The 72,089-nt window shown below is 45.8% G+C and overlaps 1 long non-coding RNA gene across 1 annotated transcript; it reads left to right on the top strand.

Annotated features, from left to right (window-relative positions):
• Positions 1-13,616: 13,616 nt before the first annotated feature.
• Positions 13,617-60,100, top strand: LOC138285497 (uncharacterized). Its single transcript, XR_011201602.1, has 4 exons — positions 13,617-13,826; positions 31,550-31,589; positions 52,803-53,155; positions 59,756-60,100. It is a non-coding gene; the product is annotated as an uncharacterized lncRNA (long non-coding RNA).
• The last annotated feature ends 11,989 nt before the right edge of the window (positions 60,101-72,089 follow it).

Below are 72,089 nucleotides of genomic sequence, written 5' to 3'. Positions count from 1 at the left end.
AAAGCTGCAACTTTGTTTCCAGCAGCTTTAAAGAACCCTGCAAGCTCCCCGCAAGAAGCGTGAGACTTGCAACACTGCACCCGGCGACCCCGACTCGGCTGGTGGAGATCCGACACCTCAGGCGGGACCCCAGGACTACTCTGATACTGTGAGTACCAAAACCTGTCCCCCCTGAGCCCCCACAGCGCCGCCTGCAGAGGGAATCCCGAGGCTTCCCCTGACCGCGACTCTTTGAACCTAAAGTCCCGACGCCTGGGAGAGACCCTGCACCCGCAGCCCCCAGGACCTGAAGGACCGGACTTTCACTGGAGAAGTGACCCCCAGGAGTCCCTCTCCCTTGCCCAAGTGGAGGTTTCCCCGAGGAATCCCCCCCTTGCCTGCCTGCAGCGCTGAAGAGATCCCGAGATCTCTCATAGACTAACATTGCGAACCCGACGCTTGTTTCTACACTGCACCCGGCCGCCCCCGTGCCGCTGAGGGTGAAATTTCTGTGTGGACTTGTGTCCCCCCCGGTGCCCTACAAAACCCCCCTGGTCTGCCCTCCGAAGACGCGGGTACTTACCTGCAAACAGACCGGAACCGGGGCACCCCCTTCTCTCCATTCTAGCCTATGTGTTTTGGGCACCACTTTGAACTCTGCACCTGACCGGCCCTGAGCTGCTGGTGTGGTGACTTTGGGGTTGCTCTGAACCCCCAACGGTGGGCTACCTTGGACCAAGAACTAAGCCCTGTAAGTGTCTTACTTACCTGGTTAACCTAACAAATACTTACCTCCCCTAGGAACTGTGAAAATTGCACTGTGTCCACTTTTAAAACAGCTATTTGTGAATAACTTGAAAAGTATACATGCAATTTTGATGATTTGAAGTTCCTAAAGTACTTACCTGCAATACCTTTCGAATGAGATATTACATGTAGAATTTGAACCTGTGGTTCTTAAAATAAACTAAGAAAAGATATTTTTCTATATAAAAACCTATTGGCTGGATTTGTCTCTGAGTGTGTGTACCTCATTTATTGTCTATGTGTATGTACAACAAATGCTTAACACTACTCCTTGGATAAGCCTACTGCTCGACCACACTACCACAAAATAGAGCATTAGTATTATCTCTTTTTGCCACTATCTTACCTCTAAGGGGAACCCTTGGACTCTGTGCATGCTATTCCTTACTTTGAAATAGCACATACAGAGCCAACTTCCTACAGACACACATTCAAATATGCCCCCCGCTAATTTGGAACATATTTTCCGCAATAGAAAGTGTACCCACTCACTCAACATACAGGTTGTTTGTGATGCCCATTACGTCATCACGGACATCGTAGCTAAGTTTCCAGGCAGTACCCATGACTCATACATTTTTAGACATAGTGGGATACATCAACGCCTGGAACGTGGGGAGTTTGGAGACGGATACCTCCTAGGTAGAGCTGCATATACCTTGCAGACATACACACAGGTCACTGTGCACGACTATCTGGACTTACTAACAGTGTACTTTTGTGCCCAACAGGTGACAGTGCATATGCTCTAAGGCCATGGATCATGACTCCATTTTTAACACCCAGCAATGATTCAGAGAGGCAATACAACAGTGCGCATAAGAGGACCAGGAACCTCATAGAGCGCACCTTCGGACTCCTGAAGGCAAGATTCCAATGCCTCCACCGCAGCGGAGGCGCCCTCCAATACACCCCCATTACCGCCTTCAAAATTGTGGTCGCATGCGCCATCCTCCACAACATAGCTACCAGACGTGGGCTACCTCTCACCCCTGCAGACCAAGATCCTGATGAGGAAGAGCAAGAACAACCACACCGCCATCATGGGGATAGGAGTCTAGCTAATCAAGGCAGACTGAGACGGGAACACATTGCAACGCAATATTTTGGACGGTACGTGTAAACTCCCACCATACTCACCCATTAACCAAACACTCCTTTTGTTAAGTGGAAGAAAAATAACTGTTTTAATAATGTAATGCATGAACTATATACAAGATGAAATTGTCCATGGGCAGGGAAATGCCAACCACTCATGTGGCACATTAAAGCCATGTGCCACATTTGTTTGTCCGGGCTGTTGGCTAACTTCTCCTGCCCCTCTTGCCAGCCTGGCTGGTCCCAGCCGCATCTATGGTGCTCTGCCTCCCACTCCTTAGCACCCTACTGTCAGTGGCAGATACACTGCTCACTGTGGAGCCCTCTTCACTATCTTGGGGTGTTTCCCCGGTGGCCCTCGACATCTCACGTGTCTCCATTAGTTCTATGATATGTGTGAGACGTCCCAGGCCCCTGGCAACATCCCCAGCAAAATGGCCCATCTCAATTTGCAGGCCAACTGTCCTCCTCGACAGGCCTGTTGTGTTGATGGCTAGCCTGCCGATTGATGTGGCCATCCTGTCCAGTCTTAACATAATCTGCCGATCCCTGCGCCGCCCAGCCTCTGCCTGACCCAGCAGTCTGGCCGCCAGTTCCCTGATGGCAGAGGCAATGTCCCCAGTGTTCTGGCACATCAGGTCCATCCGCCTGTTGAGGTGCCGCATGCTTGCATGGTTTTGTCTTTCAATGCGGTGCAGCACCCCACTGATCCTGCCCAATATTGTGTTCTGCAGGCGCTGACCCCGCAGCAGATGTGCCTCACTGCTGGTTGGAGGATGAATCCGGAAATCAGACGCTCTTGCCCTGCGACGCCTGCGCAGTGGTGGCTGCCCTGTCCTCGCACCTGTATCCTCCCTGGCTGTTGCTGGGGCAGCTCCTGGCGTTGCTGTTGCAGCAGGCGTTACAACTGCAGGAATGCTGCTGACTGTGCATGTGGGGGTGCTGGAGGGTCCTGGGGTGTCCTCCTGGGCCTGGGTGCTTGGGGTGTAGGGGGTGTCTTGCTGGAGACCTGTGGGACATGGGGAACACACTGTCAGTGTCTAGTATCTTTTGCACAATTCCTAATAAACATTTGCCTATGCACTGCCTATTGGACTACATTTCCCATAATGCATCATTCTGGCTTTTTCTACCCTGAAATGGAGCTAATTTGGTTGTGCATGCACATGTGTACATGGTGGGTGGGGTATGACATTGATAGGGGTACAGGCTTATCACATGGTACTCACCGGTTGATGTGCTGGGCTCTGAAGTGTCCAGGTCCCCAAATCCACACACTGCCTCCGGCTCAAAGGTTTGCTCAATCCTGTCTTCAAGGGGTGTGGGTGGTGGCACAGATGATGGTCCCCCTCCAGTGCCTCTCATCTCCCGGAGCCTTTCTGCCACCCTCTCCTTGGTCCGGGAGCGGAGGTCATACCACCTCTTCCTTATGTCCTCAATTGTCCTGTGGCTCACACCCAGGGAATTAATTTTCTCTTGCATTTCCTGCCAGATTTTCTTTTTGGTGGCCTCTGGAACAGTGAGGGCAGCTCTCCCAAAGAGCTCATCATGGTGCTGACAACATTCTTCGGTCAGCACCTCAAGCTCCCTCTCAGAGAATTTAATTTTCCTTTTTCGGGGGGTTCCCTCCATGGCTGCTGCAGCTAGCTCAGTGTGCAGACTGGCAGTTGTAAAAGGGTGTGGTCCAGCCTCCTCCCAGGTGTATTTGTTAACTTCCTCGCTGTGATGTCATCATCATGTGCCAGGAAGTGTTTCCAGAGTGTTTTGGTGTGCTTTCTGGAGTGTTCTGCTGCACCTGCAAACAATTTTGAGGGAACTCGCAATTTGCGACACCAACTCGCTAATTGCGAGTTCGTTTTTTGCACACTCGCAAACAGCGACCTCGCAATCTGCGGACTCGCACACAGTGTTGCGAGTCCGGATGCGAGTCGCTAAATCGGACCGGTTTATTTCCGGGCATAACAAATTGCGAGTCGCATTGACTCGCAAAATGCGACTCGCAATTTTCATTTTTCCTACATCTGGCCCATTATTTGACCACCTGATCTTTAACTCTACAATCACTTATAACCTTATTGAACTAAAAAATCGATACTCATATTCTCTTACAAATCAGTTTAAATACATATTTTTTAATATGCTAATAAACACAGGATACACATTATGCTTTGTGTTATGCGTGTTTTATGCATTTTGACAAATGAAATCTAAAAACAATAGAACGTCTTCTCAGCGCTAGTAGTCTAAACAACATTCTGGACCTTTTAATTGACAACCTCTCCTCCAACAAAATATCAAATATATAATGCTGATCTTTTACTGATGGTTCAAATGGAAGCTACCTTGGCACTATTCATAAAGTGAGTAAACATTGTTTTATCAGCTACGTAAGAGAGGTGCATGTCCTATTGTGGTCTGGAGTCTGTGAAAAGGGTGCCTTGGCTAGGTGCCTGTCAAAATTACATATACTAGAGGGTTGTAAAGAAATGGCTCCCTGTTGCAGTTACCCCCCACTTTTTGCCTGATACTGATGCTGACTTGACTGAGAAGTGTGCTGGGACCCTGCTAACCAGGCCCCAGCACCAGTGTTCCTTCACCTAAAAGGTACCATTGTATCCACAATTGGCACACCCTGGCATTCAGATAAGTCCCTTGTAACTGGTACTTCTAGTACCAAGGGCCCTGATGCCAAGAAAGGTCTCTAAGGGCTGCAGCATGTCTTATGCCACCCTAGAGACCCCTCACTCAGCACAGACACACTGCTTACAAGCCTGTGTGTGCTAGTGAGAACAAAATGAGTAAGTCGACATGGCACTCCCCTCAGGGTGCCATGCCAGCCTCTCACTGCCTATGCAGTATAGGTAAGACACCCCTCTAGCAGGCCTTACAGCCCTAAGGCAGGGTGCACTATACCATAGGTGAGGGTACCAGTGCATGAGCACTGTGCCCCTACAGTGTCTAAACAAAACCTTAGACATTGTAAGTGCAGGGTAGCCATAAGAGTATATGGTCTGGGAGTCTGTTTTACACGAACTCCACAGCACCATAATGGCTACACTGAAAACTGGGAAGTTTGGTACCAAACTTCTCAGCACAATAAATGCACACTGATGCCAGTGTACATTTTATTGTGAAATACACCACAGAGGGCACCTTAGAGGTGCCCCCTGAAACTTAACCGACTATCTGTGTAGGCTGACTAGTTTTAGCAGCCTGCCACAAACCGAGACATGTTGCTGGCCCCATGGGGAGAGTGCCTTTGTCACTCTGAGGCCAGTAACAAAGCCTGCACTGGGTGGAGATGCTAACACCTCCCCCAGGCAGGAATTGTCACACCTGGCGGTGAGCCTCAAAGGCTCACCTCCTTTGTGCCAACCCAGCAGGACACTCCAGCTAGTGGAGTTGCCCGCCCCCTCCGGCCAGGCCCCACTTTTGGCGGCAAGGCCGGAGAAAATAATGAGAAAAACAAGGAGGAGTCACTGGCCAGTCAGGACAGCCCCTAAGGTGTCCTGAGCTGAAGTGACTCTAACTTTTAGAAATCCTCCATCTTGCAGATGGAGGATTCCCCCAATAGGGTTAGGATTGTGACCCCCTCCCCTTGGGAGGAGGCACAAAGAGGGTGTACCCACCCTCAGGGCTAGTAGCCATTGGCTACTAACCCCCCAGACCTAAACACGCCCTTAAATTTAGTATTTAAGGGCTACCCTGAACCCTAGAAAATTAGATTCCTGCAACTACAAGAAGAAGGACTGCCCAGCTGAAAACCCCTGCAGCGGAAGACCAGAAGACGACAACTGCCTTGGCTCCAGAAACTCACCGGCCTGTCTCCTGCCTTCCAAAGATCCTGCTCCAGCGACGCCTTCCAAAGGGACCAGCGACCTCGACATCCTCTGAGGACTGCCCCTGCTTCGAAAAGACAAGAAACTCCCGAGGACAGCGGACCTGCTCCAAGAAAGGCTGCGACACTGTTTCCAGCAGCTTTAAAGAACCCTGCAAGCTCCCCGCAAGAAGCGTGAGACTTGCAACACTGCACCCGGCGACCCCGACTCGGCTGGTGGAGATCCGACACCTCAGGCGGGACCCCAGGACTACTCTGATACTGTGAGTACCAAAACCTGCCCCCCCTGAGCCCCCACAGCGCCACCTGCAGAGGGAATCCCGAGGCTTCCCCTGACCGCGACTCTTTGAACCTAAAGTCCCGACGCCTGGGAGAGACCCTGCACCCGCAGCCCCCAGGACCTGAAGGACCGGACTTTCACTGGAGAAGTGACCCCCAGGAGTCCCTCTCCCTTGCCCAAGTGGAGGTTTCCCCGAGGAATCCCCCCCTTGCCTGCCTGCAGCGCTGAAGAGATCCCGAGATCTCTCATAGACTAACATTGCGAACCCGACGCTTGTTTCTACACTGCACCCGCCGCCCCCGCGCCGCTGAGGGTGAAATTTCTGTGTGGACCTGTGTCCCCCCCGGTGCCCTACAAAACCCCCCCTGGTCTGCCCTCCGAAGACGCAGGTACTTACCTGCAAGCAGACCGGAACCGGGGCACCCCCTTCTCTCCATTCTAGCCTATGTGTTTTGGGCACCACTTTGAACTCTGCACCTGACCGGCCCTGAGCTGCTGGTGTGGTGACTTTGGGGTTGCTCTGAACCCCCAACGGTGGGCTACCTTGGACCAAGAACTAAGCCCTGTAAGTGTCTTACTTACCTGGTTAACCTAACAAATACTTACCTCCCCTAGGAACTGTGAAAATTGCAGTGTGTCCACTTTTAAAACAGCTATTTGTGAATAACTTGAAAAGTATACATGCAATTTTGATGATTTGAAGTTCCTAAAGTACTTACCTGCAATACCTTTCGAATGAGATATTACATGTAGAATTTGAACCTGTGGTTCTTAAAATAAACCAAGAAAAGATATTTTTCTATACAAAAACCTATTGGCTGGATTTGTCTCTGAGTGTGTGTACCTCATTTATTGTCTATGTGTATGTACAACAAATGCTTAACACTACTCCTTGGATAAGCCTACTGCTCGACCACACTACCACAAAATAGAGCATTAGTATTATCTATTTTTACCACTATTTTACCTCTAAGGGGAACCCTTGGACTCTGTGCATGCTATTCCTTACTTTGAAATAGCACATACAGAGCCAACTTCCTACAAGGGTTGAAAGGGAGTTTGGAAAAATTAGCATGGTCAGGTCAAGATTGACAAAGTCATGATATTGAAAGAAATCAGTGTGTGATTTGGACTCCATTTTGGGACAGAAGTATGATTACAAGGAAAGACATCAGTGCTTGAGTGCATCACCGTAAGGTGCAGGATGGGAGAGAACAGAGTGAGTCCAATCTGAAAAGGGAAAAACAAAGTATCACTTCGAAAAATGCACAATGGTATCGTTGTCTTGGTGTTTGATCAGGCAAAAATACCCAAGGTTATACCTTCCAGTTGAACAACGCTGACAAAGAGGTTAAGGGTCTTACCCAAGAGCTCTATTTGGCACACATACCGTGATGGACACTTGCGATCTGTGCTACTCCTATCATCAGGTCAGCCCTTCACGGTAGGTAATTTACAATTGGGGACTGGGACTAGCACACACTTCCCACCTATCAACACAGTTCTCTCATTAGTCAATGTGTATAGTAAACCTTGGTGCATGTGATCCAATGATCAATCACCACAATCTCCAAATTCGCCCACTCACTAGGAGCCGAATCCTTATTCTGCAAACTGATGGATGTCAGCGCTCTTCCTTCTCATTGGGTAAATTCCTCATCAGTCACGGCCCATTGTAATCATGCGCAAGAATCCATGAGGTAGCAAAAAACATATCATTTATTATTTCCAATACGACATTCCTTCATAAAAACATTTTGAAGCTTAATAGCCAAGGAGTTTTGTTCTGATGAACTTCTTCACGGCGGTAGGTTATGCATAATGTTCATCACCCTTTAGTGTATTGCTCCCTGGCCATTTCCCATGTACAACTTAGTTTGTGTCTCACGGCCTTGTGTCCACGCTGGGTACACCGGTGTTATGGGACCGCATCATTCCAAAACTGTACGCAAAGTCATTGAAGAATGCGGTTCGTACCAATATTAGACTAAGTATAAACAACTGATGCTCGACGCTTACCAACCCCTTTGATTACGGTGGCTAATGTGGGACTGAAATCCCAAGGTCATGAAACACAAACTTCACGAAATTCAAGAAAGGGCGATGAAAATTATGACTAACCTACAGCTCTAAAGAAGTTCATCAGAACGAAAAGCCTTAGCCCTTCACAATAGCTTATGACCTCTCACTGGAGATACCAATATCACCTGAATGATGGGAGCTGATCTAGTGGCACAACAAAGGCCCCCGCAGCCCCTGCAGTGTGGGAGGGGGCTAGCCCCAGGGGGCCCTCGACGCTGTATCCTGGCTTGAGAGCTCCTGAGTGAGTTCAAAGGGGAGCCCTTTAAATACTTTGCAGGGCCCCCCCCCCGCAGGGTTTGTTACCTCACTGAGCTGATCTTGATGATGATGGGGGTCGAAGATGAATGGACTATTTTACTTTATTTTTACTATTTTTTTTATCACCATTTGTGTCATTTGTATAATTTCGAATTCGCCATTATTCTTTCTATGTTGTGAAACTCTGTATAGTCTTAGAAAAGCAAAAACAATCTTTGGAAACAAAAATAAACATATGGGGTATACAAAAAAGTAATACACGTTTGTACATCAATTACATCAATTGTTATTCAGTTATTTGCAGTGAAGTTGTTCAGGCTTGAAATCTGAAATATGTGAGCTGTTACTCCCATGCGGGGACCCACATTCAAAGTAAATATTTAATTCACAAGGGTGAGCATAGTGATATGAATCTGAGTCTAAATTTACCGAATAACAAATTAATTGAAACCAGTATGGTTCAGTAGAAATTCTTTTGGACATTTAACGATAGTTGGTCAGTTACACAAATGTCTTAACCCTTGATTCTGTTGTATAGGGGGCAGCAGCCAGCAATGCAAAAGGCCTATAAAGTGGAGTGAATCCAGCAGTGCTCATTATGAATGCTTAAAAAACACACTTTGTAAACAATTGTACAAAGATGTGGCATGCAATAATTCAAAACTGATCTTTAACTTAGTACAACGACCAGCAACGGCTCTCTTTTTTTAGGGTCGAGCCTGCGTTGCATGTGCTTGCGCATGCGTTTCGCTAAGCGAGACGCTTTAGTAATTAAAAAGGGCTCGGAGCCCTGTCCACGTCACGTCAGTGTCTGTCATTGGCTTTTGGGCTTGCCTGTTAGAATGTGCTTGATTTCATTAGTGGCAGGCATGCACGTCATGCCTTTTCCGATGGATAGCCCTCCTCGAGCGCATCGACCAAGGACAGAAAACATGCGAGGCTCGCTGTTTTCTGTCCGGCTCGTGGACTACTTTTTCACCATTTTCCCAGCGCGATCTCGCTTGGCAGAAGTCGAGCGCACATAATATCGGCCATGTTACACAGTTAATTGCACTTTTTTGGGTTACGTACATAAATGCACTTTTGCCGATAGGTTTCATTACCAGTGAAAAGTCGGGTTAGGAGTTTACAACGCTATCAGCTCTAACACGAGCAAACGCGAGACCCGTTGCATTGCAAATGCTTGTTATTGATTGCTTCTACTTCAGTTTATGCTGTCCCTATGCATTTTCTGTTTTTCTGCACATACTTTAGGTTACATGGGCAATAGATTGCATAGGTGAGGTTTCATGTGCTACACTTTGTTTCACAGAGTACCTATGAATAAAATCCTGGCTGTTGACTGTGTATTAGTGTATAGTGAAATTGTCACATCTGAAACATCATTTGATATGTGGGTGAACCATTGTACGCTCTTTGTACAACTACCACTCCTTTGGACTTGAATGCACCTCCTAGACAATCTTTAATGTTCCTGTAATTGAACACAAAAATTGATTTGTTCGCACCTTTATATTCTTTGCTTAAAATATGTTTGTTGTCCAAAATGAGCTTGTTAAACCCCACGTTCTTGGAGCTAAAGGTAGCAATGTCCACTAATGCTACCATCAAAGGATTAGCCAGGTTGGGGGCAAAAGATGTCCCCATTGAGGCATCCTTCCGCCAGTTAAATAATTCAGTTTTGAAAACAAAACTTATTTTGTGAATGAGTGTGTCTCATTCTCTGGTGATGTCGGTTGATAACCGAAGGGACCTAGGATGTGTGTTCATGATTGATTCAACACAAGCGTGTGCTCCCTGTTTTTAACGTTGGTGTACGGTGCTTCAATATCAACAGTCGCTGATAGATTGGTAGAATTGTCGTATGGGGGTCTTGCCTGGTGTCCTAGATGTTACCTTTTGTTTTCAAAATAGTTTGATAAAAAAGGAAATCAACAAACCATGTGAGCAGTTCTATGGAGGAGCGACAGCTAGACCCTCTGTAATGTATCTTTCTTAACATATAGACAGCTGATGTTCTGGAAATGCTACAGTTAAGGGAGGCTTGTTCCTTGGAGATAATTCCACCCCTTTATGGCCTTTTAATTTCTCCTGTGACTTCTGTTCTACATCACTTGTCTAGTTTCCGGGGATGCTAGAGTGGCTACTTCACATCCTTCACGTTTGTACCACAGAAAGTCTGACCACTCCTGGATTTTAACCTACAAGTCATCCCCATCAGGTGTTTTAGTCTTAGTTTAATGGAAGCGCGCCAAGACTACAACATCCAGAATGCATCAGCTTATCAGATGAAAGGCCAGGAGTGGAAACCCTGCCCTCTATGGAGTGATTGGGGCACCCTGTGCAGTGTTGTTTATTTATAAACTTCTTTGTCATACAATATGAGATCCCAGAGTGCAAAATGCCACCTTTTGCTGGGAGGCTTAATCAATATTCAGGCACCCTCAGTTAATTACTTAATAAACGTCCTCTCTCCAAGGTATTAAGTAAAACATTCGCATTTGTCCTTATATTTTTACCAACTTCTCAGGTGGCATAGGTGAGTGCCGGAGGGTGGATGCATTGATCAGTTTGGGGCACACTCCCGTGGTTTTGTAACTCTGATATTTTTTATGTAAATTAACAAAACACGAGCCTTTATATTTCCAATTGTGCACTTGCAGGCTCAATAAGACAATGTTCACCAAGGCACACCCCTGTCGAGTGCTGCCAATTCAAGTGTTAAGGGTATGTTTTGGTGAAGATAATATTTGTATTTGGAACGGGTTCTGTGTTGCTAAACCGGATGTGGCCACTATTTGTGTGGGTTCGGGCTTGTTTGTGTCTGTATGGGGTTTGTAGACTTGTCAGAACTTTCCAGGACGGGTTCGACTTCTTTCTCTCTCTCTCTCTCTCTCTCTCTCTACAGGAGACATGACAGGTGGAGCTGGACCCATCTGCCTCTTTACCGGCTGCTCCAGTTGTGCCAGATCCCGATATGTAAGCCATGCCAGCCCTAATGGTAAACGCCTCCTGTCCCTCGGGCACAGCAGCCCTCTGATGCCTGAGTCCACGCTCTCTCTACTGGCGCCTGATTTCTTGGAGCTCAGAGCTCTGTTGTCTAATATATTGTTGTAAGGATCGCTCCCTGCAGGTGCTTCACTGGAGAGCCTAAAATATACCTTTGGCACAATCTGTGCTTCCGTAGTTTCTTTCAGGGGGCTTTGCAGACATCCAGAATGAGTGGCATGACTGGTGGTTGGGCGCGCTCTGAACCCAACCTCACCGGTTCCAGGTGCTCAGTGCTTTTGACTTACAGTTTTTTGGAAGGTTTTAAGTCTTGTCTACTATACAGCACAGGCTGCCTGTCGGTAAAAAGTCCTACTGTGAGCTTATAGTGGCCTTAGAGCCCGTCCACTGCTTGTCATTGGTTGGCTTTATTGTCCCTCTCATTGTTTGCTTTTTTATTTTGCAGCTTATGTGGGCTTTCTGACCTTTCTTGTGTTTGTCCCTCTCACGGAGAATGAATTTGTTACTTCTGTCTTTCAACTGCTCACTGTTGAACCTGCTACTTTTTTTCTTTCTGCTTCAGCACTCCACAAGACTGCATGTGTTTTCCAGCTGTCTCCTCTGTTTACTGCTCTTTCCCCTTCCAGTGAGCTCCTTGTTACTCTCACAGGTGCTTCTCATCTGGCCTCCTCAGTATTGTGTTCAACCTTGTGTGCTTCTGTCCCCAAAATTGCTTTCTCTCACCTGTGTTGCTTCCCCCCATCCTCAGTATACTTTCCCTGACCTGGGCCCAGTATGTTGCTTCAGCCCCGACCCTCAGGGTTGTTTCTGCCCCGGATGCATATTGGTTTCTTCTCCACACACACCCATCTTTCTTGCCCCACCTGTGTTGTTTCTCCCCACCACCACCATAAAAACAGAAGAAACATTTTCCTATTTTAAAAAAAAAAAAATATTTACCTCTCCAACTTGGATTTGTAAATAAAAAGAGAAAAAAAGTGACTGCGTCATTTTGTAGGTGCACGTCTGCTTTGCGCATGCCTACAAAATGAGGCAGGTGGGCACATCATTGCATCTTCTTCATTTTCCTTTCTCTTTGGCCATGTTGTATGATATTGCTAAAAATATTGTCAAAGCCAATAAATTCCAAAGGCTAGAACTGTTAGCTTTGCCAATGCTTGTTTTAATGGCACAAACTGAGCCCAAAGGCACCGGAGTGCTCTACAACAGAACTAGACTGTGCTGCATTTTTTAAAACTTTTTAAGGACAGGGAGATAAAGTGGTTTTCCAAGAATAAGAGGATGTTAAGACAAGACTGAATTAGAATATGGTTCCCTATGCTACAAAGTTGGCAGCTCTGGAACTAGGCCAGGTCTCCTCTCAAGGTTGTGGGTTTCCATTAGCAGTACACTTCACGCCATTACATTGATGATTTGGTAAATACCCTAATTCATCATCGATGCTCTGAGCTAGAATCGATGAAATGTGCATTAGTTTACTATGGCATAGCGACAGAACATCCGTGCAAGATATGCTTTAAGAAAACTCATGGTTAACTTCACCCAGAGCGAAACACTTGTCAGTCAGTATACAGCGATATAAATTAAGGATTTCTGTAATTTTTTTTGGGAACGTGCCAACTGTATGGAACATAGGAAATAAGACAAAGTCCCGTCTGTGTATGATAAAACAACAACAATCTCAGGGTTTGCAATTATAGTACAAAGCAGTGGGGAGTAACTTCACTTAGCATCACTGGAACCATACATTTAATTGGGAGTGTACTGGCACTTTTCATGAGCGGACATCACACTGATCCGTAGCACGGGGTATCTGTCCTATTCTACCAATATCTATACGTATGTACTAGTGACCTCCCCGAGATTGCCAGTACTTCCCTGCGTCACGTACCGGAGACCTGTCTTATCAGCAGCACATTTAAGTCCTCTTTACTGGAGACCTATTGAGGATATCCTGTACCTGCCATGCTAATATTTCGCAACGGAGATCAGGTCCACAGTACCGCCAGTACCTGCTGGTTTCTTGACAGACTCGCCTGACGCGACCAGTGATTCCCAGTCGCCAGCACGGGTGACGTGTCAGTACTAGTGCCAAGGGGTCCCGTACCTGGCGTGTGTTTGATACCCAGTGCCACCCATCCCAGAGACTGAATCCTCATTCCAGACTCAGGCATTCTTGTCCAGGGTGGGACCGTTGACGTCACCGGTGCCAGCGCAGGGCGCGTGTAACTGGTACCACCTGTTCGCTCGGTGCGGCCGGAGAGGCCACTCCTTGTGCCAGCTACGGGCTGCTGTGAGGGGTTCGCCCTCCCTCTCATTGGCCTGTGGCAGGGCGAGGCACACAGGGGACTGTAGGAGACACCCTGGCGCAGTCACTACTGTCCCGGCAGACTGGTTCTGTAGCAGCCGAGCCCTGGTACATGAGCCTGCAGCGCCTGGAAGACCTCGAAGCAGCTGAACCCAGCGACCTGTCAGGTAATGTGCATGCTTTTAACCTGTTTGAGACTGTGTTGTTCGATAACTGGTGGATAACTTTCTCGATTCCTCGGTTGGTTCGCCTCTGTCCCTTCTAAGAGTGTGGTCCGTCAGAAACTCGAATTCCATTATTAAAAATGTCCAATTTGCCAGAAGCCAAACCCGTCCGTTTGGCTTCTGGCACCGACCCGAGCGAGTCTCACATGATGTGCGCTCACCAGCCCCGTCCGTCTCTCTCCCTCCTTTTTGCTGGGATAGATAGAGCCCAACCACCGTGGCTTGAAGCCTTCGTCACTAAGGGAAAGCGCCTCACTCTGCCCCAACATTTTGGCGCTACTCCTGCAGAGTACACCAATAATGCAAAAAAAAAAAAAAAAATGACGTTATTGCCCCCTTACCTTGCACCATGGTGCGCAGAATTTTAAACACGGCACACATGTGGTGGTAGGGGAGCGCAAGGAAAACACTTTTCTTAACTATGCCCCTGAGTCTGCATTTGTCCTAATTTGCATCCCCTCTGATCCAAGTTATTAAAAAAAGGCTTTTAATGACAGAAGCATTCAATCAAGCCGAGGTGCCATAATAGGGAGCTTTAACCCTGACCACACTCTATTAAATTGGAAACTGGTTAAATACTTTCTCATTGGGTGCATTTGATGCCTCCATAAAGCAACTGTTAATTGCTGCCCTAGAAATGAAGAGATCAATGCTAGAGTCTTGGAGGATGGGTTGGAGGGGGCCGTTTTCACTTAACTCAATGTGCACTTGTTCTAATTTTTCTTTTTAATTATTAACTACAAAAGCAATGCACTGGCATGTTTTATGCACTTTTCTTTTTATTCATTTTAAATAGTATTTGTAATAAAAAAAATATTGTAATGGTTTTAATTAACTAAAAAAATACATTTTTTTGATTTGATTTTGAATTTTGCATGAAGCATCCAAGGAGACGGTTACTTTTACAGTAGTTACCCAGACATAAGTGAGGACGTTTCAATTTCGTCTTATTTCCAGTAAGGTAAAATCAAGGAAATGCCAGATGTATGATTTTAACCCTAAATCACAGCATCTAAAACCAAGAACTTGTTCATTGATGCCATGCGGGCCCATGTCACGTATAACACCTTCAGCCAGTCCTGGCATTATTGCCAGCACAATGCTGCTTCTACGAGTTATATTTTATGTTTTAAAACTGGATGCTTTAGTCACAGAGACAGGATTGGCTGGAGGCTTGAACGTCAAATTTGACATGGGGCCATTTTACATTTAGGGACATCATGCGCTGCAGTAAGTAATAATAATCCGGGATTTGTAAAGCGTGGCAAATCACCCGTGAAGGTCTCAAAGGGCTGAATTGTAGGCACAGGGAGATTAAGTGATTTGCTTAGAATCACAGGATTTTAAGACAACACCAATACTCTAGCATACCCCCAGTTCTGAAGTCGGCAGCTCAGGTCGTTGCGCCACATCCTCTCCTGTATATAATGCTTACACTGGAACATGATGTTATTTATGGAGAATGAAATAGACTGAAAACCAGAGGCAGGGGAAGCAGGAGAGAGAGACGTTGTGGAATAGAACAGACACAAAGTCATGAAGTGGCAGAGAGGAAGAATGAAGAACTTTTATGGAAAGAGAGTTTACGAGGGAAAGAATAATACAGCATATATAATGGAAAGGCAGATATCACTTTGCATTTTGGGATTTGTAGTTTCACTTTTCCCACTTTTGGTATCTGCTAAAAAGTCCCACCACGGAAAGAGTACTCGGTTGAGAAGCTAGGACTATCTTATAGTGCCTTGCATGACACGGGTCAGTTTGACCGCTGTGTGAGCTATATATTAACACATACAATATTGTATTCTTCAATTTCAGAAGCAAAATAGAAAAGGCATAGAACAGGCCTGCCCATCATAGGACATGCACAAAAATTATGCATCAATTCAAAATCCTCTCTCTTTGTATGAAGATGGCTGACCTGATATGAGCATGAGTGCCGGGAATTGAGCAAGTTGATGTGATAAAACATGGTAAGGTGAGTGGGATTATATGAATGTGCAGCATGTTAGTGTGTGACCTCTGGATATAACCTCTTTCTGTGTCTGTGGGCAGCATCCATTACTTTCGTGCATTGCCCAACTCCAGAATGCCTGGCAATCATGTCTGTAATACCTTGTATGTAGATCACCACTTGAGGTCATGTCTAGGACTCGGCTTTTAAGTTTCACCAATTTCCTATCTTTCTTCTTCTTTCTCTTTTCTGCCTTGTCTCTCTTTCTCTGACCCAAAGTCCTGAGATGACAAAAATTGGCAAAGCCAAGAAGTCTCTTCTTTTAAGGGCATTAGCCAGCCTTTCGGCATTGCCATTGCTGAACTTCCTCAGCAAAAAACAACAAAAAAGTCAAAAAGTTCATCCCAGTGTCATCAGGCATGTGCCACCAACGCTCGTGCACACCAACCTCATGACCCCTTGACCTGTTTTAATGGCATACATCCACCCTGTAGAGGTAAACAAACATGAAAAGCACATTTAGTGACAAGAACATCTCGGTACCTCAATAAAAGTTCCAAAGGGCGGGGGAGCAAGTAAATTTATCTGACAAGCAGTGGCGAGCAGGGCGAGGAAGAAAATCTGGGGGCTGGAAGGCAGTGGCGTAACGAAAAATAATGCCCCACCCCCCAGAATCTGAAGAGGGGCCCCTGAGTCTCCCATATCTACCTGCTATTCATTGGCGCCCAATCAGAGTCAGGCAGATTGACGGAGCAATTAAATAAATTCTGTCCAGTCTGAAATTTGTATAGAAGAACAAAGACTCATCTGTGCTCTGATTTACCGGGGACCATTTAGAGCGAGAACACTAGGGGCGAGGTTGCTATCATGCCCCCTCTTCAGCAGGTAGAACTATTTCCGGTACACTGTGGTTGCACCCTCTCTCCTGTAGCTGTTCCCTCCTCCTAGCTGGGTGCGTAGGGAGTTGAAGCAAATTCTTGAATGTGCCTGTGACTGATGGACAATGACATCCCTGTGATGTGCGCGACCTTAGATCAAGTTTAAAGTAACACACAGGGCCCACGAAGAAGGAGACTATTCTGGAGATTTCTCAAAGAGTTGACCATACTTTATGGTGGCCGGTTGCACTCATACAACTTGAACCCACGCCTTGATTCCGTGGCGTGGAGGCACGGGAGTGAACGAGAGGAAGGCAGGGAGAGAGAGAGACAATGGCCGATAGAAGGCACAGAGAATCAATGAGACGTGATTGAGGCACAGAGAATCAAAAGGACAGACCGGGAACACCACAATGAAAGAAAGAGTTCCTAGAACCAGGAAGAAGTAAGAGTAAGGAGACACTCCGAATGAGAGTGGTCTGAGAATGAGAATAAGCACAGCCAGCGTTCAAAGTCCAGAAGAAAGCTGCTGCCTTTAGTAGTTATTGGGTTAGATTGGCAAGTGAGAGAGAGCTAGGGGACATCTACCAAGCGCAACTTGCAGAGCTCTCAAACTTTCTGATTCCATGAGCGTCCAGCTTTTCATTGCATTATGGTACTTGCAGTCCTGAATTTATTTTCTAAGGCGATACACGGGACTGAAAGTCCCAGAACAGAATGAAAAGCAGTGGGCCTAAAAAATGTCAGAGCTCTAAAGCAGCATTGTCAGAGCTCACAAGGTTTTTCACTCCATAGGTAAGCATGTGACCCAGTGTTTCTCATGGCATTCTGATACCTGTAGTCTGAAAATAAATAGAACAGATTGAAAGTTACCCTTATCACATACCACCAATTGATGCCAACGAATTTAGGATTTCAAGGGCAGGACAAGGTTCCAAATCTATTAAGTAGCCCTTGGGTGACACTTTCACCCATGTCTGGCAGCATCACTGCCAATGCTGGTGTTAACAGTCCATACTATTAGGAGAAAATATCAAAACTACAAGTAGCAGACTGAAAAATGCCCATAGATATAAATGTGGTCCTAGATGACGATATTAGAAGTGGCATATAGCCTTTTGGCACCTATTGGGTGACTATCACCAGGACACTCAGAATTGTCTTGGAGGTCTCAATCTTTGACTACTTTTGAGGTTTGGTGTATAGTTTGGTGGTAGGTTTAATGGATAGAAAGGATATCTTTAACTGACAGGCTGTGGATGACAGATCCCAGAGTCCAATGGTGAGGAATAGAGAGCTGCTTCATTGTGGGGTGATGGCTGCCAGGTTGTCACATGTTACATAAGTCACTTCAGCCTGTCCTAGTTTTTTTTTACCTAATAGCACTTCAAGGGATACGAGGCTATATGGGGGTTGGATGGTACCTGTTTGCCAAGGTTAGACATGTGACTGGTGTTTGAGGGTTAGCTAGTCGAGCTATGTGTGTGAGGGTTACGTAGTCTGTGTGTGAGCGTATGTTTGCCTTCTGTGTGAAGGTGTGACAGTCTCTGTGGGAGCGCCAACATGCCTGAGGGATCTAGTCCAGCGGTTCCCAACCTGTGGGCCGGGGACCCCTGGGGGTCCGCGAAGCCTCCTTAGAGGGTCCGCGGCTGCTTAAAACATTTAATAATATTAGGTCCCAGCTATCAGTAATGACTCCTCTAGGGTCCCCGTGTTCCAATAATAATTCAGTGGGGGTCCCCGGGCTCCAGGATTGATAAAATGGGGGTCCACAGAAGTCAAAAGGTTGGGAACCACTGATCTAGTCTCTTAATTAAGGGTTCCAGACGAGTTAAAGTAAACAAAAATGCAATTCTACAGTCTTGGACTTTAAAAAAACAAAAAATCATTGTTTTCAGGGGTGTTGGTTCAATTAAACTGATTGAAGTGAACCAGGACTGCTGCTCCCAGGACAAAGTAGGTCAATCATCTCTTTGTGTGTTGCTATGTTCACCCTAAGTGGCCAGGGCATGCCCAGGCGTGAAATCCCTTGCTCACAGTGCCACTTGATTAAAGCTAGCCTTGCTGATGAGGGGGTGATACTCTGAAACCAGTCCCAGGATATTTGTTTCCAGTCCAGGGAGGACCTGGCCTGGCAGTTCGGGCTGGACTGTTCCCATAGAGAACAGGGTCAACACTGATTTGCATTTGGTTGGGTTCAAACTGTAGTGGCATGGTGAATAAAAGAACAATGGATTTAACCCAGATCTGTAACTGGGGGTGAGTGTTTGAAATGTTTCAGCACTCCGTTCGTCATCTCTTTGTGTGTTGCTATGTTAACTGAAAAGGCAGGACTTGGCAACAGAAAGTCACCTGGTGACCTGGCAGTTAATGTTTGATACTTCTTTTGTCATTCTCTCTACGTCAAACTTCACGGTTAGACCACTGGGACTTAAGTTAACAAGGTAATGTATTCTGAGAGTTGAAATTTGCTTACAGTAAATCAAAGGGGTAAACATCCCTGATAGCAATGACTTGTGAAAGTTAAGGTCAGGGCTGGTTGCAGGAGCATATTTTAAGAACTTGTATCATATGTATGTGTTGGAGAGTTAGAATGTGCTCTGAAGGTTAGGTCAAATGTTGCCCTTTTTTAGATACGAGACTAAACAATGTCATTATTTTCTTTGTGGTGGGTGTTGGGTCCTATTTGGAGGACCTCTCTTTGGTAAGTTTCTGTACTATGTAAGAAAAGGACATGACAGGTGTTTTTTTCGAGTTGCAAGTATGTGATGAAATTGTTAGGTTCGGCAGCTGCATTCGTCAAGCTACATCTAATTAGGAGGACTTTTAGGTGTGCCTCCGCATGGAGGAAGTAAGGTTTGCCCTATTCTTGCTTCAGCTGCCTCATGTTGGTTCTAGGGCTATTAACCTGGGTGTGTACTAGAGGAACCGGTTTCTTTGTTTTACTGTAAAAGATTTTGAGACATATAGATAAAAGACGTGCTTTAATTTAGTATTTCACGGTGTGATCTGCTTGTCGGCATATTCACTGAGGGAACTGTGAAATTTTAGCATGTTTATACCTTGTGCTCATGTTCCTAGTTTGTGGCCTCTCTTATTGTGAGGTTTGTTGACAGGGACTGGGGGTTGCTGGTATAGTAGTGGGAATTAGAGAATTCTCTGTGATATTGTGGCCGATCATGGACTGTCACGTTTAGGTAGACAGCGTGACCTGTGTGAAGAGCATACTGTCAGGAAGGTAAAGGGTTCCTCAGGCTTAGGCCCTGGGGCGGTCGATTTAGTGAGGCTACTAGGTGACTTTCTATGTTGTTAAAGTCGATATTGACATCTCCCATGAGATGCCTTCTGAAAGTGTGTAGAGCTAGTGGGTAGAAATCTGGGAAGAATTTTTGGAGCCCTGGTTGGTGCAGTGGTCTGTAGATGATGGTGAGGAGCACTCATGGAGGAGAGACGCCATGTGTAACTCTTAGGATTCTTAAAATAATAGGTGCCCGCCGGAAGTTTATTCATCCAAGAGTGAATTGAAGAAGACAAGGCCACTACTACACCGTGGCCATCTGGTCAGTTAGTGCAGGGGATGGCGTGCCCTGAGAGCAGCGAAGTCTGTCTGAGGCATCTTGGGACAATAATTTTGGTTTGGAACTACAATGTATGTGCGCTATCCTACAACAGATCACTACTGCTCTTGACCAAGAGGTAGGGATTGAGAATGTACCAGCATGCACGGGATAACAGGGTTTGGAGAGATTTTTGATAGACAGACTTCAGGGTGTACATCAATATTTTTTTGGTATTTGTGGGTTCATCTTTGGTGGCTTGAGAAGGAGATTTGGGAATGCTTTTGGGAAGCCTGAGTCTTTAGTCAGCTGCAATACCTTGGCAGGTTTGTTCTGGTCCTCAAGGGTTCTTGGATCCAAAAAGCCACAAGATTCCCTGGATGCTATAATGAGTAACTTTGATACAGTTAAGGGTGCCGGGGCCTCAGGAACAGCGCTTGAGGATAAAGACTTACTCCAGAAAACCCACTAGCAGGGACCAGGGCAGGTCCAGTTGGAACTGGTCAGAGAGGCAGTTGGAGGAAAGGCCTCTTGTAGCTTGTTGTGTCCCTGTAGCTTGAAGACAAAGCCAGCCATAGACCCTTGGAGTCCACTTTTTGTCTTGGGTACAAGAGAGAGCAGGTCTAGTCCTTCCGGGCTCTTCTAAGGTCAAAGATAGTTGGCATAGTCCTCTTCTGATCGTCCTCTGGAGATACTTTTGGGATGCCACAGTAATGTTTGGCACTAGCTTGTGGGTGAAGGAGGACTCCTAGCTCCCCCATAACTACTAGGGTAAACGTTCCTAGGGTTTACTTTACTGAATTTTGCACCATTTCCTGTTTGCCCTACAGCAAGCAATCACACAGTGCCTCTCTCTGCCTAGTTCTAAGATGGTGAAACACTTCTCCCCTTATGCAGAGCCTATGTGCCGATCCAGAGGTGTGGCCAAAGAAATGAACAGCCCTTCCTCTGTGGTCAATTCAATCCATTTCTGGGGGCAGCTCCCTCTCTATTGTGATTGTAGCCCGGCTGACTGGGAAAACAAATAAGGGCCTATGTAGATGTCACCTGACTTTTGCCTGTGACAGGGGAGGCCCATTTGAAGTTAATAAAGTTCCAGGGCACTGCCCAAATGGTCATCCTGACAGAAAAGCAGAAACAACTCCCAACACCCACATCCTTGTCTTTGTTCTGGGAGCAATTTGCACACCTCATCCAGGGTTTAGGCACTCGGAGACTGCAGCTGGAATCTAATGTAAAATTGCCTCCAGAGGCTATAGGCAGGAAAAGGTAACATTCCAAAAGTGCATTTCCTGGACATTTATTAAAATGATCAATGTCATATAAGCCCTGCCCGTAGAGAACAGATTAGGCTGTCCTCCAGAATATTGTTTTTATTAGTTACTTTTGGTAAACCACTTGCAGTGCCTTCTGAAGATGGTTTAGTCTCTCCCCCAGATTATTGCTTTTATTAGTTACTACTGGTATACCACTTGCAGTGCCCTCTGAAGATAGTGTACAGTAATTGCATTGTGTGTTAGTTATAAGGCACTTTCTGTTAAAAGCTAAAGTATTGGATTGACAGTGATTTATTAGTTGTTATCTCTAATCTCACACCACCTCCTTGAGTAAGCACTGGATCATTCACCTTCCCCACCCTGAAGTTCATGTGCCAACAAGATGTACGTAATGCTCATTTTTGGGTTCATTAGTAAGGTTAAGACCCATGACACAAGTGGTGAAGGGTTCTGATTGACATGACATTAGCCCAGTAAACACTGAGGGGCATATTTATACTCTGTTTGCGCCGAATGTGCGTCAACATTTTTGACCCACAATCGGCGCAAACCCTGACCCATATTTATACTTTGACGTCTGACCCCGCGGGCGTCAAAATTCCACCATGTGTGTCATTTTTTGGAAGGGGGAACCAGCCTTGCGTTAATTATATGCAAGGTAGGCGTTCCCTTCCAAAAAATGACTTTAAGGCCTGTGCCCCATATTTATACTCTGACATCATTTTGACGCACAGAAGGGGGTGGGCCTTAAAAAACGACGCACAGCCTGATGTGCGCCGTTTTTTAACGCCTGGGTCAGGGCAGGCGTTAAGGGTCCTGTGGGCTCGGAAGGAGCCCAGAGGTGCCCTCCCCTGCCCCCAGGGACACCCCCTGCCACCCTTGCCCACCCCAGGAGGACACCCAAGGATGGAGGGACCCATCCCAGGGAAGTAAAGGTAAGTTCGGGTAAGTATTTTTTTCAGATTTTTTTTGAGGCATAGGGGGGCCTGATTTGGGCCTCCCTACATGCCACTATGCCCAATGGCCATGCCCAGGGGACATAAGTCCCCTGGGCATGGCCATTGGGCAAGGGGGCATGACTCCTGTCTTTGCTAAGACAGGAGTCATGTCAATGGAGGTTGGGCATAAAAAAAAATGGCGCAAATCCGGTTTGAGGCCTGAATTTTGACTCAGACCTGACCTGCCCCATTTTTTGACGCACAACCCCCATTTTCCCATACGCCGCCGCTGCCTGGTGTGAGTCATTTCTTTTGACGCACACCAGTCCGCAGCGCCGGCTAACGTCATTCCATAAATAAGGCACCCGCATGGTGCGTTGGAATGGCGTTAGCCGGCGGTAAAATCTTTGACGCACAACTGCGTTGGCGCAGTTGTGCGTCAAAAAGTATAAATATGGGCCTGAATGCCTGTGTACTCCTAAATAAGTTCCCAAAGCCACTTAGCACCTGATGCCATTTTAGAGTGATTTGTTGCAGTGCAAGCATGGAGATGCTAACACAGACAAAGGAACAGTGGGAGCATGTACCTTAATACTAATGGGGTTGAATCAAGGCTACAAGCCCTGATCAGTCACCTAGATATGCAGATGTATTCCGTCTGATATAACTTGCCAGTTGCATATGCAAGAGATGAGTAGAGGCTCCTTGCCTTTGGGTAAGCTGCAGTGCCAGGCAGGGTGAGGGCAGGGAGGAAGAACTGAGTCACATGGCTCAGTAACTCAGGAAAAAAGAATAATAAAAGCTCAGGAAACAAGGGAGAAATGACTAAGGATCTGGAACAGGAACAAGGAAGAACTATGGCTCAGAAGCTTCAGGAAACAAGGGTCGGTCTTACTGGAAAACAGCTATAAGGACCAACACTGGACTGAAAGGAGCTGAGACTTAAAAGGGCTCACAGTAATCACATGCATCAGGTGTGAGCAGGCTAGAAGCAGCCAGCCACAGGTGTGCTGAATTCCTCCACCCATGCTTTGCCCGCAGGGGTGCAGACGAAGCAGTGAGCAGGGGATTATAGGTATTGAAGTTCCAAGCATGAGCAGACACGCTTCCACAAAACCTGGCATGGATTGGTAATGGATGGTAATTTCCAAATGGGGTCCAAATGGCTGGAAGTCAGAATATGCATGCAGGGGAAGGGTCGGAAGCATATTAGAGCATTGGAAAATCTAACAATTTGGCCCCCTGGTTATAGGCAAAAGAGCGAATCATGACAGTTGCCATTTCCGTCTCCAAGGCAGAGGTGGATCTTTGCATCATCTAGATTTGTAGTTTGTGTTGTTAGTTTAAATGTTCCCAGACAAACATGGGTATGGTGATGGCAAGGAACAAGGCATGTGGTAGAAACCACGCCCAGAATGAGGCACAGATATAGGTTGTTCTTATAGGGCTGTAATTAAATGCTTTAACCAGGCACATTCATTATTACTCCAGGCTTCCCTGACGTGTCCTCACCATGCTCATCAAATACTACGCTGTAATTGCAGCGGTGACTTGAAGATCTAGTGATTAGTACTCCCTGGTGGAGTGGTTTAATCCGGATCTTGCAGTATAAAGCTGCAGCCTGTCAGTGCCATACTCAGGTGCACTGTTTCTGGGAGGGGGAGTGGGAACCCGGAATATTTGCTCCGCAGTTGCGTTGGCACACACCCAGGTGTCACGCTGTGCTAGGCTATGATGCCCAGGCGGCACCCTGTGCTGGCCTCTTGCACCAGTGTGGCACGCTGTGACTGGCACTGTCACAGATCCATTCTATGACATTGAAATCTCCGGCCTCCCTGCATGACTCAAACCCACCTCCGTAGTCCACAGAGTTTGTTGACGCTTTGCTTAACTAAAGTCCGTGTGCTGTAATGGGCCCGACTCTGGGAGAGAACCGGGGTTGTTGGTCTCTGATTAAGGCGGAAGCTGTGGGTGTCCTTCAGGAGCTCAGCACACGTCACTTTCTCTCCAAACCACCGATGTTGCCTCCATGTTCCGAGGAGAATTGAAGGAGTTAGTCGCTCTGTCAAGTTTTTCCTCACACTTTCTGTCCACATCCACCCTTCGGGGTGTCATTTCCTGTGACCTGCTCACATGGTAACAAACAGCGATTACCTGCAATAAAAGCGTGCACGGTGTAGGGAGGCGCTGCGTTTGATTTGCACGGTGCCACCTGTCTATATGTTTAGAGGCTACCTCAGTTACAAAATAAGTAACCAATGAGCCACACAATAAATATTGCTGCCACAATCTGTAGAATCAGAGAACTAATTCAGACTGAGGAGACAACTCCTTGAAAATACACTCCGATCATTTCTGCCTGGTGGTGCTAACGCAATCACCCCCTAAGGACTTTTCACGACGTGGCTGTTGACATCACAAATGCCATCACTAAGTACAACCTCGTTGACCTCGCTGACATTACAATACATCTTAAATTAGCAAGCCGTAAAAGACTAGGGGATTCATTCACAAGTTCTGCATGTCGTGACAGACATTGACAGCAGTTCTACGACTGATAGCCATAGGTTCATGTGGTTGTGCTACAAGTAATAGATGTGCTTAAAAACATTAAGTGCATTTGTAAGGCTGGTCATCAGAGTCAAAATTTAGAAATCCCTGCGTTGATTTCATACACGATAAAATGATGTTTTTCTTTCAGAAAGCATATTCGAATTAACACAATTATTTTTGGCTTATGAAATGTTATAGATTGTCAGAGTTGCATGCAAAGGCAGAAATGATGTAATTGGTGATATCTTGTGTGAGCCCATGAGCAAGCCATGGGGGTAAGATGGTGTCGTTATTTTTGCAGAACTAATCATTTATGGACAATTTCAGTGTTTTTAAAGATTTGGACGAAAATGTCTCTTCTACTTTAGGTTTTTAAGAGAATTTCTTTTTGCTTTTTTCAGTTTCTTTTCTAATTTCCGTTAGTTACAGACTTTAGTTGACAACTGTAATGTTAATTAACAGATTTTATATATTTTTTCTGACGTTTTAGGGTTTCTTGAAATACCTTAATGACTAACTAAATATACTCTTGCAGTCAGTAACTGTCTAGTACAGGGCGTGGCCCTTGGCCTTAACATGTGCTCACTACTGTTGTACTTACTGAGCACAACCACAGCCTTGTGCAGTGACCAGCGTCCTGTGTCACTGGGCACAGCCTGAAAATGCCCCTGCCAACCTGAGCCTGCAGGACACAGCATGTGGATCTTACCTCTGGGTGCAGGGCCTGGGGTTTGGCCATACACTGTACCCAGTCTCCCATGCCTTCAAAGACTGCATGGCATGTATTTTGACTGTGACCTGTGGGCTTTATGCTCAGGGCCCGGCTTTTGGCCATACTCTCCTCCCATTCGTCAAACCCCAAAGTAAGGCCATGCTCTGTGGACCACAGGTTCAAGAGGGTCTTTGACTCCACCTAAAGTCCAGTTCCTCAAAATACGCAGGATATTATTCGAGCTCCCCTGCACCCAAAACTATATCGACTTAGTGCTGGGTGTAGGCTCTGTATGTGAATGAATACATTGCTTTTGGCTACGACCCAAAGCCTTCAGTACACAGGCCAGTCAAATTCCACACCATGTGTCCTGCCCCCTTCCCACTGGCCTACATAAATGTTGGTGACACAGGACGTGTATATCAGTTTGAGGAGCAGGAAAGTAGGTTCACATTACACTTAGGGTGACCACCTGGCATTGAGGCAAATTCTGGATAGGACTGTAAAAAATTCAGGACAAAGAGTCAAAATTCAGGACAAAGGGTCAAAATTCAGGACAAAAATTCAAGAAGAAACATCAGTTTTACAGACACACGCAAGAGAGGCCATGCCTCGCTATGTTGTCAGTGCATTTATTTACTCTTTTTTAGCATAGCACTATTTATTCACTGTGGTCTTTTTGGGATTGCCTCCTGGTGTGCTACATTCAGGTGTCACATTAGGTCCTTGTTCAGTAGTAAATTAATGCCCTTCAGTACTGCGGCAAGGCCATCACCCCTACTCAAATCTACCCAATCTTTCATGAAGAGAAAGTAACAGCAACATTTTGATTATGTTTCTGAACATTTTAAAACCCCTAGCAAACAGTTTGGGAAAAATTAAGGTAATTAACCTTATGCTAGTTTAAAAAAAACATCTGTGTTGCAAGAGGTACCAGGAAAAGACGAGATGTATAGTAGGTGTTTTATTTAGTCTCCACTAGCCGCTTCTTCCTACACTCCGTCCTGTCAGCAGACCCTCACACCAACGTTCTAAAGCAAACTTCCACACAGCTCCTGGGCTATTCCATTACAGTGTGTTCGCAGAGGTAAAGAGGGCTGTACCATTATTGTACATATAAATACTCAAATAAAAGGTTTAACAGAAATAATATAAACAATAATACAAATTGTAACACATCCTCTTACCTGCAAAATGTATGTATAACTATATGTGATGAAGCAACAGTCACATTACAGTACATCAACACATGACAAAGACTTGGGAGGATAATGTGTACATAGCAAGGTCAAATGTAACCCTCCCTGGTATGGCCGATATATCTATTTCATGACATAGTACAAATTATAACAATCTGGCTTACTCCAACCACCCATGGACTTTAAACCTACTTTTTTTTTTTTAAAGAGGCAGGGCAGGTGGTGTGGGGGACAGTCTCACACCTAATGTCAGGATGTGAGGTACCCACAACTTGTTTGTAGTCTCACTGCACTAGAGTGTATGTCTGGGACTCTACATTTATCTCAGAAATGGGAGTCCGGACTACCAATCAAATATAATAAAAGAGGACAATGACATCGAGATCAAATGGGAGATCCACAGCAAGTGATTCAAAGGGGTGTTGCTAAGAAGTGGATAAATGAGGAAGAGAAGAACAAGGTGGGACAATTCCTAAAATCAGACAAGATGGGTCCACCAAGACTATCGGAAGGTAATGGGTACCTGGGGACTTGTCTCTGCACACAGGAGAGAAACAGAAGAGGCACTGTCAAGTGGTTGAACAAGCAACACCCATCCACCTTGGCAAACTCTTCAGGTGCAATGGTCTGCTGTTCATGCTTGTGAAGGGTGAGCAGGGGCTAGATTTGCTGTGCATTCAAAGAACAAAGTCAAGTGTCAGACTCTGTGTCCAGTGGGAACTTAGGGGGTGATTCTAACTCTGGCGGGCGGCGGAGGCCGCCCGCCAGAGTTCCCCCCTCCAGAATACCGCACCGCGGTCAGAAGACCGCTGTGGTTATTCTGGGTTTCCCACTGGGCTGGCGGGCGACCGCCAAAAGGCCGCCCGCCAGCCCAGTGGGAAACACCCTTCCCACGAGGAAGCCGGCTCCGAATGGAGCCGGCGGAGTGGGAAGGTGCGACGGGTGCAGTTGCACCTGTCGCGAATTTCAGTGTCTGCAAAGCAGACACTGAAATTCTTTGTGGGGCCCTCTTACGGGGGCCCCTGCAGTGCCCATGCCATTGGCATGGGCACTGCAGGGGCCCCCAGGGGCCCCATGACACCCCATACCGCCATCCTGTTCCTGGCGGGCGAACCGCCAGGAACAGGATGGCGGTATGGGGTGTCTGAATCCCCATGGCGGCGCAGCAAGCTGCGCCGCCATGGAGGATTCATCTGGGCAGCGGAAAACCGGCGGGAGACCGCCGGTTTTCCTCTTCTGACCACGGCCAAACCGCCGCGGTCAGAATGCCCTGCGGGGCACCGCCAGCCTGTTGGCGGTGCTCCCGCCGACCCTGGCCCCGGCGGTCAAGGACCGCCGGGGTCAGAATGACCCCCCTTAGCGTTTACTTTTCTTTCTCTGACTTCAAAGTGTGGGGATTTATGCGAAAATCTTGCTGGATACTGGGGTTCAGAAAGAGTTTTTTCTATCATATGACAACATTTAAATAAACTTCACAATATATCAGAATTAGGAGATCAAATGAAGCACATTTTTGTTAATTCTGAACTGTGCTGGAAACAAATACCTTTATACGATTAAAACAAATCATTGCATTAGGTGATGCAATTTCCACACATCATCGTCTGTGCACAGTATAGTTTGATTTGAAAAACTGTATATCTGTGCAATATAATGGTAATTTCAATTTTAAAAAAATTGTTGTCTGTAATGGCAGTGTGTTACCACACCATGCATACTCCACTCCACTCTGCTCTGCACCACTCCACACCACTGCACCCTACTCTGTATCACTCCACTTTACGCCACTGCACTCTTCTTTCTGAACCACTTCACATTATGCCACTGCACTCTAAGCTACTTCACACTATGCCTCTCTACTCTACTCTGTACCACTCTACTCTATGCCAATGCACTTCATGCCTCTCTACACCTCTGCGCTCTACTCCTCTGCATGCTATTCCACTCCAGTCTGGGCAACACCAATCTAGTCCGCACAACTCCACTCTATGTCACTCTGCAACACTGCACTGTATGCCATTGCACTCCATGTTAATACACTCTATGCTAGTGCACTTTACTCTGTAACACTCAACTTTGTGCCCCTGCACTCTACATCAATACACTGTACGTCACTCTAGTCTGCTCTGCACCTCTGCACCCTATGCCACGGCACTCTACACCACTTTACTCTATGCCATCACACTCTGTGCCACTCAATGCAACTCCACTCTACCCTGCACATCTCCACCCTAAGCCACTTCACTCTACTGTGAAACAATATACTTTCTGCCACTGCACTCTGTGCCACTGCATTCTATGGCACTGCACTCCACCCTGCACCTCTCCACTCTACGCAACTGCACGCTACTCTGAAACAATCTACTCTACGCCGCTGCACTCTATGCCATTCTGACCACTGCACTCTAGTTCAATGCACTGTACACCACTGCACGCTGACACTCTACTCTGCAACACTGCACTGGCCGCCACTATATTATACACCCCTCTACTCTGTACTTCTACATTCTGCACCAATATACTCTATGCCACTCTACTCTGCCCCATGCCACTCTGTGCCACTGCACTCTACACCAGTGCACTCTAAACAACAGCACTGTATGTCACTGCCCTTTACTCTGCACCACTGCACTGACACTCTACAACACTGCACTCTGCACCTCTCTATTCTGTACTACTGCATTCTGTGTCACTGCACGCTATGCCACTGCACTGTGCATCACTGCACTCCACACCACTGCACTCTAGGCACTATACTCTACTCTGCACTGCACCTCTCTACAATACTCCACCCTGCACCACTCTATGCCACTGCACTCTTTGCCACATGAGTCTACTCTGCACTCTATGACACTGCACCACTCTGCATTACTGCACTCTCTGCCACTATATTGTATGGCACTCTACTCCACTGCACTCTATGCTACTCTACCCCATGCCACTCTATGCCACTGCACTCTGCGTCAATGCACTCTAAACAACTGCACTGTACGCCACAGCACTCTACTCTGCCACTCTATTGTATGCCACTCTATGCCACTGCACTCTGCTTCAATGCACTCTAAACAACTGCACTGTACGCCACTGCCCTCTACTCTGCCACTCTATTGTATGCCACTCTACTCCACTGCACTCTATGTCACTCTACTCTGTCCCATGCCACTCCATGGCACGCACGCCACTCACTGCACTCTACGCCAATGCACTCTACGCAACTGCACTGTACCCCACTGCACTGTACTCTGCACCACTACGCCACTGCTCCTATGCCACTCTACTCCACTCCACACTACTATGCCACTCACTTTTAGCCATGCTGAACAGCAGCCACTCTGGTGTATAACATGGCTAAAACACATTAGCAAAGCCAATAACTCTTCCGTAGATGAGACCTATTGGCTTTGCCAATGTTTGTTAGTACAATAAGGTACCGATGTCCCTGAAAGAACTGTGAATGTGTAAGTCCTTATTTTAAACATGCACTCGACGCCTTGTCAGGGGTAGTAAGCACTATATAAATACAGTTACATCATAATATATGCTGCTAAAAAATGCCCAAATACATTTCGGTTACATTTTAAAAAGTGCTTCTCAAATACAGATTTAAATAAAATAGAGTTGATACCTAGTGCTAATTTTTTTTATAACACTCTATTAAAACCACACACTCCACAGCTCACCTTGGGACACCATTGCAGTATCCCTCTAAAAGAAAATGCCTTTGCCATCAGAAAGCTTCCAGTGACTCCTTTGGTGAAAGTCAAGGCAGGTTTTCAAGCCCCTTTGCATTTGCAGATTGCCCACATTTGCATTTCTTTAGGGAAGGAGACACCCTGGCAAGTAGGCCTTTTCTTATCTGTCGGCCCCTCCCTCCCAGCACAGGAGACTCCCTGCCTTTCAGTCCAGCTGCGGAAACTAACCTGCCCGTAATTTCGCCCTGCCGTCCGTTGTCCTTTTGGTGAAAGGCTAAAATTACGTAATGCCGTCCGTTAAGCCTTTCATCACGAACAACGGAAAGAAGGGCAAAATTACGGGCAGTCCATTACATTTACGGACGGGTGGTCACCCTAATTACATTGCTTGTAGTATATCTGAAAGACTTAGCTTCATTGGGCTTCGAAGTTACCCCATCAGTATGGTTGTTTGATTGGACCATGGGTTCCCTCTATGGAAGCAAGCCTGATGATTGGATCCCATGTGAGTGGATTGTGATAAGCTTGGGAATGACGCTTTAGATGAGCTCCGGTCCTAAAAAGCTAAAAGGAAAAAGTTGGCTGTGCTCTGGGTGTCATTTAGCTTTATGTGTAAATTCTGGAATGGTCAGGCTAAATGAATCCCATATTACCTTTAGCAAAATGATAGAATGACTGGATGGGAAGGATGTGCCGGCTGAGTCTTGGACTGAATGTGTCTGTAGCCTGGCTTGAAGGGACCAGCTGGATAGACCCTAGATCCAACAGATCGGTGTAGGGGCAGACCTGGATATGCAGCTCTTAACCTGGAATCTCCTTATGCATGTGATCACATGACCTACATAAAGCATTAGCAGATTTACTCCAGCTACCAACTAATCCTAAAATACTTTTTCTTCTTTGCAGGTCCAATAAAGAGCCTCTAAGATGTGGAATCCAAATCAAGGTGAGTTCTGGATCAAGTGGGGATGTTCTGATCTTTATTCTTAAACGAGTGACAGGGGGGCGGGATGCAGCATGAAATAAGTCATGGTCCTGTGGTACCAACAGAGGTTCTTTGTTGGGGGGGAACAGATCCTGTCTGAGGCAAAATTGGGTAGTACCTATGTGAAAGTGAACTGTATCCAGAGAAGATAAGTGGTGCTGGCAAAACATAAAACAATAGAGATGGGGTGTGTACATGGAGAAGGGGCGGGGTTTGCACTAATGAGGAAAGGTGATGTGACGCTGGGAATATGCTATGTACCTGGTGGAAGGTGGCAGATACCTGGAGGAAATGGAAGGTGTCCATGAAAAGATTGAAGTTGCCCATTAGGCTATGTCTACGAGAAGACGGTATGTACCCACGTGACGATGGGATGACCCCATGGAAAGGCATGGAAAGGCAGCTGTTGGGCTAGTAAAATACAGCATTGCGGCTGTGATAATCCTGTGCAGATTGCTCCACCTCTTGGTGCCTCTGTTGCTGGAGCTCCAGCCTAGAAAATACCCTGCTGTGAAGAGCATCACTCAAGACAAAGGCTGAGTTTAGAAGAGAAGCCTTTGAAGGACACCTACAAGGAGAACTACCCCAGGCCGCTCGTGAAAGAGCAGACTGGGAATACTAATCTGCAGAATGCTGTACTTGTATTAGAGTGGGGGCTTTTTACTCTGTGTTCTAGTTCCAAGTTCTCTCTGACCAAGGAGAAGGGGTGCTTAACAGAATACCCACAGGACCACTGTGCAACAAGAGCTGATATCTGCCTGACAGCCAGGTTCACAGATGTGAGGCAACATCATCAAAAGTCTGGAAGTCCTGAATTGCCAGGACAGTTCCACCTGAATGCGAGGGGAAGGAGTGAGCTAACTCTAAAGAAGGAATTGACTGCTGACGTGGGCAGATGCTGTTGACTGTGGCACTGGGGTTTGTCCACCAGAGTTTTTTGAAAGAGTGTGACTGGTGCACTCTCAACAGTCATCGAACTCGGAGAAAGAACCAAGGCATTGCTGAAGCATGTCCGAGTATATCCTGCTGTCATCCCTGTTGTTGCAATTGTGGCACTTGTCTAAATGTGCCCGATAGGGCTGCCTCACTGAAGAAGGGATTGACATTGGTGCACGGTTTCTATAGGTATGTCCCAAGTGGCTGTTGTCAGCAGGACCATGGCACTCATTGATCCATACCCGTGCGGTCTTGATCGCCAAATAAGAATCCTGCTGCGCCCATCTAAGCTCAGCTGCTGTTGCCCAAAAAGCCTCTAAGCTGCCTGATCAACCCCCAGGACCAATGCTTGGAAGCATGATGGCCTCATTGCCGTATCCATGGGAGGACCCCGTGACTGGCATCAAGACTCACCAGTTCGAAGGAAGTTGCTTGCTGCAATCATGAGGCCTACCTGTCTCTAATGTTGTTAAATCCAGAACAGGGTCCCTATCAGAAATCAGTTGCAGTCACCAGGGCACCACTGTGTGACTTGCACACACCTGACCCGTGCAGGAAACCATATGACTCGACCATGGCCAACACGCTTCTGGTGAGCACAGACTGTGAGTTGGAAGCCTGTCTGAGGCCTACTGCTACTCAGAGATAGGTGAGAGACTCAACTGAACTGCTAATGTAGTCAAACCAGAGAGAGTCATATATGTCAGATGGGAAGTGCTGCATTTGCCCAGGTTTCTATGTCTCTAGGCCCCAGAATGTGGGAAGAAGTAGAAGGGGGAGTGTTGGAGTTGAGGGGGTTATCCTTCTTAGCTGTATTAGCCTCACACCTGCCTAGCTGGTACCTGACACTCTTTTGATTTGTGTAGCATTGAGTTTTATAGTATAATAAAATATTTTTATTTATTATAGAGGAGCACTGGGCTGAACACTCATGTTAATGTGCTGCAGGGTGTTTGTTGAATTCTGAGCCCATTGTATCCCACACTATCCACCATTAGGAGCTTGTGACTCCTCATCATTGCTACCACTGAACATCAAGTGCTGACGGGATTGTATTTGGTCCAGTTTGCAGAACCATCGTAGGATGGATCTCGGAACAGCAGAGACAGATGATCCCAGCCCCCACAGCAGTAGCCATGTAGTCCCTGTATGCCCCATGGCCTCCCAAAAGGGGTCTGGCACACGCTCGTCCTCTGTGTAATGTTATAGTCTCACCATACAGTCCATTATTTCTTGGTTGTGATGCTCTTGCACTGTCGGACTCACTTTTGGTTTAATGTTCTTACACAGTCATGTCTTCCTATGGGAGCTATACCTCTGAGGTGTTTGTCTTGGTCTTCCTGGGTGTGATATTCTTACAAAGTTCATTTACCCTCCTTTGGTGTCATAGTCATCCCGTCATTGAGTAGGTTACTCTTGTGGGTATCTTCCACGTGTTGTGTTTGATACTCTCACATTTCGTGTGTCCCCCCACTGTGACAGTTTGTCATTTGTGTCTCACAATTTCTTTTGAAGTCCATAAAGTCCATATTCACTCTATGTCATAGTTATTCCTTCACAATGATTGTCTCGCACTCCTAGATATTCTTACAATTCTCATTCTACCTACTTGGTGATAATACCATCACTGTCACACTGTCGGTCTTGCTCCTCTTGGATTGATACTCTCACCTGTTTCTCCTTTGGTTTGATGGCTTTATGAAATTCCCTTCACCCATTACTCCCTCATTGAGGATGTAATATTCTTACAATACTTGGCCATCTTCCTTTAGTGTGGCACTCTTGCACTTTGGGTCCCCCCATTTCCGATACAGCACACTCACAGTGTCTACCCGCCCTTTGAGTTGATAGCCTGTAAAAGTCCATCTGAATCCACCCCTCATTTTCTGAGGGTGTGCTATCTTCATACATATGTAGCCTAAAAGGTCCATCTGAACCCACTCCTATTTTCTGGGGGTGTGATATCTTCATGTAGCCTTACAAAGTCTATCTGTACCCCTCCCCCCATATCTTACAAGGGTGTGATATCTTCAGACAAACCCTTGAAAAGTCCACCTGTATCCATGCCTAATCTTTAGAGAGTGTGATATTTTCATAGTCTGTCTCACTGTACTTGTGTGATAAATTACGATGACTGTCCTTCATCCATCTGTTGCATTCGTGGACTAGCTTCTCATCCTTCTGCTTGAATGTGATATTTTCTCAATCATTGCACTGTAAAGCTCCCTTGGGTTCCACTACTCTGGTTAGCGCTAACCTGTGTATGAGTTGGCACACTTTGTACTCCATGTTTTCAGAATACTACAGGGATGTGCACGTTTCATTTGAATCCCAATGCCTTGTTTCTGATTATGAACCCAGAAATCCACAATTAGCTATCTCCAAAATAAGACACACTCACAAGATGTTTTTGTGCCATACTCAGGAATTTATTTACAGCCTCTCCTGTCATAGCTTGACAAAGTATAAAAAATACAGTGTTGGAACCACTTTCAGAGGGCCACAGGGCATGCAGGGGCTACTGGGCCGAACCGTGATGGTTGAGCCCTTTTTCTCCTGATGTCCTGATCCAACCTAATATGGATTCTGCTCAGCTGGGCCAAGTACCCATTCTGCTCTTGACTCTTAGTTGTAACTGTGGTCGAGGCTCACTCAGGGGTGAAGTGTAGATACAGGTCAGTGAACACAACTCATAACTCAAAGTGCAAACAGTACAAACAATAAAGCAATGTCAAGTCAAATACTAGCTTTCATAAGAAAAAGAAGTATTTTATTTCTAACTTGACACATGCAAAGGAATATAACATTCAGAAGCACCAACACATTGCCTTGAGGTCAAGCCCTCAGTAGTTGTTGAGCAAATACCTCTCCCACCCTCCTTCGTGTAATGTATTTGGAGTTATTCTCTATTCACTTGTGGCCGCATCCAGGGAATGTTCAGTATTAGCCAATACTCATGAGTTCCACTTTGACCCTACAGGTCTTAGCCAAAAGTGTCTATGGTGCCAATACACTATCAGCAGCAAGTCCCAGGGCCCAACCAGCCTAGTTCATGTCTTACCTGCTCATGCAGCATGGAAGGGTTCAGTGTTGCAGCGGGTGCTGGCTGTGTGAGCACCCACAAGTCCTCTTCTGCTTGGAGTAGTCAGGCTGTCTGCAGCCCACGCAACAGCACCTGACAGTGCTGCAGGCTCTTTCTTCTGAGAGGTGCTGCCGGAGTTCTCTCAGTTGTCAGAGCAGTTCCCAGCTAACAAAACTGCTGTACGGTGACTTTACCCAGCTCCCAGCTGTGGGAGGGGAATCCTTTCTTCACCTCCGACTGGACACCAGAGAGAGTGCGAAATTGTCAACGCCATCCTCAAAGTTATCAATGGTGGGATAAGGGGAATCCTTTCTTCATCTCCGACTGGAGCCCAGTGAGGGTGCAACATTATCCATGGTGTCCTTGCCAGTCATCAGTGGTCAATCAGGGGCAGTCCCCTTGCAGTCCTGCAGTGCAGGTCCAACCTGCTGAATGTAGCCATAGTCTCTTCAGCCGGTGGCAAACTAAATCCCTCGGCAATGTTGGTACCCGCAGCCCTTCCTAGCATATGGGGTTTCCGCTGTACTTGACACCATGGACTCTGACTTCCCTGGTACCAGCACCCCCGCCAAGATGGTTCAGCTCTTCTCACAGTACCAACTTACTGGGGGCCCCCTATGGCATACAGGGTCACCACAGTATGGTGCTACAGGCTAGTCCAGTCCCGCACAGTGTTCAACTCATGGCTCAGTCCACGATGGCCATTTCCTGGCAATCGGGGTCGCTGAGCCAGCACTGCACAAGGGTAATTTCCCATTCAGTACACAACAGTTCCCTCACACTTCACTCAGTGAGCCCTCCCGGCAGGACTCCCCAGTGCTCTCCTCTTCCTCACAGGGCACACTGGTCTTGGCAAGCAGACAGGCACTGGTTCTTCAGGATCCAGGACAGGTGGTCTTGGTTTTCCTAGGTGATGTCCCCTCACCCAGCAGGGAGACTAGCAGCCTTTACCCTAGACCTGGTCACAGGCAGAAGTCTTGCGTAGCTTCCCCTCCTCACACAGCCTGTCTCGCTCCATGTCAGATGACAAGGTTTGGAGTCACAATCTCCCCTTCTTACAGTCCACTTCCAGACACCAAAATGTAATTTAGAGTCAGAGTCTTTGAAGTTTTATGTTGGGGTTCTGTTTCTTTTGAAGTGGAAACTACTCTTTTTCTTCTTTCCTCACAAAAGGCTGTCTAATACAGCAGACAGGACTCAGAAGCTGATTGTCCCACAACACAATTCATGGGAGTTGCCAGAGCTCACACCGGATGTCAGCCGCAGTGACATATGTATCAACAGGTTAATCCCAGAACCCAGCCATACTCTTTATGTTTCCCTTATCAACCCCATCTCCTTCAGGGATCATCTCAGGTCAAGGCCACCCAGGTTTGGCTTCACTTGGCAGTGCCCCCCTACTCCCCTTGCTGCAGTAGTATGCTCTGGTAACCCACTTTAAAATTAAAGTTTGCTTTTATTAACAGACTATTGCCTTATGAATCCTGTATGTCATTTACAAAATTGCAATATATGTTTGACATATAGCGATGTTTGACATATAGCGACCAGTCATATATGCACAGTTTGATAGTGTTAGATGTTTTAAGGTATGGCGCTACAAGAGCCTCCTTGTTGCTGTGCTACTCAACTTCTTGTCTTGTTGGCATGCTACTAGGTTTATCATAGTTGCGTAACATGGCATTTGAAGGAAGTTCAGCACTTCAAAATGCTCAGCAAATTCCTTTAATACATTTTCAGGAAAACCCTTGTAGATCAGGGAGAGCAAAACAGACACACATGTATATAGTGTAAGAACAGCCGACACATGGTTCGCCCCTCGTGGCATGGTGCACCTGGGGCTTCTCAAGTGCTCAAGGTTAATATAGCGCTCAACAAGAAAGATACAACTAGTTAGAGGCGGGGACAGGAGTTTGCATGCTGCAATCATTGCAACTGTAACAATTAGCTTAGTAAATTGTATATTACAGAATGGGGTAATGACCTATGAACTGCCATTGAATACGTCAGGTTCGAAGTAGAAAGGGTCAGTCTTGGTGGGCTAGCCATGGAGGTAAGAATCGGTAGGCTGGAAACACGCAGAAAAAATGTATAATATCTGAATTGTCAGAGATCAGGGTCTTGGAAGACGGATGTCTATGCAGTGTTGAATCAGGGGTATTGGGTAAAGAGAAGAGTGATCATCACAGTTTCTCCCTGAACTATTGTTAAATACGAGGATAAAAGAGATATACATTACATATCATAGATTGCGAAACATTTATCGGTTCATGTTCTGAAGATCAATGCATCTATTTACAGTACATACATATATATGTTCATGCAGTATATGCAGATGTTTGGCAGTCATAGAAGCCAATGTAAAACAATCAGACTGCATGTCATAGCTCATGAGAAGGACTACCACATGAAGAAAAAACAGTGTTTAAAAAATCATCATCTGGGATGTTGTCTCTGACCCTCGATTGGAGATTCTTTAATGCATAAACTACGACACGTGCTCTTACAACTCACTGGGCACGTGGTTGTGAATGTGTGCCCCTAAACAAGTACTATTATCAGAAGCAAGTCATATGCAACACAATCTAAGAGACACACCTTTAGTATGCTAAGGGTCATATTTACAAGCCGCTAGTGCTACCTTGCGCAGCCAGAGCGTCATTTTGCTTTACGCTATGGTAGGATTAAGGAAGCCTTTCTCCTACGCCATATTTACAAATTGGCACAATGCTTACATTGCACCACTTTGAAACCCCTTGCACCACATTATGCTTGCTCCAGGCATAATATATGCAAGGGTGGGTTGTTCTGAAGCAGGGAGGTCCGAACAAATGGTGGAGTAAAATGTACAACATTTCACTACGCTATTTTTTCCATCATTTTTAACGCCTGCTCAGAGCTGGTGTTAAAATGACGCACCCATTTTAATCATTGGGCCTCCCTGTGCTTTGCTGCACTAGCATCAACATTTTTGAGCGCCACAATAGAGTAAAAAATTGTTATGCTTTTGTCCTAATGACCGCAATGGTGTGCTGTATTGTAAAAACAGCGCAACCATGGTGTCATTAGGTGGAACGCAAGAAAAGTGGTTCATCAGGACAGATGAGCCACTTTCTTGTAAATATTCCCCTAAATTGATCCCTAAACAGTGGTCAATGACATTCCAACAAATTTTGAAGTGGATAACAATCAGACCATGCTGCACTAAATATACAGACATAAATTTGGGCAGAGATATTTATAAGAATATTTGTGAAACGATCATCGTAGTAATCGAAATACAACTTAAAGATAGGCCATTGTTAAGTTCCGAACAATTTTAATGATCTCTTGACATCTGCCACTCATACTTTAGTGGAGAAAAGGAAAAAGGGGTCTGGTTTAGAGAAATTACCATCTCTTGAATATATGTTGTCACACTCTGACTCCCTAGAAGTTCTAGTCTCTTTAGTAGCCAGTCGTGCAGCTTCGTTGTTTGGACCATGATTAATTGTGCCCAGTATCATTATCCATAACCTCGCTCCTTGTCTGAGTCTTAGTTCACGATTCCCCCACAGGCCTGATGAGTAAGTACTCAAGTGCAAAAAATGCAAATGTTTCACGGTGTTCATTCTGATTAGTGTAGTGCAGAGTAAATGGACATTTCAAGTCCTCCTTGTAGATATTCCTATTGTGTTCCTGTATTTTGTGCATCAGGTGGCCTATCGGACTTCCAGTGCGTACTAACTCACAGGGACAGGTAGTCATATAGACCACAAATGAGCTGTTACAAGTCAGACTAGTGGTTTCGATAAGCACCATTGCCCTGATACTACACTTCTGTTTTTTGTCCTCTCTGAATTTGCAAATAGAGCAGTTGTGGTATTTGCAGCACCAATTTTGCCATAATTGCTATATGTGCAAACTCAGGTAAATCAGGACTGTAATGAAGTCCCCCTTGCCATCAAACAGAAATACAAAGAAATAGAAATAAAAACAGTACTATAATTAAGGTGGTAGAGCCTTCAATATAGTCCTGCTTTCCTTTCCACATAAAATGAAGCTCCACGAGGCTGTTAACTATGTATGGCTTTAATATGCTAATGTGCACATGCTCAGGCATACACAAATGTGCGCTTGTTCAGGCCTGGGTTTGCACGTGAATACATGCCAATAGACTCTATTCAGGCAGGCAACTCAAGATTTTAATCAAGACAACAATGGCTTTGTTTTCTCTGTCTTCTGCCTGAAATTGCCTCTGCTTCATTAGAAGTGAATGGGGGAAGTACAATCTCTCGAATGTGTTTTTAAATTTCCCACTTTCCTCTCCTAGAATGTTGCCATGTATGCACGTGCTTTAACATTAAAGCCAGAGCTATTGATTTACCAATGTTTGTTTTACGTTTATTTCGGATTACAATTCAGTTTTATACCGAAATTAATTTCGTTTTTACTAGAAGATGGCAGTGTTGCATCATCTACAGGTTTTTTTTGTTCTCACTTTTTATTTATGAGTAGGACATTTTTCTGATTTTTCTATTACCTTTTACAAACACCGCCACTACACTATGTTCAAACAAGTAAGACTCTACAGAACCCGACACTCTGCAGCTGAAAACACTCATTTATTCACGTGCATCACGACTATGCGTTCCGGCTTAGATAAGCCTTATCAAGTAAGGTGGCCCAGCACCTAGTTATGTGAAGTATTTAAGTGACTTGTATCATTAATATGAATAGGAAATTGTTCATACCCGTAGTGGGCAAAATTATTTCAAAGCCAAAACCCTACTGAAGGATGCCACAATCATTGTATGATGTCCTCACAAATATAATCAATTATGACATTTGAGATGTCATCTTTGATGTAATTTACCATGTCATAGGTGATGTCACAGATGAGGTCATAAACAGTGCATAGCGGGGGTGCTAGTTATAATTACCTCAATTAACTGTAACTGGTGAATTTCAGTGTTTATTTCTTTTGAAACAGATTTTACACAAGGCCTAACTATAATGTCACTTTAACCTTTGTTTTAATTCAGAGAGAGAGGGTGAGGGAGGGGGGAGAGAGAGAAAGAGAGAGAGAGAGAGTGTAAGCAAGCGTGTGTGTGTTTTTAGAAATGTTTCCTAAAATTTCCACTCATAAATAGGTTGAATTTTTTTTAAAAAAAGCAAATTAATAGATGGTGCAACACTGTCATCTACTGGTGGAATCTAAATTAATTTCGAATTATTATTTATATACAAATTAACTATTTCTCGTACCACTTACTCTCTGTTCTGTCCCATTCTTTTTGTTCCAATGTATTATTTCTTTCATTTCCAATTTTTGGGCTGAAACAATTCCCTTTTCCCAATGTTTAATTTGTAAATAAAAACATGCCGTGCCTAAAGCTCTCTTTGAAACTCGGGGCTGCTGCAATTAAAAGTGCAAGCACAGAATACTGAGGCAGCGTATTCCTAACCCAATCTCGGGGTCCTCTAATCTGTTTACAGCCACTCCCTACCCTTTCAGCTCACTCTTGCATCTTTCTCCCTTTGAGACACTTTCTTGTTTGTTTCTTTCCCATATGTTTCTTTTGCTCGCAGTAAATGCTTGTGACAGAAAAACAAGTGCCGGCCCTCAAAAATAAGTGTCAGTGCCCCGCACCAGAAACCACTGGCTCAAATTAAGCACTGCCATTTCAATGCTCCTTCCTGCCTGTGGGAGATTGCTTTTAGTGACAGCCTTCCAGTGGCGGGTGATTTTAGATTGCACGCATGAAGATGTCCTTCGATATGGCAGAGGAGGAAGAAGGAGTGAAAGAAGTCAAATGGGAGTGCGACAGTGATATTGAGTTGATGCTAATTTATTCGTGGGACATATGAATGTGTCTTCTTTAATAATATTGGACAGATTTCATTTCCTTGAGAGGAGGCAACATTCCTTAGTGCAATTGTGAGTTAACTCACACTTCCCTCTCAGTAACCGAAATAAAACTGTTAATTTTCCAAACAGATCAAAAGGGGAGCGTGGTAGGAGATATTCCTGCCAGGAGCTGTAGATAGCCACAGTCCATGGTTTCCACACGTGGAGAGGTAGGGAGTTCTGCTATACAGAAGCCTGGGTGGGAACAGAACATTTCTGAGAGGAATGGGCTAGAGTAGACATAGGGTGAATCGTGTGGGTTGATGAATGGATTGTGGGTGTTGGGGTTAGGTTAGGTATGGGATGGGATGCTAACTCTGCAATTAAAACCGTCTTTTGTGGCATCTGCCGTCAGTCCATTCACAACCATGTCTCCAGGAGGCTGTGTGCTCCATTGTCACTTTCACATCTTTGTGCAATAGGGCCCATATTTATACCTTTTAGCGCCGCATTTGCGACATTTTTTGATGCAAAAGCGGTGCAACTTACAAAATCTAAGGCCAGATCTATACTTTTTTAGCGCCGCATTTGAGTCATTTTTTGATGCAAAAACGGCGCATACTTACAAAATATAATTGAATTTTGTAAGTTTGTGCCGCTTTTGCGTGAAAAGATGACGCAAATGCAGCACTCAAAAAGTATAAATCAGGCCCATAATTGTATTTTGTAAGTTTTCGCTGCTTTTGCGTCAAAATATGACGCAAATGCGGCGCTAAAAAGTATAAATATGGGCCTAGATAACTTAATTGCTTGCTTTATGCTGTCCTCACAGGCGAGGATGCAGAGCCCTGGAGATGCTGAGTAGGACTGGTGGACACTTTGACACTAAGCCTACACCTCTGAGCAGTAGGCTCTACATACCAAGCGAGAGTTGAAGGACAGAATGGCTGTGTTGCTTTGTGATCCGCTCATCCTAGTAACCGTATTGCTGTGTGTGCTGTGGGTCAGTCATACATCAAAGACATGGAACACTCAGAGTTGCCTCCCAAGTTGGGGGTTCTACTTCGACCCAGGCATCACCCTGAATGCTCAGTTTGGTAATGTAATAGAAAAACTGTTTTTTCGAGTTAAAAATAGTGCTCTTGAACTGTTGTTCATTCTCAAAGAAAAACAACTATTCATAGTAGTGGGAATTCATTCCTGCATAGACTACTGCATTTTACACTGGTTTGCCATCTAATGCGATTTCCAGACTTCACTTGGTCCAGAATGCTGCAATTAGACCCATCTTCAGTTTGACCTCACCACACAGAGGACCATAAATATGAAAAAGTGGTGCAGCACAGCAAGTTACCTTGCCATTCTGTGTTACTGGGAAAGGGTGGGGTGAGCTGTATTTAAGATAATATGGCCTATTCCTGTCCTTTCCCCCACGCTGGTGCACAATGGGCTGCCTAGGGCCCATGCAGGCAACTTTGCAGCATGGTGCAAGGGCGCCTAGGTTGCCTGCAGATTTGTTTTTGTGCAGGAACAGGCACCTTCCTGCACAAACAAAATCCCCTGAGGCTTTTTCCTCTTTCTAGGTGTGCTGCAGAATCATAGATAAAGATATTTCTCCTTGTTACGCCTCTCTAGGGACGTGTATCTTTATGGTGCATTCACAGGTTTAGCTGTTCCTGTAAATCTGGGAATGCATCGAAATCCATGGATGTTGCTTTTAAACACCCATGCCACACCCATGGAAACACCTCCCTGGTACAGAGTAATGTAAGGCAGTAATTTGCGCTGTGTTACATTACTCAAGATGTATGAAGCCAGGCAGGGCCATGCAAGATGGCCATGCGTGACTTCATAAATCTTATTTTTCATTTGTGCCACTCTTGCACCACGTAATGTGGTGCAAAAGTGATGCAAATGGCTCATAAATATACCCCAGAGTCTTCATGTACAATAAGGTGCTAGAATATCTAGTAATTATTATTTTGCTGCAATAATATTGTAGTCAAAATATCAATAAGGTAAGTATCTAAAGGAAGATCTAGATTTACTATACTTATCTCCACATATATGTACCTTGACGTTATATATACTCAAAGTACGTACATGTGGAGTTATGAATAGAAAATATATGTTTGCACTTATGTTCCCACTATGTGGGTGGTCAATATTGTGTGTATAGTATTATTGTAGCAAGATATTAGTTCAGTTGTTTTTCTGACATAAAACGCACTACGCTAGATAACTGTAAAACAGTACGCTGTTGTAACTCCAACGGAGAGAATAAGTGCTTTTTGGTCTTGTGCAGCAAAAATTTAAAAAAGAAAAAAATAGAAATTTAATAGGGCATATTGTAAGAAATTGGGTTCAAGTCAAGTCAATCTTTATTCGGTTAAAAGAATACACACAAATTGCCTTTGAATTTATGTAGTAAAATCAAAAGAGTAAAGTTATCATATTTAAAATATAAGTCCAGACTCCTTTGTGAACAGTACTCAGCATAGGGCTACTAAATGTATTAATACGCAACAAAAAAAACAATTCATTGGTAATATCAGAAATAGAATATAAAAAAGACAGATAGTTCCAAAGCAAATAGTACTGCTGACATATCTGAGCCCATTTCCACATTTGGAACTTTGTAAATAGATTACTACCACCAGATCATCTTTCATTTCCCAACCAATCTATGCTGTTTTACTACAGCTGCAATAAATCTATATACTGTATGACGGACCACGTCAGTTTGCAGCAACTGCAGATTTTCCAATTGCCTGCAGATCTTCTTTCACATGTACCGGCCATTTATTATTTTGAACTTTTGTTAGATTTAGACTGTCAGCTATTACCATTTGGCTAAGTGCGGCATTGGGCCTGGGCCTAACTGAGAGCCACAGCAGGGTTGGTGCTATCTTTGTGAGATCTCCCAGGTACTGGAGGCCTAGTTCCTCATGACATATTAGGGTTGGGACACTTCTTGGTAGTGGGAGTAATCTCTGCTAAAAGTTATTTTCTCTGACTTGAGGAATCATTGTACCCTCACACACCTGCACCATAAAGAGCGATTAATATGGATATAGCCTTATAGATTTTAAATCTAGCTTCCGGTGGCGAGGACCCTAATTTAAAAGCAAACTTGAATGGAGAAGCAATAGTCTGTTCAAGTTGCGTGGACCTCACACTCAGCAGGTGTTTCCATGTACTCATATATCAAAAGGGACCCCCAGATAGTTAAAAGTAGATACACGCTGCTATTTGGTGCTACCAATATGTCAAGAATCCGTCTTACTTTAGGGGTGGTCACACACCATGGAGAATGATTTAGTTTCATTGGTTGATAATTCCAGGTCGGACATGAATGCAACAAATCTGTCTAACAGCCTCTGGAATCCCAGCCCTGACATAAGCACACAATTGTCAGCATACATCAGGACTGGCAACCTCCTAGTCCCTACCCTAGATGGATCAGCCTCTACATCCAACAAATAAGTGTCAAGACCATTTATGTAAAGACTAAAAAGGAAGGGGGTCAAGACGCACCCTTGCCTGATGCCCCTCTTTATTGGTGGTGTGCATTCCTCATTGGGGCCAAATCTGATGCTGCCTTCCACATCCTTGTGGAGTTGGGAGAGTGGGTGAATAATCTTGGAATCAGCTCCCTTTGCTACCAGCATTATCTATAGCCTACCACTGATAACATTGTTGAAGGCTGCGCTGAGGCCCATGAACACTAAGTAAAGACACCCCCATTTGGCAGACACATATTTACTCATTAGCAGAAAGAGATTCAAACACTGATCTGTTGTCCCCAAACCTTGTCTAAAGCCATGCAGCCATAAGGATACCCTTCTCAGTGAACCAGTCCTCCAGTCGATTTAGCAGTAATCTGCCTAACACCTTGGCCGTGGAGTCAAGAAGAGATATTGGGTGATAGCACCATGCGTCTCTCCTGTCCCCCTCCTTGAATATGGGTACAATAATTGTTCTAGACCAGGATTTAGGAGGACCCACACGACTCACACTGCACAACACATTTACAAGAATTGGGGCTCAAAGGTCAAGGTTGCTCTTAAAAAGATTGATCCAGTCCTGGTGCTTTATTGCTCTTACATCTCTACACTGCTGATGTTATATCATTAAGTGAAATTATTATCTGGTCATCTTCTCTGGGACTATCTGTCATGTTCCATATGCTACTATCAGAGTTTGCCAAAGAGTGAGAATCATAAACCTTGGTGAAGTGTGTCACCCAAATATGTATTGGAATGGTCACATCTATACTGGTGCCAGCGCTATTCTCAAAGAAAAGTGCATTCACTGTTCACCAGAATTGGGACACATTGTTTGCGGCACATGCATTGCTTAGTTGTTCCCAAACCTCTCTTCTAATCTTGTCTGTCCTTGCCCTAATTGTGTTCTTATAAAATTACCTTTAGGTTCTTACTTCCTTTGCGTTTCTTGGTGACCTTTTGATGGCCCGTAGAAGGCTGCCATGTGCTTGTGAACAGGATTTATTGAATCATTTCTTAGACTTTGGGACTCCCCATGACTGTGGTAGCATCTTCATCTCAGTTGCCTGTGACATATTTCAGTATAAGCCCCAATACATCTAATGGATCAGGTTGATAGCCTTGGCATACCTCAAATTGCTCCCTTTTTCCCCCACTAATGAGGATAAAAGCTCACCAGAACTATTTGCGTCACACACCTCCGTTCCTAGTGTGCTCAATTTGGAGGGACCACCAGATTGTGGACCAGTGTCAGGAACCTAGATGCAGATCCAATGCTAACGGGTTATGATCACTTATGGAGCTTTGTACAATGAATAACTTAGATACCCTCCTTTCTCATGTCTTCGATAGGGCAATGTAATCGATCAGGCTCACAGTGCTCCCTCCAGTAAATGTTACCTGCCTAATGTCCTCACTGCAAACCAAATCCAAGCTGAGGATAAGATTGTAGGTCACCATCAAATTATTTAGCATGTTGCCACAAGGACTGTGTTCTAAGTGTGAGCGCTTTGTTGATTCCTTGTCCGCTGTCCCTCATAAAAGGTTGTTGAGATGGGGTACAGTCTAGAATTAAAGTCACCTCCCCATAATATAACATAATCTTCTTTCAGACCTTCCATTACCTTAGCAAGCGCATGATCGAGGGACTCTGCAATTTAAATTTTTTTGTTGTCAAAGTTATTATGATAAAAATTAATCAATACAACAAGCGGTAGCCCAGAAAATGATACACAAATTACGTGGAAATGAACAGCGTCTAGGAATGTCTTAGATATCGTGGCCATTGTAGCTACACTGATTAGAGTTAACAAACCACAGCTGGGATGTCCAGATGTCAAAGGAATAGCAGGGGTACTGACTGAATAAATACCATTTACTTGTATGTTATTCTGGGGGCCACGTCTCTTGAAGGCACGCAGTCTGATGTCCACCTATCATATTTACCCAGTTGATATTATTCAGTTTGCTGTAAACACCAGCAACCTTCAAAAAAAGGAGACTCATGTCATGAGCAGCAGCTACATTACTTGTTCCAAAATTCAGTGACATTCCTGAGTTCGAAGCTCCGGCAGGAAACCCAAATTCACTGATGAAGGGGTCAACAGGAGATGAAGCTTCATCAGGAATATTACATTTGTCGCTAAGGGGCTGAATAGAAGTGCCTATCACTTGAGATTTTGAAGTAGGTGAGATATAAGGGTGGCCAGCCCAGTGAGTGAAATTGCCCTTGATGCAGCCTAGAGTTGTCTTATTTTGGTCCGCCCTGGTACAGAGTTTCCCAGTGTGCCCATCAATTGTCCTGGAGCTTGGACTAGTGCAACCCAGTCAATCAACACCTGTAAGAGGAAAGAAACAATTCTGTGTCAGGATGGTGAAGGACTTAGTAACCGCAGGAATCGAGGGGGGAGGCAGGGTGGGAAATGTGTCTTGCCCAAGTCTATAGAAAAAAGCCCAACAGCACCTGCTGTATGTCACACGTGAAGAACAACTTCTGGTCAAAAAAAGGGGGAAGTATATGCCTTGACGGGATGACGTGGAGTTTGTAACATATGGTGGAGAATCTAAAGATATGGCGCTTCTTCTTTAACAAGACTGTACTTGTAAGACATTGTGATTGATGTCATTGACTGCTGAAGACGATCAATAATTTTGGAATTCACTACCAAGAAATAAATTTAAAAAATAAATTAGACAAATCTGAATTGATAGGTGCTACCAAAGTAGAGAGATTTCCAGTTCTGATGATGACATGCTGCTGATTTATGTCTGTATAAAGGGTCGAAACGTCAACAAATACATTTATTGAGGATTGATGTTAAATAACTTAGTGACTTCAGGACTCCTGGATTGAAGGAGCCTTTTGGAAGCTCACGTTCTATTTTTAACCACTTTTCTGTATATATTGTATATAACACTGGCACTTTTATACATCACAATATTCACGTTCACTGTGTTTACATTTCTAGGAGCACCTTGTTCTTATCACAAACCATAAGAAATTTGTGATTAAACCAAAAGATAATAGTGGACGATTTGGTAAAGAAATAACATATGAATTAATTTAAGGATACCGGATTGAATAATGTGGTTCCTGTGTTTGAGTAATTAATTTTGCCGTGGAAGTCAAGGCATATACTTCCCCCTTTTTTTGACCAGAAGTTGTTCTTAATGTTTATCTACCCAGGTCTAAGGGTTATTGGGTTTTGCCTCATTTTTTTAAGAAAAAAAAATGTATGTCACACGTGGACCTTTTGACACTAGACAGTCTATGCAGAATATAGCCTACTAATCGTGTATCGCGAAAGCTGGTTACAATGCAGTCACTTCCCTCCTTCTTTGGGCTGCTACCTACCCCAAACACCCTGCAGTCACCTATTGTGACTTTGGGTAATACATCACTGCTGACATTGCCAAGGGATGTGCTAAGCCAATGTATCACTTTGTTCTTTAGTTGGGAATTAGATTCATATTAATTTGGCTGTAAGGGTGGAACATTCTTTAACATAATCACATACGGGTGCATGGAGGTAACTGTAAAGATTTAAGATTCTTTGTCATATCTGTTGGTGCGGGGTCAGAGTCTTTGGCCAATAAAGAAGGGATCCTCTCCTTGTATCGTAAATTGTTGCCATCTGTAATTATTTGTTTGGTTGCAGTTTGATTGATCAAATTACCTCTCCCATCTTCCATAAAAACTAAGCTAGGCTTGCATTTACAAAAGGCATCATCTGGACCTGGACGCAGAGGCTCCGTGTGCTCACCAAGACCTGGTGACTTATTATGGATTTGCGCAATAAATTCTTTCAGGGCTTGGTCTTTGCTCTTAAGTGCAGTCAGTACAGGAGTAAGCAGGTTCGCATTGAAACCCTCCAGCTGGCTGATGCCACCCAAAACATTTACACCATAACTAAAGGTTAGGGGCTGTGTCTGTACATCTGCACTAAGTTCTATTGTTTTCTGTCAACGAGCAGTCTGAGAGCATTTCATCGCCTACCTTAGGTGCATCCACCATGTGCGTGGTGATTTGCAGAGCAGGGCTGGGTCTCTGTTGCAATATTGATTCCCCCTCATAAATACAATGGTTATTTAGTTTCCGACCCGATCACCTAGTGAGCTCTCTGCATCAGTTCTTATATCTATATTAACTGATGGAGTGCTTGATGCAAGCAGCAGAGTCTTCCTAGTTACTCCCAATCTTTCCTTCACACTCTCAATCCCCGAATTAATGGAACTCATTGCAGTTGTCAGGTAATTAGTAAGGGTCCCAGTCGCCAGACGCTCATTAGCTGGCACAGAAATGGCATTAGACTTTCTCTTAGCCATGATCCTTGCAGTAGTGGACATTGGTGTGCCCAGCTGAGCCTCTTCCGGGCTCTGATGGGCACAAATGGGCCCGTTGTTGCCCCGGTCTTCTCCCGGGAGCATCCTGCGTGCATTTCACCCGGCAGGAGTAGCAAGGCACTTACGAGCACAGTGTGGCCTCTCCTCTAGCCCAGGGGAAGCTGAGGAACGTAGTCCCACCCCAGCCAAAAGTAAAGTGCAATCAGGGCGGGCAGGGAAATCTGGCAGCAAACGTGTCCTGCACTGTGGAAGTGTCCAGGCACTTAAGAGTGCCAAGTGGCCCCTCCCCTAGCCCAGGGGAAGTTAGGAGACATAGTCCCACCCCAGCCGAGGGCCAAAAGTGCAATCACACGGGCAGGGAAATCCAGCAGCAAACGTGGGTTATTAGTTGCATAGTATGTAAATCGTGCACAAGTAATCAGTCTACAATTGTCTTTTTATTGGGAATGAAGTACCCTATTGTAGCACTTGCCTCTCTCAGAGTAGCAAAGCAGAGCCGTCCAAGGTGAGGTGGTGTGGGCTATCAATCCCAATTTACTGGTGCGCAACAACAAGACTCAGTGAATTATTGTCCAGTTAGTGCTTTTTCCTTGTAAAAGGAAAAATACTTTTATTACACACATTAATTAATACTACGCAGTAATTACAAATATATACATTAGGTAGATTGAAGTACCTTTGGTGACACCGTCAGATCACATTTCACCCTTCGTATGTCCTGAACCCCATCATCACAATACCCCCACCTTTCCCAGAAGTAACATCACACTATAATGGGGTGTCATTACATATGTGGCAAGCCTACTGGCTATATTAATATAGTAGGTGTACTGCCTTTGTCAAGGTACCAAATTAACATATATAAGGCAGGCCTATTGACTTTGCCAGGATGTCACCAAAATAATAGCAATACTTACATGTTTCTACCACCATGTTATCACCAATAAAAAACAATGGAAACCATACCCATACTTCTATGCAGCCATCAGAAGTACAAGAATTGTGGTGTACATCAACAAAATGATCAATAAAGCACTCCTCTTTAAAGCAACCACAGACATATGTGTTAGGGTCTTTCTTCTTTTACATTATTCAGGCCACATAATGCAGCTATAGAGCCAACAACCATGGGTTCCCACACTTCAGAGCCTGGGCACAAAAGCTCCAACTAGGAGAAATCGATCAATTCAGTGAAACCTCTCCTGGGGCAGGGAAATAATTTAGGGCACGTTCGTAGGGTCAGGGCAGAAGGGCTGCTGTATTTCCACTGCTCTCCCCCAACAACACATGGGCAGATCGTTGGTGGTGCAGCTATGCTGCTGTGAATCTGAAGGTTCATGGGGTCTTCTTGCTGTGTGATATGAAGGTGAGATCGGCTGTGCTGCTGAGACATCAGAGGTCACAGCAGCCATGTTCTGGCACACTTCTGTGCTGTTGTTTGGCGATTTTACTTGGACCTTCGCTTACCATAGAGGGACTCGCCAAATATTTAAAGTTGTAAAAATGATCCTTCAGTTGGTTTCCATGAATCACGTGCATGTATTATTTGACCTTTGTTCCCCACTGTCTTCTTTTTCTGTTTTTTTTTTTTACAATCAGATAGCATCGGTAGAACACTTATCCCAGGCTTATCATGAATTTAAGCAATCCCTACCTTTTGTTTTCCTTCTGTCTTTCTCTGTACAGACTCGTTGCACCATTGTCCCTTTGGCTGTACAGTGTGACGACTTTTTATTCTTTGTTCATCTGGGTTGGAGAAGAATCATACATTCCTAATAATTCTGGCTATGACCATGATGCTCAAGCCTTCGTGCCCTGTGTCTGGTTGTGGGCCACATCGGAGCCACCTGCGGGGTCTTCTTCCTCAGTCCTAAATCACTGGACACCTACCTGGTGGCGCCATCTGCCTCTTGATTCGCGGTCTGTTTCTGGACGAGTTATTTCTGGAGACGCTAGACGGTCAGATTTGGAGAAATAAATGTTTCTACCAATTTTAACCATTGTTGTTCCTTTAAATGCTTCACACAAGCCCTCCGGTTTTGATTAGCTCTCGGCCATGGAGATTTTGAGTGGTATTTTCTAAAAGACTACTCAGCCAAAAGGCGCTGAAGCAAACTGCATTGGGATCCTGGGGCCAGATGTAGCAAAGGGTTTTTCCCATTCTGTGTCAATGGGGAAATGTGTTCGTACATGAAGCCCCTGGTGAGCCAGAGGAATTTGGTAATGCGGAGCTCGGAGGACTTCCTGTGGCCTGCCAGACGCTGTAGACAGGCCTGAGGCATACTCAGTAGATGACTGCACAATTTACCTATGTCCAACCCTAATGGTTTTATTGCCGAAGAGCTCCTTTGAGTCACTGTGTGTAATATAAATACACAACAACAAGCAATGCTCATTTCATTCCTGTACGGGTGTGGTTGGCCACACCCGAAATCCCTTCCTCAGTCTATCTCTCTAGTTAGTGAAGTGTCACATGCTGCACCCCCAATAACTGCATAAAAAACATACACTTGATTAGCGGGTGTAACTACAGGTACGCCTGCTAACCAAGTAGGTGTAACTTCACCCATGTCTAGGATGATACTCTCTCCCAAGTCAATGAGGACACTGTTGTTATTCTTGTTTTACTTTCGTTGAAATAACAAGAGTAAAACACCTGAAATCAATGATGTGTAGGAGAAATGTTCCGGACAGGAGAAGGTGCCTGTAAGGACCTGGAGTGAGGGGATAATCCTTCCCGAGTCATCTGGCGATACAGGTGAAGAGATGGGTGTGGGTGCATGAGTGACAGCCCTCTGACAGGCACCTCTCTTGAAGGTTTCCATGAGTCTTCTGAGATTTCCACTGCAGACTGACTGAATTTGTGAAGATTTGCTGTCAGTTTTGTAAGTCGCCATTGTCCCATGTTATTGTTTGTGTCACTTCAATGAGTTTTCGGATAGTGTTCTTGGGATTTGTTGGGCTGAATCAGAAGAATGTGCAGAATTTCTTGCACATTTGGAATGGTACACGTAGTATTACCCAGCAGAGAGAATAGAAATGTTGGTGGGCATTGGTACTGTTGGGTGTAATTGCCAATGAATATCATGTTTGGACCATGTTGCATGTAGTTTAAGATGTGTTTCACAATGTATGCTGTTGCTTGATACATCTCTTTCAGCCCCATGCATTCTCTGCTTGTTTAGTCACATGATGTGCCCAGGAGATACTGGTTATTTCATATGCTACTTGAACAGGTGGGCAGTGTGGGATTTTGGGTGCAATTGTTGATAACACAATGAGCTCTGTTTTTTGCAGCAGTACCTGTCTCCTGGGCACATCGGGGGCAGTAGGGGGTTTGTGTGTGACTGGGAAGGGGCAGAGATCACTATCTGGATGTATTAGGTGGTGAGTCAAGAAATGCTGCAGGAGAAGAGTTTTTATTAAAATGCCAAGTAATGAAGGTATTTCAATCTTGTCATTCTGTTTTTTAACAGGTATGCCTGGTGCACCACCACCACAGTATCCCCAGGGTTATCCACCTGCACCTGGAGCATATCCAGGCCAATACCCAGCTGGGCAGCAATATCCAGGATATCCAGCTGGTGTGGTGCCCCCGCCAATGGGAGGTTACCCTGCTGGGTACCCTGGAAGTCATGGAAGTGGGCAACATGGTCACCACGGACCGCCAGGAATGTATCCTGGAGGATGCATACCTCCTCATCAAGGTCACCCACATCATCATGGACATGGTGGAGTTCCCCATGGTGGTCACCCACATGGCGGTTATCCACACGGTGGTCATCATGGGAACCATAAGAAGCACAAGCAACACAAGCACGGAGGCAAGGTACAGAACACCCCAAAGCTCTGATTGAAGGGGATACCTATGTTATGTAATGCTCTCGCAGAGATCCAGCAGCATGAATATTAGATTCTGAATTCTGTTGTTCACTACTGCTACATCATCGTGGTGAGTGACAAAATGAGTGTCTATCCACTGCCAACTAAGGGGAGTCAGAACAATTCAAAGTAGAGAGGGGGATAAATAAACCAAAATTTGTTAATCAACAATGACACCATTAATTGTCACTGGACAATCATTAGTTTCACAACATTAGTTATATATTTTTGCGTAGAGAAGCAAAAATTGGTACAGAACATCACTACTGATGACAGCAAGGAGAGATGAAATGGAGGGGGGGCACACAAACGTAAAAGGAAAGATGGGAAACAAAGGGGATGTTTTTCAACTTGGTGTTCTGAGTGACATCCTTGACAGCTCGAGCTTTGGTCTCATTGTCTATTTGATGATAATGAGATCCCTTGGTTAAAAACATTCCTGTCATTCACTGTTGCCCATTTGTAATTCTGTGTGTGAAGGAGGGTTCATGCTATATCTGCATGTTCACACAACTCCTTGAAAATGAAGGACGAATTCTCCCTACAGCTTTCATCTAATTTTGTTTGTCTGTGGTTCCAGCTGTGAGTCTTTCTTTGCTTTTCAGCATACCAATGTTCATAAAGTATTGTCTATTTCTCTATTAGTAGCAGACATCTTACCTTTTTCCCGTGCTATAACCATTCCAATACAAGCAGAGTGGAAGGCAGGGAGGCACAACCAAACTACACCCCTCCCAAGACCTACTTATTACTTAGTTATGAAAAATGGTGTTGTATCCCTTTCTGCAATTGTAAAGAAAAAAGGCCCACATGGCGATCCAATAACATTACAAATGTGCAAGTGTTCAAAGAGTTGGCTTCTACCTGTCAGATGTTATCCATCTGACATGGATGGGCCTGATTCACAATGGTAAACTTATATTTTTGTGTAAATTTACGATTTTTTGCAAGTCACATAGGAATTTCACGAGTGGTATCTTTATAATTGCGGAGCATCCACACTAGTGGTGGAGTGCATAAAAAGATAGACCGTCCCATTGACACTACTAGTTAAGCTGCGTTGTGAATCGTAAAAAAATCATAAACTTACACAATAGTAAAGGTTTACTTGTGAATCCGGCCTGAGGAGTGTAACACGTGCCTAGTGAGTGAGGGAAGCTCGACAAGCCCAGAGGGTTTTGGGGAGGAGTTATACAGAGTGAGCAATGGAAGTGATTAATCTTCCTGAAGAGAAAAGCTTCTTGGGGGCTAAATTGTGCATTTTACTACTCATAAATGATCCAGGATTTTTAGGCGCTTTTGAAAGATCACTCTTGAAACACCAAACAACTTCATGGCCTCACTAATGAGCATTGCTCCCTTTATGGGGTAGGGATTAACAGATCACCTTCCAGCAGAAGTTTGTAAAAACAGAACTAAATAATGCATTTTGAAACACAATTTCCTAAAGAAATTTGATAAAAGTTATATCTTTTTCGCATAATTTCAGGATAATGTCAGACAAGGAAAATCTATATGTTTCAATGTAGTTCAAATAATCTCGATATGCAATTTGATATTAAAAAAAATCTAAAACGCTTACTTTCATTGAATTCTTCCATTTCCCAGCCTGTCCTTTCTAAATAGATTGTAGATCATATCATATGTCATAAAATCGGCATAAAGGATGAAGGATGGGAAAAACAGAAATGGCACAAATCAAAAAAATTCAGGCCTTAGAAACCGGAGTTGCCCGAAAGTTGAACAAATCTTAAAGCTCAACAGAGGCAGGTTCAGGTGACATTCATAAAAAGATGCACATATAGGACGTACAATACCCGTGATTAGTCCTGAGATGATAACCGTCACAGCAGCAAGTGCCCTCTTCCACCAAGGAATGATGCCATAACACCACCAATACTGCCCGTAAAACAGCACAACGCTTCATTTAAATGTCAGCTTGAAATAGAATGGAATGCGGTAATTTTGTCCCAAAATGACAAATATCATTTCCGTTAAACATACTCGTTTTTTTCCTGATCCAAACAACTTCCTGATTCAAGTTTTGTTAAAATACATTAGTATCCCCTAACATCAGCATTATTTTTCATTAAATAAGTTCTGTTTTGTCCCAAGCCTCCAGTTGTTATTTTCTGAAAATAGATTCATTTTTTTGCCAAAGATTACCTTATCATTTTTAGCAAGTCAACTAATTTGCCGTCAGTATCAGCTTGCCTTTGTTTGCTAATTCACTAATTTTGTTGAAAGATCTGCTTGTCTATTTTAGTAAACACGTACATTTTCTCCCCAAGTACCATCCTTTCCTTTTTAGTAAATAAATATGTGCCAGTCACTGGCATCATGTTGCCAGGTATCCCCAACAACCATAAGCCAAACATTGCCAACAAATACTGGGTACCACACCACAAGCCAGTGAATGCCATCGTGCACCAAGTTGACCCATCATAATGCAGCCGACGTCAGGTGCTAAAGTCTCCCCTTCATATATCAGTATCCCAGTATCCCTCATCATATGTCAGCCAATAGTCCATACTCAGTTGGGCACCTCAGTCACCATTCATTGTTCGGTTGGGCCTAGTTATCCTCTGTGATGGAGTCTGTGCTTTGATTTAACTTCTGCCCTCCATCTTCCATTCGGTGCTCACCTGTAATTTGGCCCTTCCGTTCCCTCTCACCTGCTAGTGGTGGCAGAAAGGGGGTGTTTCGTACTCCCCCACTGCTCAGTCAAAGGGCTGGTTCAGCTTTAAAGCGAGTCAGACTTTCTGTGTGAGCACGTGGTTGTGGCCAGCGCGCCAATGTGAACACTGCAGAAAAAGGGGGCGGGTCTCACTATTAAACCATTGTCAGCATCAGAGCCCAATGCAGTGAGTCTGCACGCTCAGAGGGGCCGGGGGAGCTGGCAACAAACTTCATCCAACCACAGAACCTAATGCAAGGACACCTCAAAAATATGGAGCAGAATATCACGCAAACGCACCATCCCCAGCATCAAGCTAGTGCACCCTTATGATAGTTTCATCAGGATGGTCTTGCATTTCCCCTTTCGTTTCCTCTCAGTTCTACCACATAGGCCGCGAGTTGGCCCCCACAGAGTTTTTTCTCCTCTGGCCGAAGCTCTGGAAACGAGACCTACACATTTAATGGACACATTAAGGGAACTGAATGCTCTCGGTTCAAGTCTAAGCACCTCTATTTGAACTTTAAGAGCATTTCTTTGCAGTTTTATATAGCACCAACTGGACCAGAAGGTACAGGAGCGCTTTACATGAGCACTAGTTACATTACACAAGGACACATTCTTTTTCTTTTGGACACGGGGGAGATTTAGTGATTTGCCCAGCTTCACAGAATGTTGAGCGAAAGCCGAAACTTGAACCTGGTCCCCCAGTCTCATATTTAAGTTGGCAGCTCTGGCCACTAAGCCACATCCTCTCCCCCACATCCTAGCATGGTAGAAGTACTCCAAGCTGAGTTGACCTGCGTTTAGGACATATCTTCTTTTCCCCTACATAAATTACTGCTACGTTTTCATCCCAGTGACACTGTTAATGTGTAGTCTCCAGCAGAGTGCAACAGAAGTAACATTTCATTTAGCAGTAGCACACTTTTTGTATCTCAACAATTATAATTGACTCGTATACTGCACCTTTTTACTGGATCTAGAACTGCACTCAACTTTTGATGTCCTTGGAGGCCGTCAACCTGAGTGTTCCTTCAATCAAACCCCTTGTGTGATGTTAACCAGAATCCAGTAGGCTCCTGGATTTGACAAGCGCTTGAGATTTTTTGTTGAGTGATTTTGTGCAGCTTCAGCACTCTTTTAAACTTTACCTTAGTGGTTGTCTGGGTTGCGAAGGAATCTAAGACATACATCAAGCTGAAAAGCAGAGATGCAATTAAATCACGCTTTCTTTTCCAGTGTGAATTTGTTATGGATTCACGTGGATTTCATATAGGATTGAGTACAGTATAGCAAAGCATAGCATAGTATATAGTATAGCATAGAATAGTATAGTATAGCATAATATAGAATAGTATAGTACAGTGTAGCATAGCATTGGCTAGTATTGCATTGTATAGCATAGCACAGCATAGTATAGTGTAATATAGCATAGCACTGTATAGTACAGCATAGTACATTATAGTACAGTATAGCATAGCGTAGCATAGGATAGCATAGTACAGTATAGCATAGTATTGTAAAGCACAGCATAGTATAGCATAGTATGGTATAGCATAGCATGGTATTGTATAGCATAGCATAGCATCACACAACATAGTATAGTATAGTATAGTATAGTATAGCATAGTATCATATAGCATAGTATAGTATAGCAAGATATAGTACAGTAAAGCATAGCATAGTATAGAGTAGTATAGCATAGTATACAGTTAACAATATGTATAGTCAGACTGTAGACCATCAAACAATTGAAAAACTATTTTATAGAAAACATCTAAATATGTATACATATATATCTTTATAATCACGGCATGCTATTCACCACATCTCTCCAATCCTAAATAAATTACATAAAATGTAACCCTCCTAATAAAACTATACACTTTCAGCATTTTTCAAACTTTCCCGAATAACCTTTAAGTAAAATCCTACAGAACAGGTGACCTAAAAAAATTCCGTTCTACATAAAAATTTCAGTGCCTTCTGATGTTCCATCGTCCCATATTTCAGTAAAGCTGGTTTGAAAACATTTCGACACACAGATCTAAAAAAATAAACAATCCATTAAAAAATGCACATTTGAAAATTTTATTTCTAATCCACAGCTGCAAAAACCCCATCAGATTGCTTTAGTGATGTGGCTATATCATGATGAGAATACAAAGGATCCATTCCAATTCGAAATTTGAAAATGTCCTGCCTCATACATGTATTTGTTAATGCTGTAAAATGGGGACAGGAGACATAATCCTACCAGGACTCCCAACATAGTGCAGTGGACTTCTTATTCTTAACATAAATAATATCCCTAGCTCCAGAGATAGATTCGGTTTTGGCACATATATCATTTTTTTACAGTTCAGCACGGCAATCCCACCTGGAGAGTCTAAACGAATACCGACTCCCTACCTCTGATAGTGTACTTCATACATTGATGGCCCATTTCCGCTCATTCTTCGTAATTTCATGCCTGTACCACAATGAAATCTTTACATCACTTGCCACCAATAGCATATCACAAAACCTCAGTGCAGGCATGACCAGGATGTTCGCCTGGTTTCTAGCATTATGGCCTGGACCATAAAGGATTCGGGAAAATGGAATATCCTTTTTAGGCACTGTCCTTGAATGTTATTCCAATTCCTTGTCCCACATAAATACATAATTTCTGAACCATAAAGCCATTTTGTCTGTACCAATGCTTTATATGATGTCAAGACTAAGGCCCTGATTTAGATATTGGTGAACGGGTTACTCTGTCACAAAGGTGACGGATATCCCATCCACCGAAATCTAAATCCCATTATTTACATTTCAGCGAACGGGATATTTGTCACCGTTGTGATGGTGTAACCCATCAGCCAATATCTAAATCAGGTCCTAAATCTAACCTAGGGCCCCTCGGCATTAGCTTTAATTACCTCCAAATTAGTCATCCAATTCAATCTTGAAGTAAAATCCATACACAAATACTGACACATTGTCAATTCTTCATCCTTCTCTTTCCCACATACCATTTAAATTCCGTCCCTCCATCTCCAAAAATCAGGATTTTAGTTTTTTCCATATTGACATGGAGTTTTTTTGTCCTTTATATATGTTTGAAATACCACTAATTTTCACTGCAAGCCTGTTTGCATCATATCAGTTATGCCATTATTTTAAAGTATAGCATAGCACTGTATAGTACAGCATACTATAGTATTGTACAGTATAGTATAGCATAGCATACTATAGCATAGTCTAGGATCACGTAGCATAGTATAGCCTAACAGTAATGCATAGTGCAGTATAATATAGTATAGTACAGTAGAGTACAGCATAGGATAGTATAGGATGGTAGAGTATAGCATAGTACTGAATAGCATCACATTGTATATTATTGTATATCATAGCATCACATAACATAGTATAGTATGGCATAGCATTGTATACCATAGTATATATGGTATAGCCTAGCCTACCATTGCATAGTATAGCGTAGCATAGTAGAGCATAGCATAGTATAGTACGGAACAGGATAGGCTCCTAGGTTCAACTTATGAATGCTCTGTGGCTCCCAGGATCAGGTCTGATATATCACTATCCACATGGCCTGTTTTAGATGGTTTCAAGCTGTTGCAGTTCTTTAAAGTCCCTTTTAGGACCATCACCTATGACAAAATGAATAATTCAGTCACAATAGACGGTCATTCAAAGTGTTACACATAAACCTTGAAATGCCACACATAAACGCACCACACAGAAGAGAATGGGCTCCTCATAAGCGTGTGTCCCGGTACCACTGCATTTGCTGCACTAATGATAGCCACGCCTCCTCCTACTTAATGGCTTGTTTCACCTGTTACCCTTTCTATCTTTCAGCACTGTGGAGGCTCTAGCAGCTCTGACTCTGACTGAGGGGAGGCGGCCCGACTGAAGAGCACGCCCCAAGGCCTGAATGACGGCAGAGGAGAAGTCAGGCCTTCAGGAGTTCCCAAAAACCTCCTCCCCCAACCCCTCTCCTTTTTGGAGTAACTTGGGTGACAACACGTGTCTTGTGCGTTTCTTCTTCTTGTGGTGGTGGGAGTGAGAGGGGGGTGTTCTCCAGCATTAAAAGTTGGGGTAGGAAGGCACGCTGTTTGCATTAAGACTGATCCACAGTTGTATTTCTTCTTGCGTTATGACTCCAGCGCATTAATATGTTAATAAAGACCGGTGTGTATCCTTGCATATTTTTTATTTTGGGGGGAATCAATTTACGCAGCGTTTTAAGTGAGATGAAACATAAGTGGAAGTGGAGGAGCACTCTGGTTCTGAAACATCACAAAACTATGTGAAATCCTCAAAGGAATACGTTTTTTTAATTATAGTATGTTTATTCAACTTTGAGTAGGGCCATCAGCCATAGTTCATGGCTGGGGCACTTGAAAAAAGTTCACTTGACTGGATGTAGCCCCTAAAAGTAGATCCCACCCTGTACTAAAAGAGCAGCACAACAAATCTAAAATGCGTAATGCAAAGCAATCTACCACTCAAACCACAAGGTCTCTACACACAAGCGAAGACTTGGGTAGTCCTGGCGTTGACCTTGGAGGGCTGGTGTCTCATCATTGGAATTCGTTTATGGACACAGCCCTGACCACTGAAATTCGAGGCTAAATATGGTCCTAAGAAGTCTCTTTCATGGGGACCGTTTGCAATAAAAGGCCTGTTTGACGGTTCTGGGAGAATGATTCGGTAAAGCCACCTCAGTCCGTCCAATTCAGAATAAACTCCACATAATGGGAAATTACTGTGAGGGACCGATCCATTCACTCATAAAACCACCTGGATTTCACTTTTCCGTGGGGTTTAACACATACATTTACCACCTGTTTTGCGTAGGTGATAAATGTATACAAGGACCCTTGGGTGGGTGAGGTGCGAGGGAGGGCACGAGGGGAGTAAGGTTGGGAAGATAATTTCTGGCAGTGGGAAGTACTGAATGCTCCCTCTGCCAGAAAACAACAGGTAACGAGTCTTGACCCGGCTGCAGCCAAAACCTAATGTGATTTTTCCGACCGAACTACCAATTTGAAATATTGGGCTGGAAAATAAAGTATGCAAAAATCTACCAACTCGGAATCAAGTGGAGCAGAATTCTGTGCGGTAATTTCTCTCAGCCTGACTCAAAATCAGGGCCAGAGTGGGCAAGTTCCCACCATAGTCTGAAACGTTGCAAAATGGGTAAGACGTCTGTATCTTGGAATATTGCCTGTGCTGGCGATTTTCCAATTGACGAGCACCCACTGGTACTCCAGGCACCCACAGCAAGTCACGTTGGCACCAGTGACTTGCTAATGGCCATTGGACTGGATGAAGAAAAGGGTAACTGTGACGAAACCAGTAATTACTCCAGAACTTTAATTGCTAGATTGATGGACCAAGGGTTCCGGGATCAGAATGATCTTCTTTGTCCTCCTCAAATCTGCAAACGTGGTAAGCAGAGGCACCCACATGGCACTGTTTGAGTAGGGAAGATGCAGACTCATGTTCTGAATTCCTGGAAGTGATGGTGCATTTTCTCCATCTGAATGTATTTTATGCTTCTCCTGGGTCAGGCTTGCAGCTACTGGGCAATCTCTGTTCCTCTTATCCCCATGGTGGTCTTTCTAGCTTGCTGTGCCTATTGATGTCTTTCATTGGATCTACCCTCTTTTTCTGCAGACATGGTCCACCTGCTATGCAGGCAATTGTGCCTTCCTTCTTTGTTCCGGTCAATGCAACTCTGCAGGCTTCCCACACTTAGGTCTATTCTGGAAGAATGGTGATCTCACAGCTTTCCCACTCCTGGCACTCACCTTCCTTCTTTAATTACACGGGTGTGTAAACTTAGTCATTGTACGGTTGATGAAGATGAACCTAGTTCAGGTTGAAGCAATCACTACTGATTGACTAAGCTAAGTGTCAGAGCCTATAAGAAATTGAGCTGTTGGTTGACTGGGGTATGAACCCTGATCAAGCAGCAACCACAGTCCTTCTCAGGGGAAGACACAAGCAAATCCCAAATTAACCTGTGCTCAACCCCGGTAGCTTGGCACATAGCAGTCAGGTTTACCTGAGAGGAAATGTGTATAGTATTTGTGCAACACTTCAAACAGTAACACAGAGCAAACACACCACAAAAGGAGCCTACAACTGAATTAGAAACATAGAGTAGTATTTAATAAATGAAACAAGACCAAAATGACAAAAGTCCAATTAGTAGAACTGGAAATATTGAATTTTAAAGTTTTAAGTAAAAATAGCACCAAGATATCTGGTGGTGCCAGACCAGAACAAGGTCACAAATTCAGGCTGACAGCGATGGAGCCTGGGCTAGCTACAGGTGCCCAGTTATGCCCCCTGAACAAAGTACTTTAAATCCTAGTTGCAGAATGTTGCATGAATCCGAGTCAAAGATGTGTTGCACAGCAGAGGCGATGCGTCGGATCTGAAATGCGGCAAGGCTGCGATGCAAGGTCCTGTTGCATCGCTGTTGAGTATCCCATCGACGGGACTTGCTGTACGAAGGCCGGTGTTAGGGATGCATTGCGCAATGGAAGCACTGCATTGTTTGCAAAGAGCAATGAAGCTGCGATGCATGTTAGGGACACTACTTTTCCAACCCTTTTCAGAGTGACGCAAAGAAAACACAAACACCAGGCAAGACTCCGGAACAGATGAAATGTTTGTTGAGATACCAAGGCTAATTGGCAGGCCAAAGCAGACACACAACCCAGTGTTATGCCTTACAAACAAGAACCTTCTGTCCTGAGTCATTTAAGTCAGGCAGTTATATAAAATGCTGTCACAGCAAACCCCCAAAAGGGGAACATAGTCCAAACATGGCAAAGCATATACAGAGTAAAATTATACATAATACAGTGTAGGCAAAACCAGTGAACAGACAACAGGTGGACTGATTGCGGGCAGAAGGGAGCTGTGACCTTGCTTGTGAGCTGGCCTGGCTTGATGAAGTTAGAGACAGATTTATGGAAAGTAGCACTGCACCAAGTGCAGCACCACTTTCCCTGCGCCCCTTAGCACCCCCCTACCACCACCATGTGTGCGTCATATTTAAAATACGGCGCACCATGGCATAGGGTAGGGAGCAATAGGGTCATTTTTCATGACTCTATTGATGTACTCTGCAGGAGTAGCGCCAAAATATTGGTGCTACTCCTGCAGAGTACATAGGGCCCCATTCTAAAGAATAGAAGGCCCTTTTTAACTCCTGCTCTTTAGCAGGCATTAAAAGTGCTGTAAATAATGGTGTAAGGAAATCTCGTAGATTTCCTTACGCCATTTTTCCAGCTCCCCTAATGGGGGAACACCCCCTTTGCATACCTTATGCCTGGCACAGGCATAATGTAGTACAAAGGGTTACAGAGTGGCTCAATGGATGCATTGCACCACCCTGTAAATAAGGCGCAGGGATTTCGGCCTCGTTGGGCCACATTAGCGTAAAAAACAATGATGATAATGTGGCGCAAGGTGGCACTAGGGCACTATAAATATGCCCCTAAATGTGTAAGACAGAGCTAAACTTAACATGGCTTGGAGAGGTTTGTTCGCACAGCTGGCGTATTTGACGGGTCAGCAGGGAAGTCTTGGGGCAGTTCTAAAATAGTAATGTGGACGAAGGGAACCATTCTGTGAAAGAGAGAGGGAGCACGTGAGCAAGCAGCTTGGTCAGAGATAGGAATTAATAGCTTAGTGGGATTCAGATAATGGCAGAGAAAATTGTTATGTTATGTTATGGGAATTTGTAGAGCGCGTGGCTACCCGAAGGCCTCCCAGCGCTGAATATGGACTTTCAGGATATAGTCTGAAAGTTATGCTCTGAATAACCAGGTTTTAAGCAGTCGCCGAAAGGGAAGCCTGTGGCTGATCAGACGAAGGCTGACGCAGAAAATTCCATAATTTACTTCCTAAATAGGCCACAGAACTTCCACCCCATATGGCTTTTTTTCAATTGGAAGTCTAGCTAATGCAGCTGACGAAGATCTAAGCTGCCTAAAGGGCATTTAGAAAGAAGCTAATGACCTTAACAAAGAAGGACCTCTGTTGTGTAGGGACCTGTGAATATAGCACAGAGCTTTGAACTTTATGCACTGGGCCACAGGAAGCCAGTGAAGAGAGGAGATAGTCTCTTCAGCAGAAATGTGTCTAGGTATGTCCAGAAGGAGCCGAGCAGAGGCATTCTGAACCACTTGTAGTTTTCTACTCACGTATTTTGGGGAGCCAAGATACAGTGCATTACCATAGTCAAGCCGGGAGATAATAAGGGCCTGAACAATAAGTCTTTTGGCTGCAAATGGCAGAATCTTGAAGACTTTCCTCAGAAGCCTAAGTAGACTGAAACAACTTGCAGAGATCTTTTTTACATGGTAATCCATCGTGAGCCGAGGGTCCAGCCAGGCTCCTAGGCTCTTAATATTCTCTTTAGTGGGAGGCAGATTCCTTATGGGGTCCAGGATAGAAGGATGGAGCCCCAAACGGGGACGATGCCCCAATACCATTATTTCAGTTTTGTCTTCGTTTAGCCTGAGTTTGCATTCCGACATCCATCCTGTCACTGCCTGTAGGCACGGCATGAGTGCCGAGCAATCAGTGCCGGGATTAGTGGAAAATGAGACTACCAGCTGAGTGTTGTCTGCATACAACACTATTGAGAGACCGTAAGGTTTCATGATCTCTGCCAGTGGGGACATATAGATATTGAACAACGTGGGGCTGAGGGAGGAACCGTGGGGTACCCCACAGGTAATTGATAGGCGATTAGATAGAAAAGACCGGTCCAGTACCTGAAAGGTCCTCCCCTCCACAAAGGAGGAGAGCCATCCCAGGGCACTGCCAGTAATTCCGATCTCTGCCATTCTCAGAAGTAGTATGCCATGATCAACTGTGTGGAAAGCTGCGCTAAGGTCAAGAAGGATGATGGCCGTCACACCCCCTTGGTCAAGATGCCTTCTGGCCTCTTCTGTGACCGCTAGCAGTGCTGATTCTGTGCTGTGTAGCGGCCTAACGCCCATTTGGGTGGGATGGAGGATATCGTTATCTTCAAGAAAGCCTGAAATTTGGATATTCACATGCTTTTTATTATTTTAGACACTGCTGGCAGCAGGGAGATAGGCCTGTAGTTATTTAGGAGGGCTGCATCAAGGTGTGGCTTTGTTAGCAGAGGCTTAACTATGGCATGTTTCCACTCATTCGGAAGGAAACTCAAATTAAGAGAGGAGTTGAGAAGATCGGTAAGTACCGGCACCATAACAGAGGCACCCAGAGAAAGAGCATGAGGGGGGCCTGGGTCTAGGGGGGAGCTCGATTTCAGTGCAGCTAATACGTTAGAAACCAGTTCTTCAGTAAGAGAAGAGAAATGTGAAAAGGAATTGCTTTGTGATATGTGCTGACCTATAGGGTTGGAAGAGTGATATAAATTTCCAGAAAAAGCAGAGTAAATGTCTGATATATTTTGTTGGAAGAAGTATGCTAAATTGTTACTATGTTCTTGAGAGGTGTCCAAGAGCTCACTATGGTGGTCATTACAACCCTGCCGGTCGGTGTTAAAGCGGCAGTAAGACCGCCAACAGGCCGGCGGTAAATAAATTGCAATTACGACCGTGGCGGAAACCGCCAACATAGACAGCCACTTTAACACTCCGACCGCCACGGCTGTACAAACAAACAGCGCGGCGGTCACCGCCAACAGACAGGCGGGAGACAATGTACCGCCCACACTATTACGACAGGCCAGTTCGCCACCTTTTCCGGGGCGGATTCACCGCAGATAAAAACACAGCGGAAACAGGAATCCCAAAGGGAAAACGCTCACCTCTACACACCCCACGAGGACCGAGGACGCCATGGATCCGGAACTCCAAATTCTCCCTGCAGTAGTCTTCCTGCTCCTCTACCAGGAGCACGAACGCCGGCGGCGAAGACCACAGTGAGTACAGCACCTACAACACAGGGGAGGGGGGAGGGAAAAGAGAGTGACACATACGCAACACGCAACACCCCCACCCTCACCCACTACAACACACACACTAATGCAAATAGGTAGTGGATGACAGTCTCCACTGGTTCTGGAGGGGGCATGGTGCCCAGAGTGCTTCATCCTGCTAAGGACAGAGGTAGTGGATGACAGTCTCCACTGGTTCTGGAGGGGGTATGGTGCCCAGAGTGCTTCATCCTGCCAAGGACTGAGGTAGTGGATGTGAATCTCCACTGGTTCTGGAGGGGGCATGGTGCCCAGAGTGCTTCATCCTGTCAAGGACTGAGGTAGTGGATGTGAATCTCCACTGGATCTGGAGGGGGCATGGTGCCCAGAGTGCTTCATCCTGCCAAGGACTGAGGTAGTGGATGTGAATCTCCACTGGTTCTGGAGGGGGCATGGTGCCCAGAGTGCTTCATCCTGCTAAGGACAGAGGTAGAGGATGACAGTCTCCACTGGTTCTGGAGGGGGCATGATGCCCAGAGTGCTTCATCCAGCTAAGGACAGAGGTAGTGGATGACAGTCTCCACTGGTTCTGGAGGGGGCATGGTGCCCAGAGTGCTTCATCCTGCCAAGGACTGAGGTAGTGGATGTGAATCTCCACTGGTTCTGGAGGGGGCATGGTGCCCAGAGCGCTTCATCCTGCTAAGGACAGAGGTAGTGGATGACAGTCTCCACTGGTTCTGGAGGGGGCATGGTGCCCAGAGTGCATCATTCACCCCGTGACGGACTCAGTTGCGTCAGTGCCCTTGCCGCTCATGGGCCAGCGGTGCTTGAGATGGTGGTGCCCTGTTCAGCGGTGCTTGAGATGGCGGTGCCCTGTGCAGCGGTGCTTGAGATGGCGGTGCCCTGTTCAGCGGTGCTTGAGAAGGCGGTGCCCTGTGCAGTGGTGCTTGAGATGGCAGTGCTTGAGATGGCGGTGCCCTGTGCAGCGGTGCTTGAGATGACGGTGCCCTGTTCAGCGGTGCTTGAGATGGCGGTGCCCTGTGCAGCGGTGCTTGAGGCGGCGGTCTCCATTGCAGGGACTCAGTTGCTGGCGGTCCTTCATGGCCCAGCGGGGCTTTTGCTGGCGGGCCTTCATGGCCCAGCGGGGCTTGTGCTTGCGGGCCTGTCCTGGGCAGGTGGGCTGGTGCTGGCGGGCCCCTCCTGGGCAGGTGAGCTGGTGCTGGCGGGTCCCTCCTGGGCAGCTGGGCTGGTGCTGGCGGGCCCCTCCTGGGCAGGTGGGCTGGTGCTGGCAGGCCCCTCCCGGGCAGCTGGGCTGGTGCTGGCGGGCCTGTCCTGGGCAGGTGGGCTGGTGCTGGCGGTCCTGTCCTGGGCAGCTGGGCTTGTGCTGGCGGGCCCCTCCTGGGCAGCTGGGCTTGTGCTGGAGGTGACCTCCTGGGCAGCGGGGATGATGGCGTTCTTCTCCGCCGTGCTCCTCTTCCCAGACTTGCCGGGTTTCTTGTGGCCCTTCCCCACCTTGGAACGTGTCATAGCTGACTCCACACTCCCACAGGGACCCCTGGGAGGGGCTTTGGTGGCTGGAGTCTTCCCCCTCTTCCGCCAGGCACTGGCCAACTTCTGATGCTTCACAGGTGGGGGACTGTCTGTGCTGTGGCTCTGTGCCACACTGTCTGCCCTGGTGGCCGGTGCACTCCAGATTCCGGTGACTACAGGCACCACTGGTCCCGGAGAGGTTGTGGCTGAGGTGCTAGTTCGGGACCTATGAGAAAGACGGGGTGGGGGAGGTGTGGAAAGAGGTCAAGGTTGGACAGGAAAAGTTTTTGGGACACACTGGGACGGGTAGCTGGAGGGGGTTTGGAGGAAGAGGTGGTGGTTGTAGGAGGTGTACGTTTGGTGACTTTGGGTGAAGGTGCATGCGCTGGAGGCTGTCGTGAGGTGGATGGCTGTTGGGTGGGTGTGTGCCTGCGTTTGTGTATCTTGGGAGGGGGCGTCACAGACACACTGGGAGAGGACACAGGGCACGTGTGAATGGTAGTGGGGGTGGTGACTGCACGTGAGCAGGGTGTGGTGGTGGGTGTGCTGGAGAGGGACGTAGTGGTTGTAGAGGTAGTGCATGCAGGTGTGAGTGTAGACGAGACTGGGAGGGAGGAGGGAGACGAGGAGGAGGGGGACACAGTGGAGGCAGTGGATGTTGGTGTGTCTGCATGTGTGTGATGCTTGCGTGAGTGCCTGTGGGATGTGTAGTGTTTATGTTTGCCTGAGCTTCCCTTGTGTGTTGATGTGTGTGCATGCTGGTCTATAGGTGTGCTTTGGATAGGCTGAGGTACAGGGGATTGGGTCTGGGTGGAGGAAGTTGGAGGGGGGAGGCTAGACACAGGGACAATGTCTGCCATCAGTGCTGAGGCCAGAGTCTGAAAAGCTCGCTGAAGGGTCGCCTGACCAGAATGAATGCCCTCCAGGAATGCATTTGTTTGTTGCAACTGCCTTTCTACACCCTGGATGGCATTCAAAATGGTAGACTGCCCAACAGTGAGGAGGTCAATGGCCTCCTCACTGAGGGCAGCAGGGGTGACTGGGGCAGGGCCTGAGGTGCCTGAGGTGCCTGGGGCGAAGGTGATGCCCACCCTCCCGGGGGAGCGGGCACGGGGCAAAGGCTGAGGGGCTGCAGGGAGGGCGGTGCTGGAAGGGGGGTGGCGGCTGTACCTGTAGATGGGGGTGGCACAGATGTTGCCGCCACCACAAGGGAGCTCCCATCAGAGGACGAGTCCGTGTTGCTGGTGTCAGCTCCTGTCCCCGCCGTGGAGGTCCCCTCACCCTCCGCCCCAGTGGTGAACTCCGAGTCCGTAGTTTTGCCCTCCAGGGCCATGTGGGATGCAGCTCCCTCTTGCGCCGGTGCCACTGCTCCTCCGGCTGATAATGCAATGCACACAAGAACAGGGAGACCACAAAAAGGGGGGGGACGACAGGAGAAAGACATATTGAGTGCATGCATTACCGCTACCTTTGGCAGACACAGAAGCCCCCTGCTCTACGCCGCGCTCTTGGGCTCCACTGTTCAATTCCTGGGAAATGGCCTACAAGGCTATGGACGACATCTGCACACATAGATGTCACAGGGGCATGACTAGGTGTAGTTGTGACTCTACAGAGGTGGGGTGGGGTGACACATGGCCTGCCTTACGGAGGGGCCTTGCCTACGGAACTCGCCCTGGCCTAGGGAAACCCACAGCCCACCTCCCCAACCAGACACCTCCACTGCGCGCAAAGTCAGCAGAACGAGAGTGTACTCACCCCCTTGTGTCTGCTGTGATGCCCTCAAGCGCCCATCCAACTCCGGGTAGGCCACTGCCAGGATCCTGAACATCAGGGGGGTCATGGTGCGACGGGCACCCTTCCCACGTTGGGAGGCCATCTCCAGCTGAGCCTCCGCCGTCTTCTTGCTCCAGCGGCGAATGTCCTCCCATCTTTTCTGGCAGTGGGTGCTCCGTCTGTGTTAGACCGCCAGGGTCCGGACGTCCTTGGCGATGGCACGCCAAATATCTTTTTTCTGGTGGGCGCTGACTTACATGAAATGTACAGGGGAAAAAGAGAAGTTATTACCAACTGCACCGTCAAACTGATTGGCCCCCATCCCTACCCTTGCCATGTGGCACATGCATTCACCGTCTTTCATGCATGCAGCACTCTCCCCCCTTCCTTCTTACATCCAGCCCTCTCCACACAGGCATAGCCCATACAACATGCTCCCTGTGTACTTACCTGTTTGTCTGGAGGACCGTAGCGTAGCGTGTACTGGGGAGGACCCCATCCACGAGTTTCTCCAACTCCTCTGATGTGAAGGCAGGGGCCCTTTCCCCAGACACTCGAGCCATTGTCTCTTCCAGACCGAGGTCACAGCAGCACTTGCAGTGTAGGTCCTCTCCTGTCGAAGATCAGGTATCGAGTGATTGAACAGATAGAAAATGGCGGTCGCGTCTGCGGCGGTGCGTACCGTCACCGCCGGCATACATCGTCATTGGCTTCTGGGACCCATAGGGTCCAATATTAACCAATGCAGCATTGCGCCGCGGTCTTCGACCGCCTACCGCGACGGTGTACAACGCCAGCGTAGTTACCTCACATGACATTGTCCCACTTTACAGGTCAGGCAACCGCCATTTCAGGGCCCACATGGCTTCATTTTCAACTGCGTCACACATACCTAGGCCTAGACTCAACACACATACAGGCCACCTTTTGTGTATGAATGGTGTTCTGTGTAAACTGTGGGTACGTACCTCTGAGTTTTTTGACTGTGCTCGCTGTTGTCTTCATAGGCACCGTCCGCTGGGACATGTGAGGAGATGGCGGCATCCTCCAGTGTACCGACCGTTGGTGGACCTGTCGACAATGGAGCTGCGACATGTGATTATCACATACAGGCTTGACCGTGCCACAATCCAGGAACTGTGTACCCAGTTGGAGCCAGACCTGATGTCAGCAATCTGCCATCCCACAGGAATCCCCCCTCAAGTGCAGGTGCTGTCAGTGCTCCATTTCCTTGCAAGTGGGACTTTTCAAACAACAGTGGCCATAGCATCAGGGATGTCCCAGCCTATGTTTTCCAACGTATTGTCCGGAGTGTTGTCTGCCCTTCTGAAACACATACGGAGCTACATCGTTTTTCCTCAGGTAGAGGATTTGCCCACAGTGAAAGGTGATTTCTATGCCCTGGGACACATCCCCAACATCATAGGTGTCATTGATGGGACACATGTGGCATTGGTCCCCCCCCCCCACAGGAGTGAACAGGTGTACAGAAACCGGAAGAGTTATCGATTAATGTACAGATGGTATGTGTGGCAGACCAGTACATCTCCCATGTGAATGCCATGTTCCCTGGCTCAGTGCATGACGCCTACATCCTGCGGAATAGCAGCATCTCTTATGTGATGGTTCAACTCCAGAGGCACTGAGTGTGGCTATTAGGTGAGCACCTGGAAACTAGTCAGTGGGAATGGTTGTCTGGGTCTGGGGATATCCCTCCAGGTTAGTGTGTGTCTAACAGTTGTCCCTCGCCATTTGCAGGTGACTCTGGTTACCCCAACCTGTCATGGCTACTGACCCCAGTGAGGAATCCCAGGACAAGGGCAAAGGAAGGCTACAATGAGGCCCATGGGCAAACTAGGAGGGTGATCCAGCGGACCTTCGGCATCCTGAAGACCAGGTTCCGGTGCCTCCATATGACAGGTGGATCCCTATTCTACTCACCAAAGAAGGTGTGCCAGATCATCGTGGCCTGCTGTATGCTTCACAACTTGGCTTTTCGACAACAGGTGCCTTTTCTGCAGGAGGATGGTCCAGATGGCAGTGTTGTGGCAGCTGTGGAGCCTGTGGACAGTGAAGACGAAGAAGCAGAGGAAGAAGACATGAACAACAGAGACTCAGTGATCCAGCAATATTTCCAGTGAGACACAGGTAAGAGTACATACCCGCCTACTACATGTACTTAACACTACTACCTCTCTACTGTCTGTCGTTTTCACCCAGTGTATGGTCACTGAGTTGTCACTTTCTCTTACGATTTCACAGATCTGGGTCCCACTGTGTGACATCTGCTTAGATTCCTCATGGACTAGAGCTCTGTGACATAGGTATGTTGACATTACAATTGAAAGAGCATTTTGTCACTGTAATTGCTAATACACTATTTCGAAATCACAGACAAACTCCAGATTGTTTTGTGCTTTGTGTGTTTATTTAAGTGCTCAATATTGGAGGGGTAGTGAAATGGTGAGGGGTGATGGCGGAGGAATGTCCATGGCAGAGTCCAGTCTATTAGTCTCACAGGTGCATTGCCCATATGGGCATAGGAAGTGGAGCTGGGGCAGTTTAAGTATGGACCGGGTGACAAAGTGGGACAGTAGGATGACAATCAGGGTGGTCTCATTTCTTGGCGGGGGTCTTGGCATCGTGCTCTGTCTTGTTCCTGGATCTCAGGGACCGTTGCGGGGTGGTTCTCCCTCTGCAGGGGGTGGGATGCTGGTGTGGTGGTCCTGTGGCGGGGCGTCCTGTCCACTAGCGCCGGCGGAGGTGGTGGGCAGTTAATCATCAATGCTAGTGTCAGGGGCACCATGTAGTGCCACAGTGTCCCTCCTGGTGTTGACGAGTTCCTTCAGCACCCCTACGATGGTGCCCAGGGTGGAGCTGATGATTCTGAGTTCCTCCCTGAAGCCCATATACTGTTCCTCCTGCAGGCGCTGGTTCTCCTGAAAC

Source organism: Pleurodeles waltl, chromosome 3_1 (assembly GCF_031143425.1).
Source record: "Pleurodeles waltl isolate 20211129_DDA chromosome 3_1, aPleWal1.hap1.20221129, whole genome shotgun sequence".
NCBI lineage: Eukaryota > Metazoa > Chordata > Amphibia > Caudata > Salamandridae > Pleurodeles > Pleurodeles waltl.
This window is presented reverse-complemented; position numbering and strand designations above follow the sequence as displayed.